The sequence below is a fragment of the Hevea brasiliensis genome, chromosome 6, assembly GCF_030052815.1.
Source record: "Hevea brasiliensis isolate MT/VB/25A 57/8 chromosome 6, ASM3005281v1, whole genome shotgun sequence".
Taxonomy (NCBI): Eukaryota; Viridiplantae; Streptophyta; class Magnoliopsida; order Malpighiales; family Euphorbiaceae; genus Hevea; species Hevea brasiliensis.
Window position 1 is genome coordinate 59,129,636 of NC_079498.1, and position 72,089 is coordinate 59,201,724.

A 72,089-nucleotide genomic window follows, 5' to 3' on the forward strand; every position below is an offset into this window, starting at 1 on the left:
TCATATTTTATGTTATATTAATTATTTACTCAACTGGACAAGTCCGCCAAAAATCACCTCGGAAGGCGAAATGACCAAAATGCCCTCCGTTTGGCTTAACGGGTCAAAATCGTCTGTACCGATTGAAAAATTTTTCTAGGTATTTTCTTGGCATTCTAATGCCATAGGAACCTCAATTACCCTTCTCTGGAGTCCCAAAAATTATTTTATAATTTTTTCCCCGGGTCTAGGGCTCCTCGTTGCGAGAACCGCAACTTCCCTCCGGTTACCCATCGCTTGGGCACCGGCTCGTTTTACTTGGTTGTATTTTATTTCTAAAATTTTTACAAAATTTTTCTTGTTAATATTTGAGTTAATTATGGTTCCTGACTTTAGTTTGAATATTTTTCAGGACATTCTAGCTGTCCGGACAGACACCGGTCACCGGAACAGTAGGATGTACGGAGTGGTTATCGGGAGGGTGTTACATGATGTGTGTATGCATGAATTTGATTGAATTCAATATGTATGGAAGCTTAATTGAGTGATGGAGTGATGTTAGTATGATTTGAATTGGTTAAATGCAACAAAATTAGTGAGTTAGGGTTTTGAACATTAGGGTTTAGAGACCAAAAATGTGAGAAACTTGTAAATGGTGTCTTTGACGTAATGTGAAGTGAGAAATGGTCATTTGTGACCTAATTAAGTGTGTTAGAAGTGTTGGAATTAAAAGCCAATTCGGATTGGATAAGGTCATGTTGCTGCAGCAAGATAAAACCTCCTTTGAGGGACCAAAAATGAAATTTTACAAGTCCAATGGATATGGGATCAATTGGGGATGAAAATAGGCACTAAATGACATAATTTTCATTCAGGAAGCCTGCCCAAAAAGTGACTAAAACCTAGTGAACAAAGTGACCGAAGTTGAGAAATCGCAGGCTGCCACTGCACAAACTGACCAAATGAATAGTGTTTGTTCATTTGGTCATAACTAGCTAGAAAGGTCTAAATGACCTGAAATTTTACCAGTGGTTAGATGAGATATAGAGCTAAAACTTTTATGAAGAACACCAACCCAAATTATGCCATTAACCCAATCAAATTACTGAGCAAAGTTGGTAACCTGAATCTGCAGAGCTGCAGATTGCCATATGAACAGTAAAGTTTCAATGGCTATAACTCTCTCTAGAAAACTCCAATTTAGGCGATTCTTGAACCGATGGAAACCTAAGACATAGTAGAACATTTAATATGAAGAAAATTAGACCAAATTATGGACCTAACTTGATCAAATTACTGAATGAAGTTGGATCAACAAATCTGCAGAACCAAAATTCTACAGCATGAACAGTAAACGTAATTTGCTTATAACTTGAACTACAAAACTCCAATTGGAGTGATTCAAAAAGGAGAATAAACTTAAGACAATAAGGAACATTTTCTATGAAGAAAGTTTTGCCAAATTTCAACAGTAAACGACCAATGAAATAGTACAATTAAGGACACCAAAATTAAAAATTTGGCAATTTTTCCTAAAAGACCTAAGTTTTGAGAAAGTGACCAAAACCAACAAGTTTGGTGACCAAAATGTGGTATGTGAGTGAAGTTGGAATTCCCATACCTATTAAGCCTTAGAAAGTCAATAATTTGACTTGAATAGTGCAGTGAATAGTAACTCAAAACACAAAATTTCAAGAACTTTGAATTTAGCACGTTAGAGCTAGGTAAAAGTGAAGTTAAATTTATTATTGGATTTATGCTAAGTTATGGTACTGAAACGCTGTAAAATTGTGTGTTTCAGTTGAAAAGAATACCGGGAAAGAACCCGAGGAATCGAGTCAAGGCCAACAGGCGACTCATTTGAGGTTTGTGCACAACGTATACTTTTTATAATCATCTTCTGCATACTGTTTTGAATAATGTGAAATATTGAATTATGGCATTCTTATGATGTTTGATTTAAATTGTGAAAGTTATTGGGTATATTTGAAATGGCAATGTTTAGCAAATTGTTAAGATAAGTTTTGAAACCACAGTGTCATGACCATATATTTGAACACCTCACTAGCACGACTAGTGGGGGTAATTAGTTTCGAATTTTGATTCCTTCTCTGGAGAAGTGTTGAGGTGTGCCAGTAGAAGAGGATGTGAATGGATATCCATATATTTGAGCTAGCTAGCCTTGTGTGTGATTTCTCTTTAGCCTCTAGCTATTGAGATTCTATTTGTTTCGAATGGCATGATCTAACTGTGGGTTTTATGAAATGTGATTTGATACTTCAAAATGAAATTGTTTGGGATTAAAATCTCATAATGCATGATTTGTACTTAATTCTCATGTTCAACCAAATTTTTGAATGAATGTGATTTAAGTTTTGCATAAATATTATTTTAGTATGTTGTGCACCACTGAGTCCTAGTACTTAGCGATAGCTTTTATTGCTGTCGCAGATACAGAGACTAGAAGAGCAACAGACTGAGCTGCTAAGGATTAAAGATCATTCTGCTTGAAGTTATCGAGTATAATTTATACCCTAATTGTAAATATTTCTTTTGATGTATATATTGCACATAAATTTATGGACATGTAAAAATGGGTCTTGAGCAGTTTGTATAAAATTTGTATAAAGTTGTAATATATATTGTAGTTTGAAATTCTCTTAATGTAAATTTTGTAATGATGTATCTAAATTGTTTTGTTTCAAATGAATTATGAATGGAACTATTTTATTTAATTTGAATGAAATGGATTGCTAGTAATTTGATGATCATTGGATAGTGGATTTGAAATTTGAAAGTTGATAAGTGTGTTGAGAAGTTGATTGAGATTGAGTATGAAATTGAAGCAGTTGTTGAGGAAAATTTTTAGAAGTGCTTTTTACAGGTATTTGAAGAATTGTTTTCTCAAAATGCGGAGGGAACTCTGTCAAAATTTTTATAAAATTTGCGTAAAAATAAAATGGGCCAAAAATATTAACTAGTTTTAATTTTAACTAAATGTTTTAAGTACTTATTAGAAAATGCTCACCACTTATCAAAAGTAAGAAAATTGTTTTAAAATCCCTTGTAGGGTACTTAATAAATTATCGGTAGGTGAAGTTCGGTAGTTCATTAGGTATTCTACGGGATCATGTTATGCCTTACAGAGGGGTAAGGTGTGACATGTGTAAGTGATATTGAAGTATGATTATGTTGAAGTATATGTGTAATATTGACATTGAGATATGTTGAATTTTGGTGGAAGTGAATGTTGAACTTAATGGTGAATTGTGTGCATTGAGCACTTGAATGTTCTACCCAAAATTGTTGCTGGAATTGTGTACAATATATATATGGAAGTGTCATTGATTGAATATTGAAGTAATGAGGAGGAGAAGGAATATCAAATTGGAAGTGTATGTGTTTTGTGCAGGTTGTGTATTGATGGCAGTACCTAAATTAGGTCATAAGTGCCAAACTGTAAACCCAATTGGTATGAGGCCAATGGGAGGTGAAACTAGACACCAAATAGGCCAACTTTCATGTAGAAATGTTGCCAAAATTCTACCTAGAAACTAACTTTAAAAATGACCAAATCCATAATAGCAACCTTGCAACCCAGATTTTTGATCATATGAACAGTAATCATTAGGATGACCATAACTCACTCAAAACAGGTTCAATTGACCTGAAATTTTTACCATGGATAGCTTAGGACACCAAAGCCTAGAAATGACCAGAACTAAGTCAAATAGCTTGCACAAGTTCGGGTACCAAAACTGTCAGGACTAAAAGTGACCTAAAATTGATCAAATTTTGCACTAAAGGTGCAATCTGTCCAGCTTTAGTAAATTGACCATATCTTTGTCTATACAACTCAAAATGACCTGAAATTTTGCCTCGCATGCAACAAGACATAGAGCTACAATTTTGCTTGTTTGACCAAAAGCTGAAAACCAAGAGAAATAGGACTTTAAGCTAGACCAATCTAGCACACCAAAAATTGAGAATTTGACATTTACATACAATGATGCTTGAAGCAATTTGGCAATGAATGCCAACTTGTAAAAATGGTAAATTGCACTATATTGGCAGCATATTGAATTACAATATGTGACATGTTGATGCTAGAAACAACTTATCTATAGTACCTAAAAAGGTCAACATATGCATTAACTTATGAATTACATAATAGTTAGTAAACTCTAAAAAGTGAAGAATTAAACAATTAATTTGTAATGTGCTCTAGTTTGCCTAGTTGACTAGTTTGGATAGGTTGGCATGCCAATAGGATTCTGACAACTGTTCTGTAAATGGCTTCATGCCATACTGTGTTTTTACGACTTATTATGCTGTACTGTGACTTTAATAGCCTACGGTTATGCATATTGTGTATTTATTTTTGGCTTATCGCCAGATTAACTATATGGCTTTTTAGCCATGCTATTTGTACACCGGGAGACACTTTGTGACCAATGGTGTGACGGCCCGAGGTACTAGGTACCCAATGCCAGTATATCCGTTTATCCAATCTTGTCAGTGTATAGGCTACATGGTCAGTAATTCAAGTACTATTAAATTCAAATATCTAAATTCAGTCTATTGACATATAGCACCACCAACAATTCGTAAACACTTTATTTACTTTATTTTAGTGTATATTTCTTTATATTTAGCACCACTAAGCAAAATTGCTTAGCGCGTTGCTTTTGTAACGTGTAAGTATTGGAGACACAGCTAGGGAGCCCAGCAGACCTACGACCGGGTGAGACATCTGATCTGCACAGGAGTCCAAAGTCATCTGCACTGCATTGCATACATGGTAGGACTTAGGATATCTTGTATTTTGTGCTTTTGTTATATTTTTGAAATTCGGCCATGTATTTTGTAATATTATGAAAGCTCTAAAGTTTATAATATCTTGTCCATATTAACTAACATGGAGATTTTTTGGATATATTTAAATTATTATGGACTGTATTGTGGAATTGTTTAATGATTGTAAAAGTCTATTGACTTTACTGAGAAATAGAGACTGTGAAATATTTGAGATTTTGATATTATCATATTAAACTGTTTTCAACAGGTTTGGAAGGACAGTTGTCCGAAATACAGACGGCACCTTGCCAAATTTTCATTACTAATCTTGAAACACTAATTTTATTAAAGTATGAAAATAGTATTAGCATGATATGAATATTACATAAAAGACTTCTTAAAATCAAATTGAGTTCAGTAAATGAAATAATCATAGACTAGGTGTTTCGGCACGCCATGTAGCACGCCTTGCTCGGGTATACTGTAGACGGGTGAGGAGTGTTACATTTAGTGGTATCAGAGCATGGTTTAGGCGTTTCTGGACCTAGATAGATTGCATATCATGCATTGCATTGTAAGTGTTAAGATGACTCTAATGCAAATCTTTTGATTTGATTTGTTATTTTGATCAGAATATGGACTCTACATCACAGAGAGCGGTCGATGAGGAAGTGGAAAGTCATGCTCCATCTATGACTGAACCAGGAGATAGGAGGGAACCTGCTCCACCGATGCAGATACTGACCACATTTCAAAGAAATGGCTGAGTTCTTTAGACAGATGGCAGGAGTCATGCCACCACCACCACCACCTCCACATTAAAAATCTCATATGGAGAGACTCAGGAAGTTTGGAGCAGTGGATTTTCTAGGCAAAAGGGAAGATGATTTTGTCATAGCTGAAAACTGGTTGGACAGAACTGGAAGAGTCTTGAAACAACTTCATTATACTCCAGAGCAGAATTTGGAAGCTGCTGTATCACTACTGCAAGATGATGCATACCAATGGTGAGATACAGTAACTAGTAAGGTGCCACCAAAACAGATAACTTGGGATTTCTTTCTCACTGAGTTCAGAAAGAAGTATGTGGGCAGTGTATACCTGGAAGAGAAGAGAAGGGAGTTTATTACCCTACACCAGAGATAGCTGACAATGGCTGAATATGAAAGAGAATTTGTCAGACTGAGCTGCTATGGGCAGGAAATAATCCCTCATGAGGCAGAGAGATGCAAGAGATTTGAGGAAGGACTCAATGATAACATTAAAGTAATGATTACAGCCTTGGGGATTACAGAGTTTGCCAAATTAGTGGAAGCTGCACTGAAGGTTGAAAAAGTTAGAATGAATGAGGAGAACAAAAGGGATAGACAGCAGAAAAGAGGTCAGGGTTAGACCGGTACATCTTCTGTCCCTGGTAAGAAATTCAGAGGTTCACCTACTCAGAGTTTCAGTAGGGCACCAAGTCAGGGTCAGTCACAGAGGCCCAAATCTTAGTTTGCACCAAGGAGAGGCCAGTCCACTCCTTCAATGGCTAGCTATCTAGGGACAGGGTACAGGGGACCAGCCCCAATAGTATCTATTTCTTGCCCACATTGCCAAAAATGGCATAAGGGTGAATGTTGGAGGATGATAGGTGCTTGTTTACGGTGTGGATCTACAGACCACCTAGTTCGAGATTGTCCTCGCAGAACTGCTACATCCACTCCAGTATCAACTGATAGGCCTACCCCTCCAGCTCCAAGGGGTAGAAAGCCAGGTAAGGCTAAGGCAGCCGATACTTCATAGAAACCTATATCAGAATCTGTGGAGAGAGCAGAAGGTAGAAAACCAGCCAGAGCCTATGCTATAAGGGCACAGGAGGAACAGGATGCTCCAGATGTCATCAAGGGTACATTCCTCCTCTATAATACTTCTGTGCATGCATTAGTGGATCCTGGATCTACTCATTTATATATTTGTATCAAGCTGCCGGTGGAAAAGGGAATACCAGTAGTGGAAAGTGACCAAGACATCCTGGTCACAAATCCGTTAGGCCATAGTGTGGTAGTAAACAAGGTATATAAGGGCAGTCCATTGAAGATTCAAGGGAAAGAGTTCTCAGTAGACTTAATCGAATTGCCTTTCCATGAGTTTGATGTGATTTTGGGAATGGACTGGTTATCCCATTATTAGGCAATAGTAGATTGTAAATTGAAGAGAATCTCTCTGAAAATTGCTGAGAATGAAGAAATAACAGTTGTGGGTGAAAGGACAGATTTCTTGTCCAATGTCATCTCAGCTACAGTTGCAAGGAGATGGTTGAGAAAAGGGTGTGAAGCCTATCTGGCACACGTGGTTGACACTAGGCAGGGTAAACTTAACTTGTCTGACATACCAACAGTAAGGGATTTCTCTGAGGTATTTCTTGAGGAATTGCCTAGTTTACCACCAGAAAGGGAAGTTAAATTTGCTATTGAGATAATGCCGGGTAAAGCTCTAATTTCAATTGTTCCATATAGGATGGCACCTGCTGAATTGAAAGAGTTAAAAATCCAACTACAAGAATTACTAGACAAGGGGTTCATACGCCCTAGTGTGTTACCGTGGGGAGCTCTGGTACTGTTTGTAAAGAAGAAAGATGGGACACTGAGGTTATGTGTTGACTACTGGCAGTTAAACAGAGTAACAGTGAAGAACAAGTGTTCGTTGCCTAGAATTGATGATCTGTTTGATCAGTTGAAGGGAGTTGGTGTGTTTTCTAAGATTGATCTCAGATCAGGGTATCATCAGCTAAGGGTTAAGGATGCAGATGTGCTAAGGGTTAAGGATGCGGATGGGCCTAAGACTGCATTTAGAATCCGGTATGGGCATTATGAACTCCTGGTAATGCCATTTGGGTTAACAAATGCTCCAGCAGTATTCATGGACCTTATGAACCGTATCTTCCATCCATACTTAGATCGGTTCGTAGTGGTCTTTATTGATGACATCCTGGTGTATACCAAGGATAAAGCAGAACATGATGAACATTTGAGAATTGTTATGTGTAACAACCCTATGTTCGGTAGTGCGTTCTACTGTTCCGGTGACCAGTGTGGTCCAGACAACTAGGATGCTTAGAACTACACTTAAATATTAGTGAGGAGACATAAAAAAATGAAATACAAGAAAAACAAAGGAAAAATAATGGCAATGAAATGTAACCAAGTTAAACGAGCCGAGAACCATAGTGATGGGTGACCGCACCGGGAAGTTGCGGCGTTGATCGATGACTAGCCCTGGATCGTGGGGAATCCTAGAAAATATTTTTAAGACTTAAATAAATATCTATTGAAGTATAAATGTCATTAGAAATATCAAAGAAAAATTAATTGATTAGTACAAAGAAAAATGAGAAATCGAGGAAATGATAAAACTCGGTGTTACCGAAAAATCAGGAATGTAACCCAAATAGGGGCATTGTGGTCATTTAACACCCCGAGTTGTCTTTTGATCTAAACTTCCATTAAAAATAAATAATATTAAACTTTGAAAATACCATGAAAAATTAAAATGAGATACATTATGTAAATAGTGAAAGTGTAGTAGCCAAATTGTAAAAATTGAAAAGTTTAACATTAAAATAGATTTTTAATCAATTAGTGCTCCACTAACATCACTTAAGTGGACCTTTAATCAACCTTTGGACAGAAAATTCTATCATCTTCAGCCTTTGGAAGAGTGGCCAAAATGAACTCCATGGGAGACTCCATGGCCAAACTCACATCCACACCCATGCATCCATGATTCAAGCTTCCTTTCACCATAAATCCTTCATTAAACCTTGCATACTCAGCTTGAGGAAAACATTGGTAGCAAAAAAAAGAAGTTTGGGTGAGGTTTTGAAGAACTTCAAAAGTGGTGAGTGTTTTCAATTCTTGTTTCATTAAAAGTGTAACCAAGGTTGTGGGTAACTGATTTATGGAAGAATTTTTGAAGTTTGATGTTTTAATAGAGAAGTACATTTTGGCAGGCATGGAAATTCAGTATATGTAGCTTGCTTTTTACTTGTTTATGATTGTTTAAGATGTTGTTATTAATGGCAGCATGGATATATGTATAATGGTTTGGAATTGGGTATGTAAATGGGGTATGTTCATGTGGTTAAATGATGTAAATGGACTTTGAAAAATTCTGTATTATAGTGTGCATATTGAGAATGGTTACAAGCTGTCCAAAATGACCAAAAATGTGTTGTTAAAGGTGTTAATGGTAAGGTACAAACCAGAATTGGCATGAAGGAAGTAATTTGGTAAGTGTTGAATATGTAATTGGTAAGTGATGAGAAGTGTGTAGTAGGGCAGTGTATGTTTTGGCTTAGAACCTTAAGTGTGTGACTCTAATCCAACTTTCATGAAGGAAGCTTACCAAAATTCTACCTAGAAGGTGACTTGAAAAATGACCAAATCCAGATTAGTGACTTGAAAGCCTGAAAATTGACCATTTGGGCAGCAGTTAGTGTTTTGGCCATAACTCACTCAAAACAGGTCCAAATGACCTGAAATTTTTACCATGAATAGTTTAGACATATATACACAAGTCTTATGAAGACACCAAAGCCCAGTAATGGCCAGAACCAAGCCAAATAGCTTACACAAGTTTAGGTACCAAAACTGGCCGAACCAAAAGTGACCTAAAAATGACCTAAAGTTACCATTTTGGTGCATTCTGTCCAGTATTGGTAAATTGACCATAACTTGGTCTACACAACTCAGAATGACCTGAAATTTTGCCCCATGTGCAATAAGACATAGACCTACAAGTTTTTAGTTTGGACCGAAACCCAAAAATCGAGGGAACAATGTCATCCGGCTAGGTCAAATTAGTATACCGAAAGCTGGCAAATTGCAATAAAATGCAATATACTTGAAAATGAAATTGGTAACATATACCAACACTAAAGGGCTATAAAATATGACATATTGGTAACATTAAACCTAATTCACCTAGAATGCATCGAGGGTCAATATCTTAGGTTGACTAAGGAAATAATAGAATTCAATAAATTAATTATTAAGCTTTATTATTAGAGACGGTTTAAATGAGTATTGAAATACTTTAAATTGTGTGTTTCAGTTAGCAAAGACTCAAGGAAGGGGAAGGAAACATTGAGTCAGGGCCAAGAGAAATTTATCAGAGGTTTGTGCACAACTAGTTTTTAATTGATTTTGTTCTGAATATTTCATATGATTAAATGACATATTTTTCTTATGTATTATATTTAACAAGCATTGGATTTAATTCAATGATTATTGAAATTGTTATAGTATGTATGAATATAGCTTTATGAAATGGTATTTCAACAAGTGTTAAGCATTGTTGCGAATTGAATAAATTATGTTTTGAAAAATTGTGATAGAACATGTTTTGAATTGTGATGGGCAATTTACATAGAAAAATGCAAATTTATGATTTGAATTGTGATGAGCATAAAAATTATTGGATATTGGAATTGACTTTGAATCGAATTGTATTGTGATTTATGCTCACTAAAAGGATTGTGATATTGTTTTATATCTCACTATAGATGCTTGACTAGATTATTACCCATCTCTCTCATTTGTTGAGAAGACAATGGAGTTAGTTGTGTTTTGATTACCATGGTACGTGCATAGGCTTAGATTCTCCTCTTATTAGAGGTTAGATCTAAGTTTTTTGTTGTGTGCACAGGCTTAGATTCTCCTCTTATTAGAGGTTAGATCTAAGTTTAATGTTGTGGCCCTTTCGGAAGATTCATTATTGTGATGTGTACTGTGCACAATGATTCGATCTCCCGACCGTAGGGAATTAGAATCCGATTCAACCTCTCCGACCATAGGGAGTTAGAATCACCCTAAAGATGGCCATTTCAGATTAGTCTTGCATAGTTAGTGAGATAAAGAATGGTTTTCGAGATAAAGAATGGTTTTTGAATGGTAAAGAATTGTGATTTCAATTATGATTTATGTATAATTGATTTTGTTAGAATTAATCTTTATTTTCAATAAATTATTAGAATTACCTTAAATGGTTAGTCATGATTTGATAAATTGAATTTCATGATCAAAGTCATTTCATACAAATGATTTATATTATTGGAAATGAATAATTTGAGTTTTGGAATTTGATGAGTATTCAGATTTCCAAATTATTTGCTATAAATTTTGTCAATGTATATTATACTATGTTTTAAATTATAATTGTGCACCACTGAGTTCACCACTCAGCGATAGCTTTGTATACTGTCGCAAGTGAAAAGAGCATAGAGCAATTGAGTAAGCTTCTTTGAAGAGACATTCAGATAAGCTCCAGGTATACCCATGTACACCGGTGTTGATGTATGCATGTAATAATATGTATGTAAATTATTTGAGCAGTTGTATAAAAACTCTTGTAAAATATTTTGGTATGTAATTAAATGTAAATTATTGTAAATGAAAATTTGAGATTTCATTTACCTAAATAATTTTGTAATATTAAATTTGAGTCTTGTAATCAATGAAATGTTTCTTTTATGATGAGGTTGGTTTGAAAATAAATTGATTTGATTATTGAGATTGAATTGTGAGATGAAATGAAGTTTATTGGAGTTGTATTTGAGAAATTATATTGGAAGTGTGTTTCTTTGCAGGTTTTGAAGAACTGTTTTCTCAAAATACAGTCGGCACTTTGCCGAAATTTTGAAATTTTTTTATAATACTAGATTTTAATCGATGATTTAAATTTCACGAAAATTGATTTAAAATCCCTTGTAGTATATTTAATGGGTTACTGGTAGGCGAAGTATGGTAATTCATTAGGTGTACTACGGGATCATGTCACATCTTACGGAAGAGTAAGGTGTGACATGTTTTGTGGTATCAGAGCAATGGTTTTAAAGTAAATTTTGAACTGTGAATTTGAAATCTTTTTGTCGGTAACTACAACTGCTTAAATATTTGATACATATAGTACATTTACATCATAAATATAAACCAATGGAGAGAAATCTCCTTGTGTTGGTTGTATAGAAAATAAAAAATCCTGTGAAAAGATATGGAAGAGAAAAATGAGACAATAGAACAGTCTGTGATAGCAGAAGTACAAGTTGAAGCCCCAGCTCCTCAGAGTGTCGAAGGCCCGACTGTACCAGTTTTACCAGTATAAATTACTGCACAAATGGCCCAGTAAATGGCCACTTTCTTTCAACAAATGGTTGATACTCTGTTAGTTCTAGCTCAAGCACAAACCCAACCCCCACAAAGGCAATGTGAAATGGAGAAGAGGGAGAAACATATGGGTCAGAGCACGAGCAGTAATTTAGGGAAGAGAAAAGAATTTAAGAAACCCCGAGCTCAAGGATATGACAGAGGCAGATCATCAGGGCAGAGAATATCAAGATCTAGTCATCAAACAACCAGAAGTTCCTATTCTGCCCGTTTCTACCATGTTTGTGGTAAGCTACATGGAGGTATTTGTCGTAAGGCCTTTGGAGCTTGCTACAATTGTGGAAAGCTTGGACACTTTGTTAGAGATTGTACTAGAGCACTTCGATCTACTCTCCAAAGTTCACAGACAGTCAGTAAAGGTCGAGATAGAAATAGAGTTGGTACTCCTCACAACCATAACATAGTGAATCAACCCGAACATAATAGTACATCAGTTAGAGCATCCACTATGCGCCAAGAGGAAAGAACATAAACTTCGGATGTAGCTGCTGGTAAGTTCTTAATTTTTGAAAGAAATAATGAGTTATTATTTGATCCCAGCACTACTTATTTGTATGTTAGTGTTAGAACTATATGTTATGTTGTTATTCCTTTACATGGGAATAAATTTTGATGTAGTAGTGATTAGTCCTTTAAGTTAAGGAATGTGATAATAAGTGAAATTAGTTTTGGAAGAGTTTATCAGGGAAAATTATTTTCTAATACACCATAAATTATAAAGCTAAACGGCAATCCTACTTAATGTAAGGCAAAAGGATGTAAAAGTAAGTTACAGTAATAGAATTGCTCTAGATGAGGGCAAAGATATTGCTGTTAGTAATTGTTAATAGATATTGTAATCAGAATAAGATTCGAATATCAGTAAATTCGAAAAGGATAAAATATAGGAAAATTTGATTTATTGGGATGTATCGTAGTAACTATGCAATGTTCTTAATGTTTGTATTGTAAGCTTCAGATTACAGTATCAACATGGGATTATTATATAGAGCTACGTGCTTCCTCGTGGTACAATAAAATAAGAATATTTGTAAGTAATCTATAAATTGATACAGTTACGCCCGAATAAAGTACTATTACGGGAAATAAATGTGAAAAATTTAGTTAGAAATTTAAAACTTCAAAACTAGCCTATCGAAAGACTACACTTGTAAGGTAGCTAGAGTCAGTGACTTGATTACATTAATGTGAACTACCTGTACCACAGTAATTGCTATAAGCTTAGAGATATCAGTACAACTTATCATCCTCAGACGGATGGACAATTGAAATGAGTAATTCAGGTAAATTATGAAACTCCTTGAGTTCCTATAAATAATGAAATGAAATGATAATAATAACCTGTAATATGTGATAAGCCCTCGAGAATATACTGAGAACTTGTGTCATTGAATCCGAGGGGAGATGGGACAGATATCTCCCACTAATAGAATTTGTATACAACAATAAGTGTCAAGCTAGCATACAAACGACACCCTATGAAACACTATAAGGGAACGGATAACTATGGATTTTGTGATGAGACTTTCGAGGACACAGAATAGTCATGATGCAGTATGGGTCATAGTTGATAGACTAACCAAGATTGCTCACTTTTTGCTAGTCCAGATGGACTATAGTTGGAGAGATTGGCCAGATTGTACATAAATGAGATTGTAAAACTACATGGAGTGCCAGTATTGATTGTATCAGACAGAGATCCTAGGTTCACTTCTAGATTCTGGGGTAGTCATCAGAGAGCCCTAGGAATTATATTGAACTTTAGCACTGCATTCCACCCACAGACAGATGGCCAGTCTGAGAGGGTAATTCAAATATTGGAGGATATGCTACAGGCTTGTACGATTGAGTTTGAAGGATGTTGGGATATACACTTGCCTTTGATTGAGTTTGCTTATAACAACAGCTACCAATCAAGCATTGGGATGCTTCCATATGAAGCTTTATAAAGCATAAAGTGCAGAATTCCCCTATGTTGGGATGAAGTAGGTGAAAGGAAGATGATTGGGCTAGAAATTGTTCATCAGACAGAGGAAAAGATCAGATTGATCAGAGATCGACTCAAGGTTGTATCAGACCGTCAGAAGTCCTATGTTGATCTGAAGAGAAGAGATATTGAATATGCAGTGGGTAATAAGGCATTCCTTAAAGTTTCTCCTTGGAAGAGGACATGAGGAAATAGCACCCACAGCTGTTCAGAGACTGATGCCAGGTAAAATTTCGAGACGAAATTTATTTTAAGGGGGGGAGAATTGTAACACCCCTATGTTCGGTAGTGCGTTCAACTGTTCCGATGACCAGTGTGGTTCGGACAGCTAGGATGCTTAGAACTACACTTAAATATTAGTGAGGAGACATAAAATAATGAAACACAAGAAAAGAAAATACAAGAAAAACAAAGGAAAAATAATAGCAATGAAATGTAACCAAGTTAAACGAGCCGAGAACCATAGCGATGGGTGACCGCACTGGGAAGTTGCAGCATAGACCGTTGACTAGTCCTGGATCGTGGGGAACCCTGGAAAATATTTTTAAGACTTATATAAATATCTATTGAAGTATAAATGTCATTAGAAATATCAAAGAAAAATTAATTAATTAGTATAAAAAAATGAGAAATCGAGGAAATGATAAAACTCGGTGTTACTGAAAAATCGAGAATGCAACCCGAATAGGGGCATTGTGGTCATTTGACACCCCGAGTTATCTTTTGACCTAAATGTCTATTAAAAATAAATGATATTAAATTTTGAAAATACCATGAAAAACTAAAATGAGATACATTATGTAAATAGTGAAAGTGTGGTGGCCAAATTATAAAAATTAAAAAGTTTAACATTAAAATAGATTTTTAATCAATTAGTGCTCCACTAACATCACTTAAGTGGACCTTTAAACAACCTTTGGACAGAAAATTCTACCATCTTCAGCCATTGGAAGAGTGGCCAAAATGAACTCCATGGGAGACTCCATGGCCAAACTCACATCCACACCCATGCATCCATGATTCAAGCTTCCTTTCACCATAAATCCTTCATTAAACGTTGCATACTCAGCTTGGGGAAAACATTGGTAGCAAAAAAAAAAGAAGTTTGGGTGAGGTTTTGAAGAACTTCAAAAGTGGTAAGTGAGTGTTTTCAATTCTTGTTTCATTAAAAGTGTAACCAAGGTTGTGGGTAGTTGATTTATGAAAGAATTTTTGAAGTTTGATGTTTTAATAGAGATGTATATTTTGGCAGCCATGGAAATTCAGTATATGTAGCTTGTTTTTACTTGTTTATGGTTGTTTAAGATGTTGTTATTGATGGCAACATGGATATGTGTATAATGGTTTGGAATTGGATATGTAAATGGGGTATGTTCATGTGGTTAAATGATGTAAATGGACTTTGAAAAATTCTGTATTATAGTGTGCATATTGAGAATGGTTACAAGCAGTCCAAAATGACCAAAAATGTGTTATTAAAGGTGTTAATGATAAGGTACAAACCAGAATTGGCATGAAGGAAGTAATTTGGTAAGTGTTGAATATGAAATTGGTAAGTGATGAGAAGTGTGTAGTAGGGCAGTGTATGTTTTGGCTTAGAACCTTAAGTGTGTGACTCCAATTGGTATGAGACCAATTGGGGGTGAAACTAGGCACAAAATGTGCCAACTTTCATGAAGGAAGCTTACCAAAATTCTGCCTAGAAGGTGACTTGAAAAATGACCAAATCCAGATTAGTGACTTAAAAGCCTGAAAATTGACCATTTGGGCAGCAGTTAGTGTTTTGGCCATAACTCACTCAAAACAGGTCCAAATGACCTAAAATTTTTATCATGAATAGTTTAGAATATATCTACAATTCTTATGAAGACACCAAAGCCCAGAAATGGCCAAAATCAAGCCAAATAGCTTACACAAGTTCAGGTACCAAAACTGGCCGAACCAAAAGTGACCTAAAAATGACCTAAAGTTGTCATTTTGGTGCATTCTATCTAGCATTGGTAAATTGACCATAACTTGGTCTACACAACTCAGAGTGACCTGAAATTTTGCCCCGCGTGCAATAAGACATAGACCTACAAGTTTGTGGTTTGGACCGAAACCTAGAAACCGAGGGAACCATGTCATCCGGCTAGGTCAAGTTAGTATACCGAAATCTGGCAAATTGCAATATACTTGAAAATGAAATTGGTAACATATACCAACACTAAAGTGCTATAAAATGTGATATATTGGTAACATTAAACCTAATTCACCTAGAATGCATCGAGGGTCAGCATTTTAGGTTGACTAAGAAAATAATAAAATTCAATAAATTAATTATTAAGACTTGTTGTTAGAGACGGTTTAAATGAGTACTGAAACACTTCAAATTGCATGTTTCAGTTAGCAAAGACTCAGGGAAGGGGAAGGAAACACTGAGTCAAGGCTAAGAGACATTTGTCAGAGGTTTGTGCACAACTAGTTTTTAACTGATTTTGTTTTGAATATTTCATATGATTAAATGACATATTTTTCTTATGTATTATATTTAACAAGCATTGGATTTAATTCAATGATTATTGAAATTGTTATAGTATGTATGAATTTAGCTTTATGAAATGGTATTTCAACAAGTGTTGAGCATTGCTGCAAATTGAATAAATTATGTTTTGGAAAATTGTGATAGAACATGTTTTGAATTGTGATGGGCAATTTGTAAGGAAAAATGCAAATTTATGATTTGAATTGTTATGAGCATAAAAATTATTGGTGTCATGACCCAACCTATGGGCCGAACTGAAGGAACGGAAGCGTGAAAAACACAAGATTATACCATTGAATTCAAAAAAATTTCGCCTAGGGTCACATGCACCATGCAAGATTTATTTTTATCTATTTGATTTCAATTATAAACAACATATTAAAACTCTTTTAATATGTTTTTGGATCTGTATTTGCCATTTAAGATTTTAAAATTAATCAGATTAATTTTAGAACCCTAGATTAAATCAAGAACGATTACACTAACCTCTTGATGCAATCGCAATGTCTGCGCCTTTGAGATTCGTCTTCAGGACACCAAATGTTGTCCCTCTAGCTTGTCCACACCAAGAACACCTATGGCAGCCCTTGAACAGCCTCTAAAGCTTTTTCTATTAATTAGAAATTCAAGTTCTGCCTTTTAAGAGATTAGAGATGTAAACAGGACACTAGAAACAATTTCTAGTGTTCTTAATTAAAGAGATTGATGGCTAATCTCTTTGAATTGATGAGAGATGAAGAAGAATAGAGGGAGGGCTGCAAAATGGCGTGACCAAGGAGTGTGGCTGTTGGTTGTATTTTATTTTCTCATAACAACACTTAAATAGCTAGGTTAACACATTAAACCCTTGCCACATGTCACCCTTTGATTAGCTCTAGGTTTAAGTAACCCAATCACATTGTGCCAAGTGTCAAACCTATATGTAATCTTGATTTTAATCATCTTACATGATTAAAAAACATTTGGCAAGCTTATGTGTTATGCCATGTGTCACCATCTCATGGTGCCACGTGTCACACTGTGAAATGACCAAAATGCCCCTGTGTCTTAATTTTGAGTTCTTAACCCAAAATAATTATTTTTCTTCTTCTAATTAATTTATATCAAATATAAATTAATTAATTAATCTCTATTAATTAATTTCTCATTAATTAAATTCATATTTAAACACTTTAAATATAAATTTAACTTATATTATACATCCAATAATCTAGATTTGGTTTCAAGTCATGCTAGGGACTTTGCAAACTAATTGCAAACCAAACCTATTTAATTAATCAATTAAACTCTTTAATTAATTAATTAAATCACATTTAATTAGGTGATAACTTGTGTATGTGTGTGACTTACTAGGCTCATCACTAATTGGCAATGAGACATGATATCAACTCTTAATATCATCAGAACTCTTTCTTACCATAAATGATTTCTCTAAATCATTTTATGAACCTCATAGACCATGGTTAACACCTAGCATAGCATGCCATGGCCACCCAATTAGTAATAAGATTTACCTTAAATGAACCTATAATCATATGTTACCATGCACTAGAATCTCTCTGTTACAAAATCCCAACTCAAGCTGGAGTCATGGTTTATGTCAAACTACATTTGCTATGAATATTATGTTCTCTTTTAATTCCAGTTCTTGATTAAAATATTTTTCTCATCGAAACTCTTTCTCAATAAATCTATCTGTCTGCCAGAACTTGAAACATCAAGAATAATTAAATGAACATAGGATTTTATCTCTATTTACTTAGAGGAACAGATTCCATCTTGATCAACACCTACCTCCATATATAACTAGTAGGAGCCAACACATGCCCATATACCCATACACAGTACAAGTATGAAAGCAGTATCAAACTCAAACTACCTATATACAAGATAATTGTGCTATCTTAGGTCTAAAGATTATATGCACTGATATGATTTATGACAAAACATTGACAAGAGTAAACTCCATGTGCTTGTCATAAGTGTCACTGGTTCGGCCTACTTATCATCTATAAGTGCCTATCATGTTTGTTATATGGCATGAGACTCACCATTCCATCTTATTTATATCTCATACAAATAACTTGGTAACAAACATGAATACAATCTTTCTGGATAAGTCATGTCCTTATTATGAAGTATCCTCGATTGTGAACCTATTTATGATACTTCGTGCTAGAAATATTGTCACTCATATTCTTAACAACTTAAGAATAATATTTCTAACAAAATATCAATGGACCTTTTCTATTACACATAAATATATTATATAAACGGAAAAGTGGAAATACCTTTTATTAATAAAAATATGTACAAGATACATACTAAATGATATGCTCTAGGGCATACTACTAACAATCTCCCACTAGCACTAGAGCCATTCATTACAACACCTTAGACCCATCTTCTCAAGATGTTGGTCTAACTGAGCTTGTGACAAAAGCTTAGTGAATGGATCAGCTAGATTTTTCAGCTGATGTTATTTTTCTACATGGCTATATCGCCTTGCCCAACTATATATCTGATAATGAGGTAGCGCATTTCTATGTGTTTGGATTTTGGGTTAGACCTTAGTTCCTAAGCCTGTATGACTGCTCCATTATTGTCACAGTGTAGTGGAACTGCTGACTCAATGGAAGGAACTACTGTAAGTTCTGTCACGATCTTCTTTATCCAAACAGCTTCCTTTGCAGCATCTGATGCAGCAATATACTCACCACGTAGTGGAATCTGCAATGCGTGCTCGCTTGGAACTCTTCCAACTGACTGCACCTCCATTACAAATGAACACATATCCAGAGGTAGACTTTCTATCATCGATATCTGATTGGAAATCAGAATCAGTATAACCATCCAATTGTAAGTCTCCACCTCCATAAATCAAGAATAAATCCTTAGTTCTTCTCAAGTACTTAAGAATATTCTTGGCAGCTATCCAGTGTTCCAAACCTGGATTGGATTGATACCTGCTAGTCAAACTAACAGCATATACGATATCCGGCCTAGTACACAACATTGCATACATTAAACTTCCAATAGTCGAATCATATGGAATCCTGGCCATCTTATCTCTTTCTTCAGGTGTCTTTGGAGACATCTCTTTAGAAAGGTGGATACCATGTCTCACTGGTAACAATCCTCTTTTGGAATCAAGCATGTTAAACCTCTTTAACACCTTTTCCAAGTATAGACTTTAGGATAAACCAATTATTCTTTTTGCTCTATCTCTATAGATGCGAATCCCAAGAATATAGGTTGCCTCCCTAAGTCTTTCATGGAGAATGTATTTGACAACCATACCTTTATAGTTGTCAACATACTTGTGTCATTACCTATCAACAGTATGTCATCCACATATAAGACAAGGAAAGTGATAGCACTGTCACTAACCTTCTTATATACACATGGCTCATCCTCATTTTTGATAAAACCAAAGGATTTAATGGCTTCATCAAAACGGATGTTCTAACTCCTCGAAGCTTGTTTCAACCCATAAATGGATCGCTTTAGCTTGCATACCTTGGAACCATCTTGGGATTCAAAACCCCTAGGTTGTTCCATGAAAATGTTTTCTTCAATGTATCCATTGAGAAAAGCTGTTTTGACATCCATCTGCCAAATCTCATAATCATAGTATGCAGCTATTGCTAATAAAATCCTAATTGATTTAAGCATGACAACAGGCGAGAAAGTCTCCTCATAGTCGACTCCTTTCCTTTAGCGAAACCCTTTCGCTACTAGCCTTGCCTTATAGGTCTCTACCTTTCCATCAGAACCAATTTTCTTCTTGAAAACCCATTTGTTCCCTATAGGTACAATACCTTCAGGTGGGTCAACAAGATCCCAAACTTGATTCTTATACATGGAATCAATCTCGGATTTCATAGCATCAATCCATTTTGAAGAGTCTATATCTGATATAGCTTCTTCATAGGTAAGTGGATCATCTCCATGATCTACTTCTTCATGAGTAGACAACTCTTGTTCTTCTTCATGAAGAAAACAATATCTCACTGGTGGGTGAGATACCCTGGTTGTTCTACGAGGAACAGCTGTAGATGTTTCATCAATGGGTATAGGTTGACTAGATGGATTTATATCCATCTCGATGCTGGTTGGTCGAATTCTCCAATTCTAACTCTATTTGCCTTCCTTTGCCTCCTTCTTGAACAAACTGTTGTTCAAGAAATGTGGCATCTCTACTTATCACAACCTTTTGTGAAGTAGGCAAATAAAAATAATATCCAAAACTATCTTTTGGATATCCAACAAATCGACCTTTTTCTGATCTAGTCTCCAATTTATCAGTGTTCAGCTTTTTGATATAAGCTGGACAACCCCAAATCTTAACATGCTTTAGACTTGGTTTTCTTCCATGTCATATCTCATAAGGTGTGGAAGAAACTGATTTTGATGGAATCCTATTCAGAATATACAAAGCTGATTCTAATGCAAATCCCCAAAAGAAGATTGGCATATCAGTATAGCTCATCATACTACGTACCATATCCAATAGGGTACGATTTCTCCTTTCAGATACACCATTCAGTTGTGGCGTTCCTGGAGGAGTCAGCTGACAAACAATGCCATGCTCTCTCAAGTATTCATCAAATTCAGTACTCAAATATTCACCTCCACGATCTGATCGAAGAGCTTTAATACTTTTTCCTGTTTGATTTTCTACTTCAAATTTAAATTCCTTAAACTTTTCAAAGGATTCATGTTTGTATTTCATCAAATATAAATACCCAAACCTTAATTTATCATCAGTAAAGGTAATAAAATAATGAAAGCCCCCTCTAGCCATTTCTTTAAATGGACCACATACATCACTATGTATTAATTCCAAAATATTTTCAGCTCTTAGCCCTTGTCCAACAAAGGGTGATCTAGTCATTTTGCCTTGAAGGCAAGATTCATAAGTTGGAGTAGGCTCAGAGCCCAATGAGGATAGAATCCCCATTTTCTCCAATTTTGCAATCCTATCTTCTGCAACATGACATAACCTTAAGTGCCAAATATATTTTGAACTTGAGTTGGTTTTCACCATGGCATTGTATTCTTTTAGATCACTTGCATTCAATTTGTGTTTGTCATTATTATCCAAATAATAAAGACCATCATTCATATAACCCGAACCAACATATTTATATCCAAAATAAATATTACAAACATCATCTGTGAACTGAAATTCATAGCCATTTCTAGTCAAACTAGATATAGAAATGATGTTCTTAAAAGCATCAGGTACATATAAAATATTATCCAAACACAAAACATGTCCAAACATGTAAAAAGATTTAGATCCTATGGCTAAAGCTTCAACAGTTGAGCCATTGCCAATCCGGACTCTAATATCTTGAGAACGCAAGCTGCTACTGTTTGCTAGTTCTTGCATATCATTAGAAATGTGAGAACTTGCACTATTATCTAAAACCCAAGCTTTAGATGAACTATAAGTATCATCAGAATCTAAATAACAATTTTTGGACATACCTTCCAAGGAGTATCCTTCTTGTCCTTGAGAAGCAAGATACTGCAGCGGTTCCTTTTCCAGTGCCCATCCTTTTAGCAATGGAAACACTTTCCTTTGCCTCCATCGACTTTAGTCTTCCTTTTACTGCTTAGCTATTTTCTTGGAAGGACCAGAATCGAGGTTTCTTTTTCTTATTGCCCTTCTTCTTGTTGGACTTTCCAGTGAGAAGAAGATGCAACAAAGCTACCTCTTTTCCTTTATTGCACAGCATATTCTTTTGGGCAGTAACCAGCATGTTGAGTAAACCAGCTAAGGTGCATTCCTGTTTAGTCATATGGAAATTTGTCACAAAATTCCCAAAAGACTCAGGAAGGGACTGAAGGATCAAATCCATTTGTAATTGGAAATCCATGTTGAAGTCAAGATGTTCCAACTGCTCAATCAGCCGAATCATCTTGTGGACATGATCCCCAACATTCTGTCCCTCAGACATCCTCATACGGAATAGCTGTCTAGATATCTCATAACTAGCATTCCTGCTGTGCTCACCATACAACTCTTGTAGGTGAAGGAGGATCTCACTCGCACTCTACATGTTCTCATGTTGCTTCTGTAACTCATTACTCATGGAAGTAAGCATGTAACACTTAGCTCTCATATCATGCTCCTTCCACTTGTCCAAAGTTTCATGTTCCTCTTGTGTGGCCTCTGGAGGTAAGGGACCAGGAACATTTGAATCTAGAACATATCCTATATGTTCAAGGTTCAGGACAAGTTTCAAATTTCTTAGCCAATCAGACAGATTAGGTCCTGTCAACCTGTTGTGATCAAGTATGCTTACAAGGATATTGGATGGTGGTGGTTGTTTTGTGCTCATTTTTATCAGAAAATTAACTACAGAAAATAACCAGATTAATTAGTAAATGTATCATGTAATTAACCAAAATGATTATGGTCTTTTAATCAAATTGGTCCTCCCACTAACTTAGCGAATCCTACACTTCCAGAGTAGAAAACGGAAATCCTAGTTGGATGGATTTCTAGTGGGTGATTGAATTCTTATAATTCTATTGATCATCCTCAGGTACATCCATTATTGGAATTACAATAAACTATAAGTGAGCAACTCCTTGCCCATCACATCTCATGTGAGGTTCAATCCTTTACCTAGCCCCTAATGCTCAAAATCTCGGTACATCAATTATTGACTTATCTTGCATTAGTTAAGTTGATCCCATTGAGTCAATAATTATGCAAATAATTTTAATGTCCTCAGGTACATCCAATATTGGCCACCAAACCATTTACATATTTACAACATCTCATGCTTAACAATTATTCTTAAGAAAATCTCTTAAATTAATTGCATCTCATGCAACTATTTAAAATTTCTTAAAATAATTGCCCCAATGGAGGGCTTATGTTATAATTACTTTAATTATAGCATTTCCAACTTAATCATTTGTTTGGAAGATTTTATAGCCATCCTTATTACTATTAAGGTCTCACTTTGCACATTATCCATTTAGCATGCATATATCATATAATTGCATACATTCCCATACATCTCATGCATTCATGGATAAGCAGTAAATATGGTATGATCATGGACTTTCTAAGGGATTCAATTCTGAGCCACCAAGAATTGAATCAGGGCATTACTAGGTGCATTTCATTCATTCATTTTACAAGAGTTGCTGAAGGAGTACATAATCAACACTTGATATTGAATTCCTCCCACTGGTCCCACCAATGCTCTTGACCTCCTTGAACTTCTTGCAATCCAATATTACATAGTAATCCTTGGCATACCAAGGCGAATTTACAAGAACTTAAATAAATGAAATTACAACCCAAAAATATTACAAACTTAATAATACATGCCCAAAATAAATTAAAATAAATTAATTAATTTACAATCCCAAAGAAACATAAAAGAAATAAATCCAATCACATTAGTCTTTTATAGTCCATGATCATCCATCATGCATATCACTATTTAACAATTAAATAAAACATACATACTTAAATTAAATTGAATATCTCATATTCAACTTAAAAATCCAGATTTGAATATGATTCAAATAAATTTAAAAATTCTGATTTGAATCTCATTCAAACAAATTTAAAAATTCAGATTTGAATCACATTCAAACAGCTTCAAAAATTCAGATTTGAATCACATTCAAACATTTTTTAAAAAATCAGATTTGAATCACATTCAAATATTTGTTAAAAAATCAGATCTGAATTTTATTGAATCAATTTTAAAAAATCAGATTTAAATATGATTCAAACAACTTTAAAAATTCAGATTTGAATCACATTCAAACAACTTTTAAAATTCAGATTTGAATCACATTCAAACAATTTTTAAAATTCTGATTTGAATCATAATTTAATTGTGTGATTAAAACTACTAATTAAACATTTTAATTAGTCAAAGAATAGGCCTTAGATCATACAACAATTTCAGAATTAAAAGCCAAACCTTGAACCACCCATGGAACCAATGTTGCCGCCACCAATGGTGGCTTCACCATGTGTGCCGCCACACCTCTTGATCCAACCAGCAATGAATCAATCATCTCATGATCAAATCACACAATTAAATCATATAATCAACAATCTAAATGGCAAATATAGTGGCTCTGATACCAATTGAAGGAACGGAAGCGTGAAAAACACAAGATTATACCATTGAATTCAAAAAAATTTCGCCTAGGGTCACATGCACCATGCAAGATTTATTTTTATCTATTTGATTTCAATTATAAATAACATATTAAAACTCTTTTAATATGTTTTTGGATCTGTATTTGCCATTTAAGATTTTAAAATGAATCAGATTAATTTTAGAACCCTAGATTAAATCAAGAACGATTACACTAACCTCTTGATGCACTGCAGCGTGTCTGCGCCTTTGAGATTCGTCTTCAGGACACCAAATGTTGTCCCTCTAGTTTGTCCACACCAAGAACACCTATGGCAGCCCTTGAACAGCCTCTAAAGCTTTTTCTATTAATTAGAAATTCAAGTTCTGCCTTTTAAGAGATTAGAGATGTAAACAGGACACTAGAAACAATTTCTAGTGTTCTTAATTCAAGAGATTGATGGCTAATCTCTTTGAATTGATGAGAGATGAAGAAGAATAGAGGGAGGGCTGCAAAATGGCGTGACCAAGGAGTGTGGCTGCTAGTTGTATTTTATTTTCTCATAACAACACTTAAATAGCTAGGTTAACACATTAAACCCTTGCCACATGTCACCCTTTGATTAGCTCTAGGTTTAAGTGACCCAATCACATTGTGCCAAGTGTCAAACCTATATGTAATCTTGATTTTAATCATCTTACATGATTAAAAAACATTTGGCAAGCTTATGTGTTATGCCATGTGTCACCATCTCATGGTGCCACGTGTCACTGTAATGAAATGACCAAAATGCCCCTGTGTCTTAATTTTGAGTTCTTAACCCAAAATAATTATTTTTCTTCTTCTAATTAATTTATATCAAATATAAATTAATTAATTAATCTCTATTAATTAATTTCTCATTAATTAAATTCATATTTAAACACTTTAAATATAAATTTAACTTATATTATACATCCAATAATCTAGATTTGGTTTCAAGTCATGCTAGGGACTTTGCAAACTAATTGCAAACCAAACCTATTTAATTAATTAATTAAACTCTTTAATTAATTAATTAAATCACATTTAATTAGGTGATAACTTGTGTATGTGTGTGACTTACTAGGCTCATCACTAATTGGCAATGAGACATGATATCAACTCTTAATATCATCAGAAATCTTTCTTACCATAAATGATTTCTCTAAATCATTTTATGAACCTCATAGACCATGGTTAACACCTAGCATAGCATGCCATGGCCACCCAATTAGTAATAAGATTTACCTTAAATGAACCTATAATCATATGTTACCATGCACTAGAATCTCTCTGTTACAAAATCCCAACTCAAGCTGGAGTCATGGTTTATGTCAAACTCCATTTGCTATGAATATTATGTTCTCTTTTAATTCCAGTTCTTGATTAAAAAGATTTTTCTCATCAGAAACTCTTTTATGAATAAATCTATCTGTCCTGGCCAGGAACTTGAAACATCAAGAACAATTAAATGAACATAGGATTTTATCTCTATTTACTTAGAGGAACAGATTCCATCTTGATCAACACCTACCTCCATATATAACTAGTAGGAGCCAACACATGCCCATATACCCATACACAGTACAAGTATGAAAGCAGTATCAAACTCAAACTACCTATATACAAGATAATTGTGCTATCTTAGGTCTAAAGATTATATGCACTGATATGATTTATGACAAAACATTGACAAGAGTAAACTCCATGTGCTTGTCATAAGTGTCACTGGTTCGGCCTACTTATCATCTATAAGTGCCTATCATGTTTGTTATATGGCATGAGACTCACCATTCCATCTTATTTATATCTCATACAAATAACTTGGTAACAAACATGAATACAATCTTTCTGGATAAGTCATGTCCTTATTATGAAGTATCCTCGATTGTGAACCTATTTATGATACTTCGTGCTAGAAATATTGTCACTCATATTCTTAACAACTTAAGAATAATATTTCTAACAAAATATCAATGGACCTTTTCTATTACACATAAATATATTATGTAAACGGAAAAGTGGAAATACCTTTTATTAATAAAAATATGTACAAGATACATACTAAATGATATGCTCTAGGGCATACTACTAACACGGACCGGCACTAGGACCTGGGCCAGCCTAAAGCCCCCGAGGCCCGTAGTAAGCCTTCACTATTCATTTACCCAACTCTAAGGCCCATTTGAGACCAATATCAAGAAAACAAACGGACAAAGTCTGGCCATAAAATGGACTTTCCAACGGGGAGTTTTCGACTCACTTGACCTGTAAACATAATAAATACTCAATTGGGGAGCTCAGCTCACCCTCCACATACTCATATCCTCATAAAAATAAATGGGAGCTCAGCTCCCTCATCCAATCCATCAAACATGCATATCATTATACGTTTACAGGTCCAACATGATAATAATATTATAGACCATAATCAAATAAATACTTCTAACACATGCGGAAATTCTAAGAGTAAATAAAATTACACAAATATCGATAATCAACCTGCGAAGGAGAAAAGCAGGTTAACCAAAATAAAATCCTCCTGTAGCCTGAAAAAAATATTGAACAGGAGTGAGCGTTCGACTCAGAGAGTAAAATATCAATTTTAACCATAATCTCTATAACTATCTAAAACTAATGCACCCTGTAGAGTGAAATGCAACATCAACAACATTTTCACATCATAATATCAAAAAGGTAATTTGGAGCACTCACGCACGCTGTAGCATCAATCATAACATATGGGAGCTGATCCCCTATACAGCTCTCTTCAATCCAACCTGGTGCCAGCGAAGAACTCAAGCCGGACTTTCGCTTAATAAACCAAATCGAGGGTCCCAGCGAAGAACTCAAGCCGTGACTACCCCTCGAAGGATCGGGTCCCAAGAAGAACTCAAGCGTGACTACCCGTCCTATCCATAGTCCACACCACATCACATGCACGCCAACGCACGCTTGCTCCAAATTACCACAACAACATCCATGGCACTTTATGATTATCAATGCAACATAAATCGTGCCTAGAGTTTAACTACATAAATATATGCATATAAGTGATGCATGGGCATGCTTGAACATATAATAATAGTGAAATTACAATTAAAATTAATATTTTACTCACAGACTTGACGACAATCACTGTGGCGGCTGGGCGGAGGAAGAAGGCATCGCTCACGACAATTTTATTACAATCATTTAATAAATTTGACTCAATACAAACAAAGAAAAAGACCAATATGTCCTAAGTCGTGTAGAAAATCCAGTGAGTCTCCCTATACCTAGGACCTACCCAACTGCAAAGGGCTCAAAACACACTTCTATATTCACAATCCATATGTCCACAACTCAATCACATCACACGGCCCCTCCTGGGCCCACCAAATCAATCATCCATCACAATATGTAAAATTTCAATTTAGTCCTTATAATTGATCATTTTTGCAAAAACTGCTCAAATAAGCTCTAAAAATTATAAAACTCTGGCCCGCGGTCCTTAGAAATATTACTAAGCTATTGCAAAAAGAATCGTAATTTTCTAAGCTACCACGAATATTTTATGGATTTAAGCACTAGAAAATTACGAAAAAGCAAGGTTCGGGTTTACCTTTGCCGATTCCGACTTCGGGAACGCGCTCGGGATGCATGACAATGGTGGGGTAGCCAAAACCTCGATCCAATTCGGAGACTTTTCCGGTAGCTGGTCTGTCTGGCCGGAAATTCACAAATCCGGACAACTGTCGAATTTCTGCGAATTGAGGATACCTACACGAAGTCCAATAATAATATATAAAAAAATCAGGGGTGTTACAATTGGATATTGAAATTGACTTTGAATCGAATTGTATTGTGATTTATGCTCACTAAAAGGATTGTGATATTGTTTTATATCTCACTATAGATGCTTGACTAGGTTATTACCCATCTCTCTCATTTGTTGAGAAGACAATGTAGTTAATTGTGTTTTGATTACCATGGTACGTGTACAGGCTTAAATTCTCCTCTTATTAGAGGTTCGATCTAAGTTTTATGTTATGGCCCTTTTGGAAGATTCATTATTGTGATGTGTACTGTGCACGATGATTCGACCTCCCCGACCATAGGGAGTTAGAATCCGATTCAACCTCCCCGACCATAGGGAGTTAGAATCACCCCGAAGATGGCCCTTTCGGATTAGTCTTGCATAGTTAGTGAGATAAAGAATTGTTTTCGAGATAAAGAATGGTTTTTAAGATAAAGAATAGTTTTTGAATAGTAAAGAATTATAATTTCAATTATGATTTATGTATAATTGATTTTGTTAGAATTAATTTTTTTATTTCCAATAAATTGTTGGAATTACCTTAAATGGTTAGTCATGATTTGATAAATTAAATTTCACGATCAAAGTCATTTCATACAAATGATTTATGTTATTGGCAATGAATAATTTGAGTTTTAGAATTTGATGAGTATTCAGATTTCCAAAATATTTGCTGTAAATTTTGTCAATGTATATTATACTATGTTTTAAATTATAGTTGTGCACCACTGAGTTCACCACTCAGCGATAGCTTTGTATGCTGTCGCAGGTGAAAAGAGCATATTGCAATTGAGTAAGCTTCTTTGAAGAGACATTCAGATCAACTCCACGTATACCCATGTACACCGGTTTTAATGTATGCATGTAATATGTGTGTAAATTATTTGAGCAGTTGTATAAAAACTCTTGTAAAATATTTTGGTATGTAATTAAATGTAAATTATTGTAAATGAAAATTTGAGATTTCATTTACCTGAATAGTTTTGTAATATTAAATTTGAGTCTTGTAATCAATGAAATGTTTCTTTTATGATGAGGTTGGTTTGAAAATAAATTGATTTGATTATTGAGATTGAATTGTGAGATGAAATGAAGTTTATTGGAGTTGTATTTGAGAAATTATATTGGAAGTGTGTTTCTTTACAGGTTTTGAAGAACTGTTTTCTCAAAATACAGCCGGTACTCTGCTGAAATTTTGAAAAATTTTTATAACACTAGATTTTAATCGATGATTTAAATTTCACGAAAATTGATTTAAAATCCCTTGTAGTATACTTAATGAGTTACCGGTAGGCAAAGTACGGTAATTCATTAGGTGTACTATGGGATCATGTTACATCTTATGGAAGAGTAGGGTGTGACATTCTGCAGACTCTAAAAGAGAAGAAATTGTACGCCAAATTGTCCAAGTGTGAGTTCTGGTTGAATGAGATTGCATTCCTTGGACATGTAGTATCAGCTAAAGGGATTAGAGTGGATCCCATGAAAATTGAAGTAGTGATGGAATGGAAGCCTCCCAGAAATACAACTGAGATCAGAAGTTTCTTAGGGTTAGCTGGATATTATAGAAGATTTGTAAAGGAATTTTCCCTGATAACTGCTCCAATGACCAAATTACTACACAAGAATATGAAATTTGACTAGAATGACATGTGTCAAGCTAATTTTGAGAGGCTAAAGGCTATTTTGATAGAGGCACCAGTGTTAACACAGCTAGTGTCAGGAAAAGACTTTGTAGTCTAAAGTGATGCCTCACACAATGGGTTAGGGTGTGTACTCATACAAGAAGGAAAAGTGGTCGCATATGCTTCCAGGCAGTTAAGGCCACATGAAAAGAATTACCCTACTCATGATTTAGAGTTAGCAGCAATTATCTTCGCATTGAAGATATGGAGGCACTACTTGTATGGAGAAAAATGCTACATATACATAGACCATAAGAGTCTGAAGTATCTACCAACCCAGAAGGAACTTAATTTGAGACAGAGGCGATGGATTGAATTCCTAAAAGATTATGATTGTGTGATTGACTACCACCCTGGGAAGGCAAATGTAGTCGCTGATGCTTTAAGTAGAAAATCTATTGTAGCATTAAGATCTCTGAATGCCCAATTGTCCTTAACTCATGATGGAGTTATTTTGGCTGAGTTGCAAGTGAAGCCGAATCTGTTACAATAGATACAGGATGGGCAGAAGACAGTTGAGAAATTAATGGCTGTTATGGGCAAAATCAATGAAGGGAAGGAAACTGAATATAAAGTGAAAGAAAATGGGTGCTTGTACTATAAAGAAAGAGTGTGTGTCCCAGATGATAAAGAATTGAAAACCAGTATTCTGAGAGAAGTACATAACAGTGTGTATGCTGTGCACCCAGAAAGCACAAAAATGTACCATGACCTGAAACTTCGATACTAGTGGCCAGGTATGAAGAAGGACATAGTTGACTATGTAACTAGATGCTTGACATGTCAGCAAGCAAAGCAGAACATCAAGTTCCATAAGGTTTGTTACAGCCCATAAACATACCTGAATGGAAATGGGACCGAGTCACTATGGACTTTGTTAGTGGTCTACCTCTCACTCAGAAGAAGCATAATGCAGTATGGTGATTGTGGATAGGTTGACCAAATCAGCACATTTTTGCGATCAGAATCGACTACTCCTTTGTAAAGCTAAGCGTAATTGTATATCAGTGAGATAGTTAGACTACATGGAATTCCGCTTTCCATTATATCTGATAGAGACCCGAGGTTTACATATAGATTTTGGAAGAAATTACAAGAGTCCTTGGGCACACAACTCCATTTTAGTACGGCTTTCATCATCAGACCGATGGACAGTCAGAAAGAATAATCTAGGTAAATTCTGAAACTCATTAAGTTATTGTAAACAATAATTGAACTGATAATGATAATAATAACCGAACATATGTGATAGGTCCTCGAGGATATGCTGAGAAGTTGTGTTATTGAGTTTGAGGGAAGTTGGGACAGATACCTTCCATTGGCAGAATTTGCATATAATAATAGCTATCAAGCTAGCATACAGATGGCACCCTATGGAGCACTGTATGAGAGAAAATGCAGAACACCTATATGTTGGACTGAATTGGGTGAAGATAAGCTAGTGGGGCTAGACCTGATAAAATAGACAGTGGAAAAGGTGAAACTGATAAAGGCTAATTTGAAAGTTGCCTCAGACCGACAGAAATCTTATGCTGACTTGAGGAGAAAGGACATTGAGTATGAAGTTAGCGAGAAGGTATTTCTCAAAGTATCATCGTGGAAGAAAGTATTGAGATTCGGGAAAAAGGGAAAATTAAGCCCTAGGTTCATTGGCCCATATGAAGTTATTGAACGTGTGGGACTAGTAGCCTACAGATTAACCTTACCACCTGCTGGACAAGATACATAATATATTCCATGTCTCGATGCTCAGAAGATACAAATCAGATCCTTCACATGTCATCTCAGCAGAAGAAATTAAAATCTTGGCACGAGAGGTAAAAGAGCTCAGAAACAAGACAATTCCACTAGTGAAAATCCTATGGAGGCACCACAACATGGAAGAGGCAACATGGGAGAGCGAGGAGACAATGAGACAACAGTTTCCTCAGCTCTTCACATCAGGTAAATTTCGAGGACGAAATTTTTACTTAGAGGGGAAGAGTTGTAATATCCTCTCTGTACGTATTTTATACGTTCTGTTGCTCCAGTGACCAAATAACAGTCCAAGCAAGTCAGGATGTCTGGAACTACACTTTGATGATAGTGAATAGACATATAATGATGAAATAAATAAAAAGAAAATATAAGAAAAATCAAAGAAAACTGAAAGAGAGAAAATGAAGCTAAGTTAAACGAGTCGGCACCGCAGCGATGGGTGACCGCATCGGGAAGGCCATTGCCGACCCCAAGACCACAGGGAACCCTCGGAATTAAATTTTGAGACATAAATAAAGGTTTATTGAAATGTAATTAACAATAGAAATATTAAAGAAAAATTAACAAATTAGTACAAAGAAAAACGAAAAATCGAGAAACAGACAAAAATCGGTGTTACCGAAAAATCAGGAATATAACCCGAAGTGGGGTATTTTGGTCATTTGGCACCTAGAGTTGCCTTTTGACCTCAATGTCTATTAAAAATAAATGATATTGCACTTAGGAAATGTCATGAAAAATTAAAATGGGATACAATGTATAAATAGTAAAAGAATGGAGCTAAATGAGCAAATAAGGAAAATTTAACTAATTAAACATTAAAAAGAATATAGTGCTCCACTAACTTGGATATTGGGACACTTATCTAAGCCTTGGGACAGCAGATAGCACTCATTATCATCTTCTTCTTCATCCCACTTCACCTTGCCGAAATGAAGTTCACAATGGAAATCACCACGGCCGCCCCACATGCAACCTCCATGGGTGCATGATCAAGCCATCATTTCTACTTAGTTCCTTCATTAAAGCTTGCCTACTTACCTTGGGGAATATATTGGCAACAAGAAAAACAAGATTTGGTGAAGTTTTGATAAGCTTCAAAAGTGGTAAGTGTCCAAAACCTCTCCCTTGCTTTAGTAAACCTTGTGTGTAGGTTGAGGTGAGTATTTTGGTGAAAAGAAATGAAGAAAATCTTGAGAAATGAAATAGTCCATTTTCGGCAGCCATGATTATGTGTTGTATTTGAGTTTTTCTTACCTCTAAGGGATGGAAATTATGGTTGATTAACTCAAATGGAGGATGTAGTAAGTTAAAAATCTAAGTATGTGTATGTAGTGCTTGAATTAAGGGTGTGAAATGGAACTTTAATGCTTTGGGCAAACTGCCATGTTTGGTAGCCTATTAAACCATGAATTTGTGTGTGAATATGTAGTTTATTAATGAAATATACTAGTGTTAAATTATGGGCAGCATGTGTAAGTGATATTGAAGTATGATTATGTTGAAGGATATGTGTAATATTGACATTGAGATATGTTGAATTTTGGTGGAAGTGAATGTTGAACTTAATGGTGAATTGTGTGCATTGAGCACTTGAATGTTCTACCCAAAATTGTTATTAGAATTGTGTACAATATATATATGGAAGTGTCATTGATTGAATATTGAAGTAATGAGGAGGAGAAGGAATATCAAATTGGAAGTGTATGTGTTTTGTGCAGGTTGTGTATTGATGGCAGTACCTAAATTAGGTCATAAGTGCCAAACTGTAAACCCAATTGGTATGAGGCCAATGGGGGATGAAACTAAACACCAAATAGGCCAACTTTCATGTAGAAATGTTGCCAAAATTCTACCTAGAAACTGACCTTAAAAATGACCAAATCTGGAATAGCAACCTTGCAACCCAGATTTTTGACCATATGAACAGTAATCATTAGGATGACCATAACACACTCAAAACAGGTCCAATTAACCTGAAATTTTTACCATGGATAGTTAGATATAGAGCTACACTTCTTATGAAGACACCAAAGCCCAGAAATGACCAGAACCAAGTCAAATAGTTTGCACAAGTTCGAGTACCAAAACTGGCAGGACTATATTAAAATTGATCAAATTTTACACTAAAGGTGCAATCTGTCCAGCTTTAGTAAATTGACTATATCTTGATCTATACAACTCAGAATGACCTGAAATTTTGGCCCACATGCAATAAGACATAGAGCTACAATTTTTCTTGTTTGACTAGAAGCTAAAAACCAAGAGAAATAGGACTTTAAGCTAGACCAATCTAGCACACCAAAAATTGAGAATTTGACATTTACATACAATAATGCTTGAAGCAATTTGGCAATGAATGCCAACTTGTAAAAATGGTAAGTTGCACTATATTGGCAGCATATTGAATTACAATATGTGACATGTTGATGCTAGAAACAACTTATCCATAGTACCTAAAAAGGTTAACATATGCATTGACTTATGAATTACATAATAGTTAGTAAACTCTAAAAAGTGAAGAATTAAACAATTAATTTATAATGTACCCTAGTTTTCCTAGTTGACTAGTTTGGATAGGTTGGCATGCCAATAGGATTCTGATAGCTGTTCTGTAAATGGCTTCATGCCATACTGTGTTTTTAAGGCTTATTATGCCACACTGTGACTTTAATAGCCTACGGCTATACATATTGTGTATTTATTTTTGGCTTATCGCCAGATTGACTATATGGCTTTTTAGCTACGCTATTTGCACATCGGAAACACTTTGTGATCGATGGTGTGATGGCCTGAGGTATTAGGTGCCCAGTGCTAGTATATCCGTTTATCCAGTTTGGTCAGTGTATAGGCTACATGAGCAGTAATTCAAGTACTATTAAATTCAAATATCTAAATCCAGTCTACTGACATACAGCACCACCAAAATTTCATAAAAACACTTTATTTACTTTATTTTAGTGTATATTTCTTTATATTTGGCACCACTAAGAAAAATTTTCTTAGCATGTTGCTTTTGTAACATGTAGGTATTGGAGACACAGCTGTGGGGGGGGGGGGGGGGTGAGACATCTGATCTGCACAGGAGTCTAGAGTCATCTGCACTGCATTGCATACATGGTAGGACTTAGGATATCTTGTATTTTATACTTTTGTTGTATTTTTGAAATTCGGCCTTGTATTTTGTAATATTATGAAAGCTCTAAAGTTTGTAATATCTTGTACATATTAACTAACATGGAGATTTTCTGGATATATTTAAATTATTATAGACTGTATTGTGGAACTATTTAATGACCATAAAAGTCTATTGACTTTACTGAGAAATAGAGACTGTGAAATATTTGAGATTTTGATATTATCATATTAAACTCTTTTCAACAGGTTTGGAAGGACAGTTGTCCGAAATACAGACGACACCTTGCCAAATTTTTATTACCAATCTTGAAACACTAATTTTATCAAAGTATGAAAATAGTATTAGCATGATATGAATATTACATAAAAGACTTCTTAAAATCAAATTGAGTTCAGTAAATAAAATAATCATAGACTAGGTGTTCCGGCACACCGTGTAGCACGCCTTGCTCGACTATGCTATAGACGGGTGAGGGGTGTTACAATTTCATCTTATTTATATCTCATATAAATAACTTGGGAACAAACATGAATACAATCTTACTGGATAAGTCATGTCCTTATTGTGAAGTATCCTCGATTGTGAACCTATTTATGATACTTTATGCTAGAAATACTGTCATTCATATTCTTAACAACTTAAGAATAGAATTTCTAACAAAATATCTGTGACACCCCTCACCCGACTACAGTAGCTGAGCAAGGTGTGCTACATTCGGTGCTGGAGCACCCTATCTTATCTTACTTTATTATTTTAGTAATTTTGAATTCGTTTAATTCAATATCAATTATTTTTCTATGGAGAAACTAGTGGATTTTCCCCTATTTTATCATCAGTCGACGTATTTCACTATTCACCTGCTTGAAATTTTCAATAATATTTTACAATTAAAAAAATCTCGTCAATTATTCTCATTATTCACATCTCATTCATATATCTCAATTTCATATTCATTTCCATGCATTTCCATTCATGCAGAATTTATATATATAAGTTCTCAAGTTTCATTAATTTACATGATTTACAGACTGATTACATAAATTCATAATTTACATGATCTACAAATTAATTATAGTTCCATAATCTATATTTCAACATACAATTCATAATTTACATTATAAATAATAACTAATTATAATGTACAAAATACATAATATGATCTATATGGGCCCTATCTACATGCATTGTTGAGGAGGTAACAGGCTTGAACACTCTACAGATTAGAACTCCAAAATCTCTGTTTGGTATTCGCTGGGCTTTAACTTTAGTACCTGTGTAATGATCGGGCTCTAACCACTAGAGAAATTGTCCGCTTTGGCCATAAGCCTCACGGTTTTGTCCCATAGGTGGAATGGAGAACTTCTTAAGAGGTCACCCATCCTAGGACTTCTCTCAAGCAAGCACGCTTAACCCTGGAGTTCTTCTAACTCTCCAGGCCATTCTACCAAAAGGCGCCTCTAGTGATTAGTTTCCCCATTTTATATATCATTACTTTTTGAATCCAAGACCATCTCCGTGCTTTGTCAATGTGGGATTTGCCTAAGGGACCTTTCTCCTCCCCTTTCAGGACTCAGCATCCTCGCTGAGGTTTGCCCCACCATTGCCCAAGAGGACACGCTAGCGGGTCTGATACCAATTGTAACGATCGGGCTCCAACCACTAGAGGAATTGTCCGCTTTGGCCATAAGCCTCACGATTTTGTCCCATAGGTGGAATGGAGAACTTCCCAGGAGGTCATCCATCCTAGGATTTCTCTCAAGCGAGCACGCTTAACCCTGGAGTTCTTCCAACTCTCCAGGCCATTCCACCAAAAGGCGCCTCTAGTGATTAGTTTTCCCATTTTATATATCATTACTTTTTGAATCCAAGATCATCTTCGTGCTTTGTCGATGTGGGATTATTGATTTGTATGAAATATTTGAACAATATGGTTTTGAATTTAGTTATGGCTTTGAAAATCTTATTTGAAAAATAGTGTGTTGCCTTGTCGTGATGTACACACGACATGTTCGGAAATTTTGTGTCATGGCCTAAGTTGTGTTATTGTTTGGCAACACTATGTTTATTAAATTGTTTGATCAAGTTGTGCTATATTAAGCTTTGAAAATTATGATTTGTTATAAATGTGATTTGAGAAAAAAATTGTGAAATGCGATTATGAGATTTTTGAATGATGATTTGTTCATAAATGTTTTATATTATGCATTTTATGCTTTATTGTGCACCACTGAGTATTTATATACTCAGCGATAGCTTTAGCTTGCTGTCGCAGATAGAGAAAAGGACTTAGCAGCAGAGCAAGCTGCTACAGTTAGAGAAGAGCACAATTGAAGAAATTTTGTACGGGTATTTGTCTATATCTTGGTAGTTTAGTTTGATGTAAATATGATAGTATGCATATGTATCTTTGTAATTTGAGCAGTTGTACAGATAAAATTGAAATAATATTTTTTTTGAGATTTTACATCTATAAATTAACTTATGATTGTAAATTAATGATTTAAAATGCAATGTGCATGAGTTATGAAATGTTTTGAGATATTAATTCTTGATTTGAAATTTGGATTTTGAATTGAAGTATTGCTATTGTGGTTGATTTGAAGTTTGGTGGTTGCAAATGGAGTTGGGAGTTGTGGAAAATTTATTGGAAGTGTTTTTCTCAGGTATTTGAAGAACTGTTTTCTCAAAATACAGATGGCACTCTGTCGAAATTTTTGTAAAAATTGCGGAGATTTTAAATATCTAAAAATTTGATTTATGTTTGGACTCTAAATGAAGGTTTTTAAAATTTGAAAAAAAAAATTTTACCTACCAATTCCAAAATGAACGAAAATTATTTTAAAATCCCTTGTAGTATATTTAATGGGTTACTGGTAGGTGAAGTACGGTAATTCATTAGGTGTACTACGAGAACATGTTACATCTTATGAGGAGTAGGGTGTGACATGTTTAGTAGTATCAGAGCAAGGTTTTAAAATAAATTTTGAACTGTGAATTTGAAATATTTTATCGGTAAATATAACTGCTCAAATGTTTGATATATATGACATATTTACATCATGAATATGCACTAACGAAGGTTAACCTCCATGTGTTTGTTATCAGAGAGTAGAAAATTTCTGGAAAATGGAATGGAAGAGGGAGATCATTCTGTAAAGCAATCTGTCGAGGCTAAGGCCCGAGGAGAAGCCCCAGCACTCCAGAATGTGAGTGGGTCAACCACTTCAGTTCCTCCTCAAGCATCGCAGTTCCCTGCTTAGTTTACACAGCAGATGGCTGCGTTCTTTCAACAAATGGCGAGAAATGTGGCACCTTAAGCACCTGTAGCACAACCACAGTCCTCGGTTCGATAATATGAAAGATTAATGAAATTTAGGGCTATAAAATTCAAAGGAACAGTGGATCCACTGGAGGCAGAACAGTGGTTAGAGCAAATGGGACGGGTTTTCAGGATGTTGCAGTGTGCAGAAGAGCTGAAGTTCGAGTATTCTATTTCTTTGTTGCAAGGGGATGCGTATGAATGGTGAAAAACCATCCCCTACAGTCTGGTAGAGCCACCAGTCCTCACATGGGCAGACTTTTTAAGGGAATTTTGGCAAAAGTGGGTCCTTGATACTTATGTAGACATGAAGCTGCATGAGTTTTTAAGGTTGAAGTAAGGGGATAGAATTGTAGCAGAGTATGAGCGGGACTTTTCAAGGCTAAGCCATTATGCTAGAAGCTTAGTCTCCACCCCCAAAGATGGGTGTAAAAGGTTTGAGGCTGGGTTGAGGCCTAGCTTAAGAATGCAAGTGGTGGGGTTCCGACACCAGAATTTTTCTAAATTGATTTCACAAGCCCTGGAACTGGAAAGGATAGAATCAGAATGGGCAGTGAAAAAGAGTACACAAGAGAAAGAGAAAATTGAAAAGGTTACTGGTCAAGCTTCTGAGAGTGGCTCTGGGAAAAGAAAACATTTTGGAGGATCTAGCTCGCGCGAATCGTGTAGAGGTATATCTTCTAGACATAAACCATCCCAATCTGATCAGCAAACTCAATAGACATGCAGAAATATGCTGTCGGATCGACTTTGTGAGACTTGTGGTAAACTACATAGTGGAGTATGTTATAGAGCTATAGGAGCATGTTTCAATTATGGAGGGACTGGTCATTTTGCTAAGGATTGCATAAGTCCACGCCATTATGGATCATTTACCACGGCAGAAGGATCAGCCCAAGTTTCTACCCCGAAGAGTTTACCAACGGTTGGTAGAGGCAGAGGCAGAGGTAGAGGCAGAGGTAGGGGTAGTACACTTGGAAGTCAGAATACTGTGAATCAACCAGGACAAGGTGATGCTCCAGTGAGAGTATACACTATGCGATAGAGGAATAAGGATGAGACTTCTGGTATGGTTGCTGGTATTTTCTCAATTCTTAACTGAAATATGTATATGTGTAAAAAAAAAAATTTGATATGTTAGTGACTAGTCTTTTTAAAATTAATTTTGGAAGAGTTTGTCAGTGAAAAGTATTTGCTAGCACACAAGAATTTGTAAAGTTAATTAGTAAGTCTAATTATGTAAGGAAAGAGAACCTAAAAGTAAGTTATAGTAATATAGCTACCTTAGATGTGGGTAAGGGTATTACTACTGATAGATGTCAGTGGGTACCATAATCAAAATAAGTTCATGATATTAGTGAATTTAAAAGAAATAAGAGATAGGGAAGTTTGTTCTATTGGGATGTATCGTAGTAACTATACAATATTCTTGATGTTTGTGCTGTAAGCTGCAGATTACAGTACTGACTTGGGATTTATTGTGTAGAGCTACGTACCACCTAATATTACACAAGAATAAGAATTGTTGCAAACAGCATCTGTTTTGGTACAGTTATGATAAGACAAAGTTTTCTTATTGGAAAGGAGTTTGAAAATCCTAACCTGGGATTTAAAACTCTAAAGTTAGAATATTGAAAGGTTATAGTTCAGTACAAAAAAAAAAATAATGACTACACATCAGTGCAAAATAAGCAATAGAATATCAATAGATAAAAATAAATAGAACAGTAAGAAATGAGAAAAATACTAGATGAAGAATTGCCACCAAGGTAAACAATTTACTTAAGATGCATAACGATATTCCGAACTATTTTATCAAGAAAGAAATAAGTTAAACCAAAGCAAACAAGATAGTGCAAGAGGGTACAAAGGCCTTGGTCATAAATGGAGATGGTAAGATAATGGTTATGGACCTATGGTCAAGAAAGAAAAGACTAAAATATTCTAAACTAAACTAAGGGTTACATCAAATGATCAAGAGATTTGATAAGAAAAGAGTAAAACTAAGTTCTCACCCATAGGATAACACGAGGTCCTAGAAAAGCGGATCCACTAGCACATAGATTTGCTTACCTCAAAAATTAAAATGAATTTGAATCTAATTTATGACAGAAGCTCGTAAGAAACTTGGCACATGAGGTGAGCAGTTGATGAGTAAATAGCGTTGGTTAAAGTGCTATGGACTATTATTCCGATTATAAAGCTATGTAGAAATATGAGAAAAACATGAGAAAACAACACGTATGACTATTTAATGACAGATAATGGACACAATTTCGAGGACGAAATTATTTTAAGGGGGGGAGAATTGTAACACCCCTATTTGCATAGCCTGGTATGTTTCACTATTCCGGTGACCGGTGTCGGTCCAGACAATTAAGAGAATTAGAACCATATCTAAGATACCTAGAGAAGCCCTGAACATGAATAATTAGTAATTGTCAATTAGTTAAGTATAAATAAGAAAAACAAAACATAAGAAGTTAAAATAGTCGAGAGTCACAGTGATGGGTGACCTTCTCGGGAACGACTGCGAAGTCGATTTAAACTCAAATTTTGAATCATAAAATGTGACACCACAATCCTTAGGACTATTGTGAACACAGTGGAAAAGAGAAAATCATGAAAAAGAATTGTTAAACCAATCAAATAATTAAGTCAGGGAGCCGGAAGAAATATTGAATTATTTGCAAACCGAGTTGAATCGGCGAGGGGCAATTTGGTCAATTGACCCCGAGAGCTGACTCCTGACCTAACTGTCAAATAAAATCGAAGAAAAGAAAATTTCGGAGTCGGGAATTAAATTAAAGAACTAATAGAAAAATAAAAAAAAAAGAAAATGAAAAGAAAATGAAAAAGTAAAGGGAGATGACATCATGCATGATGCCATAAATATAATAATTAATATATTTAATTAATTAGATATTTATGGTCATCCATAAGATAAAAATACAAGAAAAAAAAACCAAAAAGTCCTTCTTCCTTCCCTAAGTTGCCGTCCCACCTTTCACTAAGTTACCATGGAAGAAACTCCATTGAAGCTTGAGTTCAACTTCAAAACCCCTACTAAACCTTACCTTGACCCCAAATTAATCCATTAGAACTTGATAACTTCACTTGAGAAGAGGATTGAGCTAGAAAGAAAGAAGGAAAGAGGAGTGGAATTGAAGATTGAAATTCAAAGTTTAAGGTTAGTGAAATTAAATTGAAAATTTGTGTTTAATATTTGTGTTCTTGGTGTAGGTAACTTAGATCTTAACTTAAAATTAAAAGAAAACAATTGTTGGGGGAGTAATATGGAATTTCGTCCATCTAGGGTTAGGGTTTGACATGGATAATTTTGATACAAATTATGAATCAGTTAAGTGTGATTGAGTGTGTGAAAACTAAATATGCATTTAGAATTCAACAAATGTAACAAATTGGTGAATTAGGGTTTGGGCTTAGGGTTTAGAGACAAAAATGTGAGAAATTGGTAAATGATGTCTTTGACCTAGTTTGAAGTGAGAAATGGTCATTTGTGACCAAATGAAGTGTGTTGGAAGTGTTTGAATTGAGTGAAGATTCAGATTTAATGTGGTCATGCTGCTGGCAGCAGGACCAAGTTCCCTTTGAGGGACCAAAAATAAAAATTTACAAGTCCAATTGGTATGAGACCAATTGGGAATGAAAATAGACACTAAATGACACAATTTTTATTTAGGAACCATGCCCAAAAAGTGACCAAAACCTAGTGAACAAATTGACCAAATCCGAAAAATCTCAGTCTGCCCTGTACAAACTGATCAAATGAACAGTGTTTGTTCATTTGGCCATGACTTGAGCTAGGCAGATCTAAATGACCTGAAATTTTACCAGTGGATAGTTGAGATATAGACCTAAAACTTTCATGAAGAACACAAACCCAAATTATTCCATTAACCAAGTCATTTAGCCACCCCAAGTTGGTAACCTAAAACTGCCAGAACCAAAATTTGCCCAGAAATCTGGGTTAAGTCTAATCCGGCAGCCATGGTTCAAATAGCTATAACTTGAGCTAAAAAACTTCAATTGAAGTGATTCAAAAAGGAGAAAAACTTAAGATAATAGGGAACATTTTCTATGAAGAAAGTTTTGCCAAATTCTAACAGAAAAGTAACCAATGGAATAGTGCAACCTACGACACCAAAACTGAAAATTTGCAATTTTTCCTAAAAGGCCTAAGTTTTAAGAAAACAATCAAAACCAACAAAATTGGTAACCAAAATGTGGTATGTGAGTGAAGTTGGAGTTCTCATACATATTAAGCCTTAGAAAGTCAACAAATTGACTTGAATAGTGCCATGAATAGTAACTCCAAAATGAAAATTTTCAAGAATGCTAGTTTAAGCATATTTGGGCTAGAATTAAGTATTTATGAATTAATTATTAGATTTATTGTGAAATAAGATACTGAAATATTATAAATTTTGTGTTTTAGCTGAAAAAGACCCGGAAGGTATATGGGACTGAGTCAAGGCCTAGAGGCGACTAAGTCCGGGTTTGTGCACAAAAATTTTTAAATTATAGTTTTCATAATGGAAATTCATTTGTTATACAAATTATTTATTGATTTGTATAAAATATTTGAACCATATGGTTTTGAATATAGTTATGGCTTTGAAAATCTTATTTAAAAAATAGTGCGTTGCCTTGTCGTGATGTACACACGACATGTTCGGAAATTTTGTGTCATGGCCTAAGTTGTGTTATTGTTTGGCAACACTATGTTTATTAAATTATTTGATCAAGTTGTGCTATATTAAGCTTTGAAAATTATGATTTATTATAAATGTGATTTGAGAAAAAAATTGTGAAATACGATTATGAGATTTTTGAATGATGATTTGTTCGTAAATATTTTATATTATGCATTTTATGCTTTATTGTGCACCACTGAGTATTTATATACTCAGCGATAGCTTTAACTTACTATCGCAGATAGAGAAAAGGACTTAGCAGCAGAGCGAGCTGCTACAGTTAAAGAAGAGCACAATTGAAGAATTTTTGTATGGGTAGTTATCTATATCCTAGTAGTTTAGTTAGATGTAAATATGATAGTATGCATATGTATCTCTGTAATTTGAGCAGTTGTATAGATAAAATTGTAATAATATTATTTTTGAGATTTTGCATCTATAAATTAACTTATGATTATAAATTAATGATTTAAAATGCAATGTGCATGAGTTATGAAATTTTGTGAGATATTAATTCTTAATTTGAAATTTGGATTTTGAATTGAAGTGTTGCTATTGTGGTTGATTTGAAGTTTGATGGTTGTAAATGGAGTTGGGAGTTGTGGAAAATTTATTGGAAGTGTTTTTCTCAGGTATTTGAAGAACTGTTTTCTCAAAATACAGATGGCACTCTGCTGAATTTTTATAAAAATTGCGGAGATTTTAAATATCCAAAAATTTGATTTACGTTTGGACTATAAATGAAGGTTTTTAAAATTTGAAAAAAAAAATTTTACCCACCAATTCCAAAATGAACGAAAATTGTTTTAAAATCCCTTGTAGTATATTTAATGGGTTACCGGTAGGTAAAGTATGGTAATTTATTAGGTGTACTACGGGAACATGTTACATCTTACGAGGAGTAGGGTGTGACAACCTGCGCGAGGAAACAAATCCATCGGGCTAAGCATTGCTGCTTAGTGGTGCTATAATATAACAAGGAAATAATATAACAAGTAAAAATAATTGAAGCATATTTTCTATACTCAAGAATTTTATTGGGTTCATATGAAATTTTCCATACAATATATCTTTCGTCATTTATGTTGCTCTCTAGAATCGCTTCTTTCATAAGTTTACAATAATCATTTATATAATGTACAAATAAATTTAAATATTTATACTTATATTCTTATGAAAGTCACATTTGTAATGTTATTTAAGTTATAATTCTTCTACTAGTCTTTTTATCACTTCCTTGGTACTTTCTAAGTTGTTTACAATCATTTCATAATATTTAAAATTTTTAGAACTAGTTTAATTTACTGCAAATCATTCTAAGGAACAAATTTTTGGAGCTAATCTAATTTATTTCAGAACTTCTTCTCATTTATTTACTTTCTAGCATTTTTAATTGCTAATATTCATAACTTATTTTAATAAATTAGACTGCCCAAGTAACCTACGACAGGCTGACTAAACTAGATAACGAGTCGTTGACACTGGACATCGCGGTGCCTTGGGCCGTCATACCATGGGATGCAGAACGTCAACCACTTATGTAGTCAGTATGGCTAGAAAGCCATGATAACACATAATCGGGCATTAAGCCATGAGTGCGGGCATAAAGCCATGAATACAGTCATAAAGCATTTTGCAGTACTGCTAAAACAATACCCTATTGGCATGCCAATCTATCCAATCTGACACACATGTCTAGGCAATACAAGGGCACATAATATCATTAAATATTAATATATTGTGTTTTATAACTTCATTATTTCATAATAATTTTCAATTATAATGTACACATTCATTTGATCATATATATGATCATAATTCACATAATTATCCTTTTATATCACTGTACACAAAGTACTTTTCCTTTCTACAATAATGAGAATTAATGTCTCATTCATATATTAATATGGTCCATTTATTCATTCATTATGTTATTCATATTGATCATAATTCAAAATAATGGTTCACATGTACCATTGTATTCAAAACATTTTTCCTTTCTCATTTATAACTTTTATGAATTCTATTTGTGATGGGCATATAAGCCCTAACTACCTATTCACATCAATTAGGTGACTTACTTTTCATGTTTCAAGCAATCCATGAACATTTCATGGATTTCAAATTTATGGCCTTAATTTCCCTTTAACAATATAGTTCTTACATTTTGTGTCTTTATATTACTATTCACATTACTATTCACTCAAATTGTTGACTTTTTAATACATAATAAATTTATTGAACCTAAGTTCTCCAAGATACCACATTTTACATTTTATTTTTGTTGGTATTGATTTATAATACCATTTCAAAGCTTATCTTATGTTATTCAAAATTTTTAGATTTCATACTCTAGGTTTACTATTCTATTGGTCATTTGTACAGTAGGAATTTGACAAAATTGTCTCCATAAAAGTTGTTCCTTATTGTGTCTAGTTACATTTCTTTTTTTGAATCACTCCATTTGGAGTTTTGTAGCTCAAGTTATGGTCGTTTTACCATAACTGGCCGGATTGACCTGTACCCAGAATTTCTGGGCAATTTGGTTCTGCCAGATTTAGTGACCTAAGTTTGGTTGGCAATTTGACTAGGTTATGGTCAGAATTTGGATTTGTGTTCTTCATAAAAGTTGTAGGTCTATGTCTCAGCTATCGTCTGATAAAATTTCAGGTCAATTGCACCCTTCTACACTGAGTTATGACCAAATGAATAAATACTATTCATTTAGTCATTTTGCCCAGACAGAATGCAAGTCACCTGGATTAGGGCAATTTTTAGGTCAATTTGATTTGGTTTTCTGGGCAGGTTTTCTTCACCAAAGTTGTGCCATTATGTGTCTAGTTTCATGTCCAATTTTCCTTGCACCAATTGAACCTATACAACTCCATTTATGGCTCAAAGAATACATTGGACTCAAAGGTCCAAATTTCCTGCATAAGAATCAACACTCCGAAATTCAATTCTCCCAACTCCACAAACTTCATTTGACATATTTGGCACTTCTAATGGTTATTAAATCATCTCAACATCATCAAATTCCAAGCAATAATACAAAAAATAAGTTAGGTCAAAACCCTAACTTATAATTTCAATCTCAATCATACATCCATGGAATTTGATTTCTAATGCCTTAAACTTCATTAATCAACTTCACTAACTAAAACAAAATCATCAAAACCATCAAATTCATTTACTTCTTAGGGTTGCCACAAATTGAAACTTCAACATATTCCAAGGTTTCTTTTCTTTTCATGCCATTTCAACTTAATCAAGAATGCTTTTCATGCTTAGGAAAGATAAAGGGTATGGTTACTACACTAACCTCTTTAACCACTCTCTTGGCTTGTTGAAACCTTGGTATTTTTTTCACTTTCTTCAAATTTCTTGGCAGCCAAACACTTCTCCTTGGTGTGGGTGTAATTTTTAGTGAAGGTGGTTAGAGCTTTTAGGGCGAGGAAGGGTGGGAATTCAAGCTTGAAGTGTGCTCCAATGGAGGTTTCTCTCTTTTCTCTCTCTTTTTCTCTTGTTACGGCTGCCCATGGTGAAGATGCAAATTGGTTTGTTAATTTTTCTCCTTTATCTCCTTTTTAATTGGTTTTTAGTGGCTTGTTGCAAGGTGATTGGGTGAGACCTAACTAATGACATCATGTGATGTCATATTTCTCATTTAATTCATTTTCTTTTTCTTTTCTTTTCTACTCATTTTTAATTTAATTTTTAGCAATATTTATTCATATTTTATGTCATAATAATTATTTACTTAATTAGACAAGTCTGCCAAAAATCATCTCTGAAGACGAAATAACCAAAATGCCCTCCGTTTGGCTTAACAGGCTAAAATTGTCTGTATCGATTGAAAAATTTTTCTAAACCTTTTCTTGGCATTCTAATGCCATAGAAACCTCAATGACTCTTCTCTGGAGTCCCAAAAATTATTTTATGAATTTTCTCCCGGGTTTAGGGCTTCTAGCTACCAAAACCGCAACTTCCCACTGGGTTACCCATCGCTAGGGCACTGGCTCATTTAACTTGGTTGTATTTTATTTCTATAATTTTTTCTTAATTTTTCTTACACTTATTTGAGTTATTTATGACTCCTCACTCTAGTCTAAATATTTTTTTTTCAGACGTTCTAGCTGTCCGAACCGACACCGGTCACCGAAACAGTAGAATGTATGGAATTGTTATAGTGAGGGTGTTATAATTCTTCCCCTCTAACAAAAATTTCATCCTTGAAATTTACCTGGCGTAAATAGCCTAGGAGCTGCTACTTCCTTATTTCTTCACCTTTCCGTGTTATCATACTTCACTTTCTCCTTAGTCTCAATCCTATCCTCAAACAGATCTGTACTAATCCTTTTTCATCTTAAATACAGTCTCCTTCTCATCTCCATTCGCTATCTCCTTGTCTCTTCACTCTCTTATTCCATACCTTAACTTAAAATAAATGGGAAATACAGATCTGCAATAGTGTCACCTCGACTCTTATGAATGCAATGCATGATATGCAGTCTATCTAGGTCCAGAAACGCCTAAATCGCTGTAACACCCCTATGTTCGGTAGTGCGTTCTACTGTTCCGATGACTAGTGTTGTCCGGACAGCTAGGATGCCTAGAACTACACTTAGATATGGGTAAGGAGACATAAAATAATGAAATACAAGAAAAGAAAATACAAGAAAAACAAAGAAAAAATAATAGCAATGAAATGTAACCAAGTTAAATGAGTCGAAAACCATAGCGATGGGTGACTGCACCGAGAAGTTGCGGCGTAGACCATTGAATGGCCCTGGACCGCGAGGAACCCTAGAAAATATTTTTAAAAAATAATTAAAGACTTATTGAAGTATAAATATCATAAGAAATATCAAAGAAAAATTAATTAATTAGTACAAAGAAAAATGAGAAATCGAGAAAATGACAAAACTCAGTGTTACCGAAATATCGGGAATGCAACCCGAATAGGGGCATTGTGGTCATTTCACATCCCGAGTTGCCTTTTGAACTAAATTTCCATTAAAAATAAATGATATTACACTTTGAAAATGTCATGAAAAATTAAAAGGAGATACATTATGTAAATAGTGAAAGTGTGGTGGCCAAATGTGCAAAAATTGGAAACTAAATAAATAACCATTAAAATGTTTAATAGTGCTCCACTAACTTCAGCATTTAGACACCTAAAGGGACACATGGGAGGTGCAGAACTCATCTTCAACCTTGGAAGAAAACCTCCATTTCCGTCCACACTCCAAGCTCAAGTTCACCATGATTTAGCCACCCTTTACACTAGCTTTCTTCATTAAACTTGATCACCATACTTTGGGCAGCATACTAGGACCAAGAAGGATAAGTTTTGGTGAGGTTTTGAAGAACTTCAAAAGTGGTAAGTGAGCGTTTTTAATTCTTGTTTCATTAAAAGTGTAACCAAGGTTGTGGGTAATTGATTTATGGAAGAATTTTTAAAGTTTGATGTTTTAATGGAGATGTACATTTTGGTAGCCATGGAAATTCAGTATATGTAGCTTGTTTTTACTTGTTTATGGTTGTTTAAGATGTTGTTATTGATGGTAGTATGGATACGTGTATAATGGTTTAGAATTGGGTATGTAAATAGGGTATGTTCATGTGGTTAAATGGTGTAAATGGACTGTGGAAAATTCTATTTTATAGTGTGCATATTGAGAATAGTTACAAGTTGTCCAAAATGACTAAAATGTGTTGTTAAATGTGTTAATGGTAAGGTAGAAACCAGAATTGGCATGGAAGAAGTAATTTGGTAACTGTTGAATATGTAATTGGTGAGTGATGAGGAGTGTGTAATAGGGTAGAGTATGTTTTGGCTTAGAACCTTAAGTGTGTGACTCCAATTGGTATGAGACCAATTGGAGGTGAAACTAAGCACAAAATGTGCCAACTTTCATGAAGAAGCTTACCTAAATTCTGCCTAGAAGGTAACTTGAAAAATGACCAAATCCGGATTAGTGACTTGAAAGCCTAAAAATTGACCATTTGGACAGTAGTTAGTGTTTTGTCAATAACTCACTCAAAACAGGTCCAAATGACCTGAAATGTTTACCATGAATAGTTTAGACATATATCTACAATTCTTATGAAGACACCAAAGCCCAAAAATGGCCAGAAGCAAGTCAAATAACTTGTACAAATTCGTGTATAAAAAATGGCTGAACCAAAAGTGACCTAAAAATGACCTAAACTTACCATTTTGATGCATTTTGTCTAGCATTGGTAAATTGACCATAACTTGGTCTACACAACTTAGAATGACCTAAAATTTTGCTCCGTGTGCAATAAGACATTGGCCTACAAGTTTGTAGTTTGGACCAAAACCGGAAAACCGAGGGAACTAGGTCATCCGGCTAGGTCAAATTAGTATACCGAAATCTGGCAAATTGCAATAAAATGCAATATATTTGAAAATGAATTTGGTAACATGTACCAACACTAAAAGGCTATAAAATGTGATACATTGGTAACATTAAACTTAATTCACCTAAAGTGCATCGAGGGTCAACATTTTTGGTTGACTAAGGAAAATAATAGAATTCAATAAATTAATTATTAAGCCTTATTGTTAGAGACAGTTTAAATGAGTACTGAAATACTTCAAATTGTGTGTTTTAGTTAGCAAAGACTCAGGGACGGAGAAGGAAACATTGAGTCAGGGCGAAGAGACATTTATCAGTGGTTTGTGCACAACAGTTATTTCTTTTAAAATTTTTAATTGAAATAAATTATGACTATTTGTATTTTATTGTTTTAAATTGTGGAAAATTGTTTGAATGGATATCTGATAGATACTTATTGCTTTCAAAAACATTGCAAATGGTTTGAAACCACAGCTATCATGTGTATTGATTGAATTCCTCGCTAGCTTATCTAGTGGGATGAATTGACTTTGAATTCCCTCTCTGGCTGAAGTATTGAGGTGTGTGCCTGTTGAGGACGAATAGGATGAGTACTCATATTATTGCTAGCTAGCTATGTTATTCCTCATTAGCCATCGGCTTTTGGTTGGACTTTGGAACATGATTAAGCTCTATGTGTGATTTATTGATATTTATTGTGATATTGCGAAATGGAGTTTAAATTCTTTATAACATTCACTGTCTTTGAATTTAACTATGGTTTTAAGTATCCACTGTTTATATGAATTATGGCTTATGAATTAAAGTTGCATTTTGTTAATGTTGTGCACCACTGAGACATTGGCTCAGCGATAGTTTTTCATTGTTGTCGCAGGTAGACAGACTGACAGGGCAGCAAACTAAGCTGCTAGTGCTACATTGAGAGTTCATCGGGTATATTGATTATACCATATTTTGCATTTTGTATTGTAATGTATGTTCACTGTATGTATATATTGTTCTTGGTTTTGAGCAGTTGTAAATTAAAATTATACATTAAAATTGTACATTAAAGTTGTAAACTAAATTTGTAAATTATTTTGGCTTGTAAATATTGTAATATATTTCTTTTATCTCAGCTTTTGAAAACACTAGAAAATTATTGTGGATTTAAGTTGGCTAATGTTGAGAAACTTATTGTGTTGATTGGATATTGGAGTTTGGAGATTGAACAAAATATTGGAAGTGTTTTTTATAGGTTTTTGAAGAACTGTTTTATTCAAAATATAGATGGCACTCTGCTAGAATTTTTACAGAAATTATTAATGTTTCAAATGAGTTATTTGGTTTCACTTCAGTAAAAATTTTTTTTTTAACATCTGTAAATAGTGCTCACCACTGTAAAAAGAAGTAAGAAAAGGTTTAAAATCCCTTGTAGTGTATTTAATGGGTTATCAGTAGACAAAGTTGGTAATTCATTAGGTATACTACGGGATCAAGTTATGTCTTAGGGAGGGGTAGGGTGTGATAACCGCGCTCTGATACCAATAAATGTAACACCCCTCACCCGACTGCAGTGTAACCAAGCAAGGCGTGCTACATTCGGTGCCGGAGCACCCTATCTTATCTTACTTTATTATTTTAGTAATTTTGAATTCGTTTAATTTAATATCAATTATTTTTCTATGGAGAAACCAACAGAGTTTCCCCTATTTTATCATTAGTTGACATATTTTACTATTCACCTACTTGAAATTTTCAATAATATTTTACAATAAAAAAATCTCATCAATTATTCTCATTATTCACATCTCATTCATATATCTCAATTTCATATTCATTTCCATGCATTTCCATTCATGCACAATTTATACATATAAGTTCTCAAGTTTCATTAATTTACATGATTTACAGACTGATTACATAAATTCATAATTTACATGATCTACAAATTAATTATAGTTCCATAATTTATATTTCAACATACAATTCATAATTTACATTACAAATAATAACTAATTATAATGTACAAAATACATAATATGATCTATATGGGCCCTATCTGTAACACCACTATGTTTGGTAGTGCGTTCTACTATTCCGGTGACCAATGTCTGTCCGGACAACTAGGATGCCTAGAACTACACTTCGGTGATAGTAAACATGCATAAAATGATGAAATAAATAAAAAGAAAATATAAGAAAAATTGAAGAAAAATAAAAGAGAGAAAATAAAACTAGGTTAAACGAGCCGAACCCGTAGCGATAGGTGACCACACCGGGAAGTTACGGCGAGGACCGTTAACTAGCCCTGGGCCGCGGGGGACCCCAGGAAATATTTTCGGGACCAAATTAAAGGTCTACAGAGGTGTAATTGACATTGAAAATGTCAAAGAAAATTTAGTAAGTCAATATAAATAAAAACAAAAATTTAAGAAAATCGGCGGTACAAGGAGTAAATCGGTAGTACCAAAAAATCTGAAATACAACCTGAAGAGGAGCATTTTGGTCATTTAACACCTCGAGTTGACTTTTGACCTAAATATCCATTAAATATGTAGTATTAAAATTTGAAAATTTCATAAAAAATGAAATTATACATGAAATGCAATTAAGGAAAAATGAGTGGTATAATTTGGAAAAATTAAAAGTGGATTATTAAACTAATTAACCTAAGGTTAGTGAAGCATAATATATATTAATTAGCCTAAAGATAATGGGGTATAAAAGGGCTAAAGTGGACAGATTTCTCCACTAACTCATTTCATTTCCTTCAATTCTTCATCCATGGCCGAAAATGCTCTCCCATAAAACTCCATGGCCATTCATGCATGAAGCTCCAATCCTCTATGATCAAGCCCTAGTTTCTTCAAGAGTTCTTTATTAAAGTTAGTCTACACATCATGGGCAACACATAGGCAGCAAAAAGAAAAAGTTTTGGTGAGGTTTAGCAAACTCCAAATAAAGGTTAGTGCCTAATCTTTCCAATTTTTTCTTCACTAATCCTTGTGTTGAGCTTTGGGTAAGTTGAATTGCTAAGAAAAATTGAGGAAATGATTGTGATGAAGAAGCACCAGTGCCTATGCCATTATTTTGATGACCCATCACCAGAGCCAGAGCTAGAGAGCTGCAAGCATTGGTGTTGGAGCATTGTGAGCACAAGGGGGATCAAAATTGCCATGTTGGACTTTCTTGCATATTGTTGGAATCTAGGCCGATCGTTCTCACACAAGTTGGCATGGGAGACTTGACAAGTGGCGCCACATCGGCGTGACTTTGCCACATCAGCATGACTTAGCACAAGACCATTCGGCCAAGTGGATTGGAGGAGCTTCTTATGCTTATTTGGATTTGCCATGTGCTGACACCTTTTATTGGTCCCCACTACATTAAAAAAAAGCTGCTACCCCCTAAAGTGTTGCTGCCACCTTATGGTCCCCACTACATAAAGGGTTGCCATAAAGCAAGTGGTCCCAAATGGTCCCCCCCCTATGGAAATGCCCCATTTGATTAAAGAGCCTTGTATTTTTGTCTTTTTAGCCATGTTGGCACACTTTTAGGGTTTTGGCACACTTTTAGGGTTTTAGAGATACTATATATAACCCAAGATATTCAGATTGTATTGGGTAGCCTTCATTTTTCTAGTTTTAGTGTGAGCATTAGGGAGAGAACTCCATTGCTGGAGCTTGAGTTTCTTCTATGTTTCTTCCATGTTTCTTGAAAGAACTTGGATTCTAGCAGCATGAACCCCTTGCTAGTCTTGTTTTGATGATCAATATGCTTTAGCTTGTTACTATTTGTGTATTGACACTTGGGTTTTTAATATGAAAATTTGCCTTGTTTGGATGATGAAAGATCTTGGTTCCAATCTTTAGATGTTGTGTTTCTTGGCATCCTAGGAGTGCTCATCATTTTGGTATCAGAGCCTTGGCATCTAACAAGGCATTTATCCATTAAAACTACTTTTTCTTTTCTGTTTGGTTAACTATAATAGTCAGCCATTGTAGGACCTTTAGATATCTATTAGTTTCTTTATCTGGTACCTTGTTCTCTGTATCCAAATCAAATTTGCATTTTAGGGTACTGATTTTTCTTCTTTTTTCTTTTGTTTGAACTCTTGCTTGTTGTGTACTAGGCCGGATATCGCATATGCTGTTAGTTTGACTAGCCGGTATGAATCCAATCCACGTTTGGAACACTGGATAGCTGTCAAGAATATCTTTAAGTACTTGAGAAGAACTAAGGATTTATTCTTGATTTATGGAGGTGGAGACTTGCAATTGGATGGTTATACTGTGTAATGGCCCGACCCACTAGTGATATTGTCCGCTCTGGGCTGAAGCCCTCACGATTTTAAAACGCGTCAATAGGGGTTACGAACCATCAACTTATAAACCCAGCATCTCTCCCGTGTTTTGTCGATGTGGGATTTGCCTAGGGTGTTACAATCCACCCCCCTTATGGGACTCAGCGTCCTCGCTGAGGTTTGCCCCACCATCGTTCAAGGTTGCACGCGGAGCAGCTCTGATACCACAAATGTAATGGCCCAGCCCACTAGTGATATTGTCCGCTCTGGGCTGAAGCCCTCACGGTTTTAAAACGCGTCAATAGGGGTTACGAACCATCAACTTATAAACCCAGCATCTCTCCCGTGTTTTGTCGATGTGGGATTTGCCTAGGGTGTTACAATCCACCCCCCTTATGGGACTCAGTGTCCTCGCTGAGGTTTGCCCCACGATCGTTCAAGGTTGCACGCGGAGCAGCTCTGATACCACTAAATGTGACACCCCTTACCCGTGTACAGTATATCCGAGTAAGCAATGTCACACGGTGTACCGGCACACTCTAATATACCTTAATTAATTTTTATCATGCTTTTGAATATAACTTGTGAAATATAATGTATTTGAGCCATTTATCGAAATTATAATTTATTTGAGGTTCCGAAAATTTTAAAGAAAATCCGACAGAGTACCGGCTAAAAATGGAGAAAACAGTTCTTCGGAACCTGTGAAAAACACTTCTAATAACCATATTCAATCATCTCAAACTCCAATATCATCACAAACTCAATATTTTTCAACATCATGTTCTCAATCATCATTTCTCAGGGTACTCATATATAAACAACAAATAAATACTCAAATTACTTCCATACATAACCATAAATCTTCATTATTTACATGAACCTCAAAATACATTACATAAGTTCATTTACATATGAGAAGATAGAAATTTAGTTACAAAATACCAAAATGACACCTAGTGTCCTACCAATGCACTGCAGAAGTTGAGGTGACACGGACCTTTGTGCGGAAGCTGCAGGATGGACTCACCCGATCTGCGGTCTCTTTGGGCTCACGATCTGTATCTCGGAACCTCAGCGTGGCAAAAGCAACGCGCTAAGCAATAATGCTTAGTGGTGCAATAATAAAATAAAAGAAATAGCAAGAAAACAAATATGTAGTGAATGTATATGTTTTATTCATTTTGAATTTGTACATCATTAACTTTGTCCACTTTCATTCATTTGGTTGCCCAAGTAACCTACACTAGACGACTGGACTGGATAAATGGGTAAACTGGCACTGGGTATCAAGTACCTCGGGCCGTCACACCATCGGTCACATATGCATCTCCCGGTGTGCAACAGAACAGCTAATAAGCTGTAATAACAATAGGCACAAGGCCAAATATCAATACAAGATCAGAATGGCTAAAAGTCATGAAATCACAGAATGGCATATTGCCATGTGTAGTACTGCTAACTGAACCCTATTGGCATGCCAAACTATCCAAACCAATCTTGTTAGGTATACTAGGGCATTTGATACTTTTGAATTCTTCAAATTTTGAATTTCAAGTTTTGGTGTCACTATTCACCTCATTGGTCAACAAAAATGTTGACTTTTGAATAGAAAATAGGTGTATTGGTTTTAACACCCTCAATGTACCACATTTTACATTTAAAACTTGTTGGAAATGAGCACCCATACCATTTCTAAACTTAAAACCAAGAGGGCAGAATTTTCAGTTTTTGAAGTCTAATTTTACTGTTCCATTAAGCACTGTTTCAGTGGGAATTTGAGGAAATTGTAAACATGAAAGTTGTTCCTTATTTTGTCTAGTTGAATTTCTTTTTTTGAATCACTCCATTTGGAGTTTTGTAGCTCCAGATATGGTCCAAAAACCACAGCTGGCCGGATTGGAAAAACTACAGAATTACCAAATCTACAGTACCATGAGCAGTGAATGCCACTGTCTTGTTGGATAGGTTATGGTCATAATTTGGGGTAGGTTTCTTCATTAAAGTTTTTTTTCTATGTCTTAACTTGTTGCTGTAAAAATTTCAGGTCAATTGACCATTTCTGCAGTGAGTTATGGCCAAATGAACAGTTACTGTTTATTTGGTCATTTCTACAGGTGCTGTTGCAGGGTATCCGGATTGGGGCCAACTTTTGGTCCACTTGCTTTGGTCTTTTGGGCATGGTTTCTTCAGCAAAAATGTGCCATTATAAGCCTAGTTTCATGTCCAATTGGCCAAACACCAATTGGACCTACAGCGCCAAAGTTATGGCTGTCTAAGTGGGCTGGAATCACAGCCACCCTTGCTGCTGTCCCTAGGCAGCATACTCATTCACTTTGCCATGCTATATTTCAGTCTAAATTATGGTCAACTTACCTAAAATGGTCACTAATTGACCATTAAAATGTTCTCTAACAATTTCCTAAGCCAAGCCAAATTTTCACTTCTCAAAACCCTAATTCCCATATGAGTTTTCACAACATGCTTTAATTAACTAACTAATCCATTATACTTATATTTACATACTTTAAACATAATCTCTAGTGCACTCCAAGTCCATCAAAACACTCAATCTTGTTCCTTACTTAGGGGCAGCCGAAATCCATGGGCTACATACACTTAACTTTTGTTCATTTAAGTCACAAGTTCATGTTGATTTCAAGTCCCTAACATAGAAAATAAGAGTTTTAAATAGATAGGTGCACTAACCTCTTGTAGGCATATTTTTCCCAAGCTCAAAACTTCACTTTCTTTCCTTTTCTTGGCTGCCAAACACTTCCCAAGAGGTATAGACAAGTTTTTGGTGAAAGGTGTCTAGGGTTTAAAGTGAAATAAAGAGGGAAATGGAGCTTGCTTGAAGTTGTCAATGGAGGTTGGGCTAGGGTATGAATTTCGGTTGGTTTTAGGGAAGGGGATGGCTGCTGGCTTTTTGATTTATTCAAATGTAATGGCCCCGCCCATTAGTGATATTGTCCGCTCTGGGCCGAAGCCCTCACGGTTTTAAAACGCGTCAATAGGGGTTACGAACCATCAACTTATAAACCCAGCATCTCTCCTGTGTTTTGTCGATGTGGGATTTGCCTAGGGTGTTACAATCCACCCCCCTCATGGGACTCAGCGTCCTCGCTGAGGTTTGCCCCACCATCGTTGAAGGTTGCACGCGGAGCAGCTCTTATAGCACAAATGTAATGGCCCGGCCCACTAGTGATATTGTCCGCTCTGGGCCGAAGCCCTCACGGTTTTAAAACGCATTAATAGGGGTTACGAACCATCAACTTATAAACCCAGCATCTCTCCCGTGTTTTGTCGATGTGGGATTTGCCTAGGGTGTTACATACTGATTCTGATTTCCAATCAGATATCGGTGATAGAAAGTCTACCTCTGGAAATGTGTTCATTTGTAATGGAGGTGCAGTCAGTTAGAAGAGTTCCAAACAGAGCACGACTGCAGATTCCACTACAGAGGTTGAGTATATTGCTACATCAGATGCTGTAAAGGAAGCTGTTTGGATAAAGAAGTTCGTGACAGAACTTACAGTAGTTCCTTCCATTGAGTCAGCAGTTCCACTACACTGTGACAACAATGGAGCAGTCATACAGGCTAAGGAACTAAGGTCTCACCAAAAATCCAAACACATAGAAAGGTACTACCACATTATCAGAGATATAGTTGGGCAAGGCGATATAGCCATGTAGAAAAATAACATCAGCTGAAAAATCTAGCTGATCCATTCACTAAGCCTTTGTCACAAGCTTAGTTAGACTGACATCTTGAGAAGATAGGTCTAAGATATTATAATGAATAGCTCTAGTTCTAGTGGGAGATTGTTAGTAGTATGCCCTAGAGCATATTATTTAGTATGTATATTGTACATATTTTTATTAATAAAAGGCATTTCCACTTTTCCATTTACATAATATATTTATGTGTAATAGAAAAGGTCCATTGATATTTTGTTAGAAATATTATTCTTAAGTTGTTAAGAATATGAGTGACAATATTTCTAGCACAAAGTATCATAAATAGGTTCACAATCTAGGATACTTCATAATAAGGACATGACTTATCTAGAAAGATTGTATTCATGTTTGTTCCCAAGTTATTTATATGAGATATAAATAAGATGGAATGGTGAGTCTCATGCCATATAACAAACATGATAGGCACTTACACATGATAAGTAGGCCGAACCAGTGACACTTATGACAAGCACATGGAGTTTACTCTTGTCAATGTTTTGTCATAAATCATATCAGTGCATATAAGCTTTAGACCTGAGATAGCACAGTTATCTTGTATATAGGTAGTTTGAGTTTGATACTGCTTTCATACTTGTACTATGTATGGGTATATGGGCATCTGTTGGCTCCTACTAGTTATATATGGAGGTAGGTGTTGATCAAGATGGAATCTGTTCCTCTAAGTAAATAGAGATAAAATCCTATGTTCATTTAATTGTTTTTTATGTTTCAAGTTCCTGGCCAGGATAGATAGATTTATTCAGAAAAGAGTTTCTGATGAGAAAATCTTTTTAATCAAGAACTAGAATTAAAAGAGAACATAATATTCATAGCAAATGGAGTTTGACATAAACCATGACTCCAGCTTGAGTTGGGATTTTGTAACAGAGAGATTCTAGTGCAAGGTAACATATGATTATAGGTTCATTTAAGGTAAACCTTATTACTAATTGGGTGGCCATGGCATGCTATGCTAGGTGTTAACCATGGTCTATGAGGTTCATAAAATGATTTAGAGAAATCATTTATGGTAAGAAAGAGTTCTGATGATATTAAAAGTTGATATCATGTCTCATTACCAATTAGTGATGAGCCTAGTAAGTCACACACATACACAAGTTATCACCTATTTAAATATAATTTAATTAATTAATTAAAGAGTTTAATTAATTAATTAAATAGGTTTGGTTTGCAATTAAATTGTAAAGTCCCTAGCATGACTTGAAACCAAATCTTGATTATTTGATGTATAGTATAAATTAAATTTATATTTAAAGTGTTTAAATATGAATTTAATTAATGAGAAATTAATTAATAGAGATTAATTAATTAATTTATATTTGATATAAATTAGAAGAAGAAAAATAATTATTTTGGGTTAAGAACTCAAAATTAAGACACAGGGGCACTTTGGTCATTTCACAATGTGACACATGGCACCATGAGATGGTGACACATGGGATTACACATAAGCTTGCCAAATATTTTTTAATCATGTAAGATGATTAAAATCAATATTAAATATAGGTTTAACACTTGGCACAATGTGATTGGGTCACTTAAACCTAGAGCTAATCAAAGGGTGACATGTGGCAAGGGTTTAATGTGTTAACCTAGCTATATAAGAGTTGTTATGAAAAAGAAAAACAACCAGCAGCCACTCCACTCCTTTGTCACGCCATTTTGAGGCTCTCCATCTATTCTTCTTCATCTCTCATCAATTCAAAGAGATTAGCCATCAATCTCTTGAATTAAGAACACTAGAAATTGTTTCTAGTGTCCTATTTACATCTCTAATCTCTTAAAAGGCAGAACTAGAATTTCTAATTAATAGAAAAAGCTTTAGAAGCTGTTCAAGGGCTGCCATAGGTGTTCTTGGTGTGGACAAACTAGAGGGACAACATCTGGTGTCCTGAAGACAAATCTCAAAGGTGCAGACACGCTGCAGTACATCAAGAGGTTAGTGTAATCGTTCTTAATTTAATCTAGGGTTCTAAAATTAATCTGATTAATTTTAAAATCTTAAATGGAAAATACAAATACAAAAACATATTAAAAGAGCTTTAATATGTTGTTTATCATTGAAATCAAATAGATAAAAATAAATCTTGCATGATGCATGTGACCCTAGGTGAAAATTTTTGAATTCAATGGTATAAACTTGTATTTTTCACTCTTCCGTTCCTTCAATTGGTATCAGAGCCACTATATTTTCCATTTAGATTGATGTTTATATGATTTAATTGTGTGTTTGATCATAAGATCAAAAGTTCATTGCTGGTTGCAAAGCCAAGATGGAGGCACAAATGATGAACACCATGGTGCGCATGGTTGATGCACCACAATGGTGTGCAAAGGTAAATGGATGGTGAATGTGCAATTGTTGTATGATCTAAGATCCATTTTATGTCTAATTAAATTGTTTAATTAGAATTTTTATCACACAATTAAATTATGATTCAAATCAAAATTTTAAAAATTGTTTGAATGTGATTCAAATCTGAATTTTAAAAGTTGTTTGAATGTGATTCAAATCTGAATTTTTAAAGTTGTTTGAATCGTATTTAAATCTGATTTTTTAAAATTGATTGAATAAAATTCAGATCTGATTTTTTAAAAAATGTTTGAATATGATTCAAATCTGATTTTTTAAAAAATGTTTGAATGTGATTCAAATCTGAATTTTTAAATTTGTTTGAATGAGATTCAAATCTGAATTTTTAAATTTATTTAAATCATATTCAAATCTGTATTTTTAAGTTAAATATGAGATATTCAATTTAATTTAAGTATGTATGTTTTATTTAATTGTTAAATAGTGATATGCATGATGGATGATCATGGACTATAAAAGACCAATGTGATTGGATTTATTTCTTTTATGTTTCTTTGGGATTGTAAATTAATTAATTTATTTTAATTTATTTTGGGCATGTATTATTAAGTTTGTAATAATTTTTGGGTTGTAATTTCATTTATTTAAGTTTTGGTAAATTTGCCTTGAATTGCCAAGGATTACTATGTAATATTGGATTGCAAGAAGTTCAAGGAGGTCAAGAGCATTGGTGGGACCAGTGGGAGGAATTCAAGATCAAGTGTTGATTATGTACTCCTTCAGTAACTCTTGTAAAATGAATGAATGAAATGCACCTAGGAATGCCCTGATTCAATTCTTGGTGGCTCAGAATTGAATCCCTTAGAAAGTCCATGATCATACCATATTTATTGCTAATCCATGAATGCATGAGATGTGTGGGAATGTATGCTATTATATGATATATGCATGCTAATTGGATAATGTGCAAAGTGAGACCTTAATAGTAATTAGAATGACCATAAAATCTTCCAAACAAATGATTAAGTTGGAAATGCTATAATTAAAGTAATTATAACATAGGCCCTCCATTGGGGAAATTATTTTAAGAAATTTTAAATAGTTGCATAAGATGCAATTAATTTAAGAGATTTTCTTAAGAATAATTATTAAGCATGAGATGTTGTAAATATGCAAATAGTTTGGTGGCCAATATTGGATGTACCTGAGGACATTAAAATTATTTGCATAATTACTGGCTCAATGGGATCAACTTAACTAATGCAAGATAAGTCAATAATGGATGTACCTGAGATTTTGAGCATTAGGGGCTAGGTAAAGGATTGAACCTCACAAGAGATGTGATGGGCAAGGAGTTGCTCACTTATAGTTTATTGTAATTCCAATAATGGATGTACCTGAGGATGATCAATAGAATTATAAGAATTCAATCACCCACTAGAAATCCATCCAACTAGGATTTCCGTTTTCTACTTTAGAAGTGTAGGATTCGCTAAGTTAGTGGGAGGACCAATTTGATTAAAAGGCCATAATCTTTTTGGTTAATTACATGATACATTTACTAATTAATCTGGTTATTTTCTGCAGTTAATTTTCTGATAAAAATGAGCACAGAACAACCACCACCATCCAATATCCTTGCAAGCATACTTGATCGCAATAGGTTAACAGGACCTAATCTGTCTGATTGGCTAAGAAATTTGAAACTTGTCCTGAACCTTGAACATATAGGATATGTTCTAGATTCAAATGTTCCTGGTCCCTTACCTCCAGAGACCACACAAGAGGAACATGAAACTTTGGATAAGTGGAAGGAGCATGATATGAGAGCTAAGTGTTACATGCTTGCTTCCATGAGTAATGAGTTACAAAAGCAGCATGAGAACATGTTGAGTGCGAGAGAGATCCTCCTTCACCTATAAGAGTTGTATGGTGAGCACAGCAGGAATGCTAGGTATGAGATATCTAGACAGCTATTCTATATGAGGATGTCTGAGGGACAGAATGTTGGAGATCATGTCCACAAAATGATTCGGCTGATTGAGCAGTTGGAACATCTTGACTTCAACATGGATTTCCAACTATAAACGAATTTGATCCTTCAGTCCCTTCCTGAGTCTTTTGGGAATTTTGTGACAAATTTTCATATGACTAAACAGGAATGCACCTTAGCTGGTTTACTCAACATGCTGGTTATTGCCCAAAAGAATATGCCGGGCAATAAAGGAAAAGAGGTAGCTTTGATTGAATCTTCTTCTACTGGAAAGTCCAACAAGAAGAAGGGCAATAAAAAAAAGAAACCTCAGATTCCTGGTCCTTCCAAGAAAATAGCTAAACAGAAAAGGAAGACTAAAGCTGATGGAGGCAAAGGAAAGTGTTTTCACTGCCAAAAGGATGGGCACTGGAAAAGGAACTGCCCAGAGTATCTTGCTTCTCTGAAGGACAAGAAGGATACACCTTCGAAGTTATGTCCATATCTTGTTATTTAGATTCGATGATACTCATAGTTCATCTACGACTTGGGTTTTAGATCTGGTGCGGTTCTCATATTTCTAATGATATGCAGGAACTAGCAAATAGTAGCAGCTTGCGTTCTCAAGATATTAGAGTCCGGATTGGCAATGGCTCAACTGTTGAAGCTTTAGCCATAGGATCTAAATCTTTTTACATGTTTGGACATGTTTTGTGTTTGAATAATATTTTATATGTACCTGATGCTTTTAAGAACATCATTTCTATATCTAGTTTGACTAGAAATGGCTATGAATTTCAGTTCACAGATGATGTTTGCAATATTTATTTTAGAAATAAATATGTTGGTTCGGGTTATATGAATGATGATCTTTATTTTTTGGATAATAATGACAAACACAAATTGAATGCAAGTGATCTAAAAGAATGCAATGCCATGGTGAAAACCAACTCAAGTTCAAAATATATTTGGCACTTAAGGTTATGTCATGTTGCAGAAGATAGGATTGCAAAACTGGAGAAAATGGGGATTCTATCCTTATTGGGCTCTGAGCTTACTCCAACTTGTGAATGTTGCCTTCAGGGCAAAATGACTAGATCACCCTTTGTTGGACAAGGGCAAAGAGCTGAAAATATTTTGGAGCTAATACATAGTGATGTATGTGGTCCATTTAAAGATATGGCTAGAGGGGCTTTCATTATTTTATTACCTTTACTGATGATAAATCAAGATTTGGGTATTTGTATTTGATGAAATACAAACATGAATCCTTTGAAAAGTTTAAAGAATTTAAGTATGAAGTAGAAAATCAAACAGGAAAGAGTATTAAAGCTCTTCGATCAGATCGTGGAGGTGAATATTTGAGTGCTGAATTTGATGAATACTTGAGAGAGCATGGCATTGTTTCTCAGCTGACTCCTCCAGGAACACCACAGCTGAATGGTGTATCTGAAAGGAGAAATCGTACCCTATTGGATATGGTACGTAGTATGATGAGCTATACTGATATGCCAATCTTCTTTTGGGGATTTGCATTAGAATCAGCTTTGTATATTCTGAATAGGATTCCATCAAAATCAGTTTCTTCCACACCTTATGAGATATGGCATGGAAAAAAACCAAGTCTTAAGCATGTTAAGATTTAGGGTTGTCCAGCTTATATCAAAAAGCTGAACACTGATAAATTGGAGACCATATTAGAAAAATGTCAATTTATTGGATATCCGAAAGATAGTTTTGGATATTATTTTTATTTGCCTACTTCAAAAAAAGATTGTGATAAGTAGAGATGCCATATTTCTTGAACAACAGTTTGTTCAAGAAGGAGGTAAAGGAAGGCGAATAGAGTTAGAATTGGAGAATTCTGACTAACCAACAGATCAGATGGATATAGATCCATCTAGTCAACCTATACCCGTTGATGAAACATCTATAGCTGTTCCTCATAGAACAACCAGGGTATCTCACCCACCAGTGAGATATGGTTTTCTTCATGAAGAAGAACAAGAGTTGTCTACTCATGAAGAAGTAGATCATGGAGATGATCTACTTACCTATGAAGAAGCTATATCAGATATAGACTCTTCAAAAAGGATTGATTCTATGAAATCCGAGATTGATTCCATGTATAAGAATCAGGTTTGGGATCTTGTTGACCCACCTGAAGGTATTGTACCTATAGGGAACAAATGGGTTTTCAAGATGAAAATTAGTTCTGATGGAAAGGTAGAGACCTATAAGGCAAGGCTAGTAGCGAAAGGGTTTCGCCAAAGGCAAGGAATCGACTATGAGGAGACTTTCTCGCCTGTTGCCATGCTTAAATCAATTAGGATTTTATTAGCAATAGCTGCATACTATGATTATGAGATTTGGCAGACGGATGTCCAAACAGCTTTTCTCAATGGATACATTGAAGAAAACATTTTCATGGAACAACCTAGGGGTTTTGAATCCCAAGATGGTTCCAAGGTATGCAAGCTAAAGCGATCCATTTATGGGTTGAAACAAGCTTCGAGGAGTTGGAACATCTGTTTTGATGAACCATTAAATCCTTTGGTTTTATCAAAAATGAGGATGAGCCATGTGTATATAAGAAGGTTAGTGACAGTGCTATCACTTTCCTTGTCTTATATGTGGATGACATACTGTTGATGGGTAATGACACAGGTATGTTGACAACTATAAAGGTATGATTGTCAAATACATTCTCCATGAAAGACTTAGGGGAGGCAACCTATATTATTGGGATTCGCATCTATAGAGATAGAGCGAAAAGAATAATTGGTTTATCCCAAAGTCTATACTTGGAAAAGGTGTTAAAGAGGTTTAACATGCTTGATCCCAAGAGAGGATTGTTACCAGTGAGATATGGTATCTACCTTTCTAAAGAGATGTCTCCAAAGACACCTGAAAAAAGAGATAAGATGGCCAGGATTCCATATGCTTTGGCTATTGGAAGTTTAATGTATGCAATATTGTGTACTAGGCCAGATATCGCATACGCTATTAGTTTGACTAGCAGGTATCAATCCAATCCACGTTTGGAACACTGGATAGCTGTCAAGAATATCCTTAAGTACTTGAGAAGAACTAAGGATTTATTCTTGATTTATGGAGGTGGAGACTTGCAATTGGATGGTTATCTCGATTCGATTTCCAATCGGATATTGATGATAGAAAGTCTACCTCTGGATATGTGTTCATTTGTAATGGATGTGCGATCGGTTGGAAGAGTTCCAAGCGAGCACGCATTGCAGATTCCACTATAGAAATTTGAGTATATTCTTGCATCGGATCTTTGTAAAGGAAACTGTTTGGATAAAGAAGTTCGTGACAGAACTTACAGTAGTTCCTTCCATTGAGTCAGCAGTTCCACTACACTGTGACAACAATGGAGCAGTCATACAGGCTAAGAAACTAAGGTCTCACCAAAAATCCAAACACATAGAAAGGTACTACCACATTATCAGAGATATAGTTGGGCAAGGTGATGGTAGTGTTAATTTTAATGTAGGATTTTGCTTAATCTTAGATTAAATCTCTTATTCATCTTGTTTTCCTTGAGTTTGTCTGCAGGATTAGAGTTAATCAAGTTGAAACCTATCTTTGACACTAGCTATTTGCCTCTTGAGTTATATGATATCAAGTCTGAGTATGTTAAATTGGGTAATTAATGCTTGAGATGTGCCTATGTGCTAGTGGGTAGAGCTTGATTTGGATTGCCAAAGTACTTGAGTGGTATCAGTAGTTGATTCTGTAATTTTTATCATTTGCATCAGTATAAAAGGAAAAAAAAAGAAAAAAAGGAGATTGGATTGTAAGCTGAGTTGTGTTGTGCTGAAAAATTGGCAAGCTGACATAAGTGATGAAATTGTGAATTGTGAAGTTAAACATTGAATTTGAGCCTAATAATCTACCAACATCTTTGGGTATTACTAGACACCTCACATGCCATATTTGATGTGAAAATTCCACTATTGCATATCGAACCAAATTTTGCGATAGACCTGATCAAATTTAGTTAACACACCAAACCAACCCAGAAAACTCTGAAACTTTACAAGCTGATTATACTCCATTTCATTAGTTTTTGTGTCAATTTTTGGGGTTTTGTGACATTATTTGCCTACCGAAACAAAATTTTGTGGCAGACCTAATCAAATTTTGTTCACCTCGTAAACCCATCCAGAAACTCTTGAAATTTTACTAGTAGTTTGTCAGCATTGGGCTGCCTATGTCTACCAAATTTCAGATCAAAATATATTCGTTTGTGTGGTGAACTAAAATTATCGCATATTTTTGGTTAATTGTGTGAATTGCTGGTATTTGTGCAAAGTTGGCTATGAAATTGGAAGTTTGAGCTTAATATCATTCTATTGCGTTGTCTCTCATACAGTTTTCAAAAAATCATACCATTTAGTTCACATTTGCTTCTACTTTTGGTGTCTTCCATTTCTTTGGCTCTAGTGTCACACTCTCTGGTTATTGGTATTTCATTTCTTCCAGTTTCGTTTGTTGATTATTTTTTATAAAATTAGCAAGTATTTGTGCTTGTTTGTGAATTTTAGTTCCCAAAGGAACAAGGGAAGCAAACTCTTGAGTGGTAAAAGGCAAGAGTGTGTGAGTGCCAAAAGAGGGTAAGATCCTGAAATTTGTGCGAAAACACTTGAGCTAAACACATGAGAGGGTGAGCCATTTCTACTAACTTCGTTTTCTTACAGTCAAATCATGTCTCAATTCCAAGAGACAAGTGGTAGTAGTGGAGGTAATGAAGAAAAAAGGGAGTTTCCTGATGATCGAGTTTTTAAAGAATCCGTAGCACAAAGCTTTGAAAGGATGAATTTGCAAATGAATGACTTTAGAGATGAATTGGATGCATTGAGGGGAATGAGAAATGAGATGACTAGGTTTATGGAAGAGATAAGAGGGAACAGAGAAGATAGAAATAGGAGGAATGATGTGGGAGCAAATGTGGGAAATCAGAATAGAAATGAAGGTAGATTTCGGGCAGAACATAGGAATGAAGGGTATGAAGAAGTTGAATGGAATGATGATGAGTATGATGAAGCTTATGACTATGGCAACTACCATTATGGTGAAAGAGGGTATAGACCACCTAGGGGTAGAGGGCCTAGGGGAAGAAGAGGTGGCAGAAATTTTAGGTTCAGTGATAATTGGGATAGAGATGGGAATGAGGAGAGAGTTGATGGGAATTTAGCTAGTATAAAAAATGCAAATTCCACCTTTTCATGGGAAGGATAATCTAGATGTTTATTTGGAGTGGGAGACACAGGTGGAGTTGATTTTTGAGTGCCACCATTATTCTAAAGAGAAGAAAGTGAAGTTAGCAGCTGTAGAATTCAAAGAGTATGCAATTGTATGGTGGGATCAGTTGTTGAGTAGGAGGAGGAGAAATGGGCAACGAACCATGGAGACATGGGACGAAATGAAGGAAATCTTGAGAAACAGGTTTGTGCTACCTTACTACCATAGAGAGCTGCTTCAAAGGTTACAAAAACTCACTCAAGGTACTAAAAGTGTCGAAGAATACTACAAGGCCATGGAGATAGCTTTGATTAGAGCTAATGTTGAGGAGGATCGGGAAGCTACAATGGTTCGCTTTTTGAATGGATTAAATCCTAAAATTGCTAATATTGTGGAGTTGCAACCTTGTATCGAGGTGGAGGATATGCTACAAATGGCACTAAAAGTGGAGAAGCAACTAAAAAGGAAGAATGTGGCTAGATATGCACCAGCCAACCATGCGGCTCCTAGGAGTAATTGGAAGTCGAATTGGTCTGCTCCTTCAAGGGTGGAGAAAGAAGTTCCCAAATTCAAGAAAGAAGAATGGAAAGGAAAGGAGAAAGTAGAGGAGAAGAACAAGGGAACTCCTACTAGGACTAGAGAAATGAAGTGTTTTAAGTGTTTGGGAAATGGACATTATGCCTCACAATGTCCAAATAAAAGAGTGATGGTTGTTAGGGAAAATGGAGAGTTAGAAAGTGAAGAGGAAAGGGAGGAAGAATCTCCTACTGTTGATGAGCACAAGGATGATTGCTAAGATGAGGGAGATCAGCCACCTATGGATGGCAATATCCTTGTTACCATGCGCACACTTAGTGCACAAGTGAGTATGGAGTGTGGTGATGAAATGCAAAGGGAGAACATCTTCCATACTAGGTGCTTGGTGAATGACAAGTTGTGTAGTGTGATTGTAGATGGTGGGAGCTGTTGTAATGTGGCTAGTTCACTCTTGGTGGATAAGTTGGGTTTGCCTACTACTACACATCCAAAACCATATGGCTTGCAATGGTTAAATGATTGTGGGAAGTTGAGGGTTACAAAATAGGTGGTGGTGCCATTCACCATTGGCAAGTATCATGATGAGGTACTTTGTGATGTTGTGCCTATGGTTGCTACGCATCTTTTGTTGGGTCGTCCATGGCAGTATGACAGAAGTGTTGTGCATGATGGTAGGAAGAACAGGTACATGGTGAAAAGAAAGAGAAGAGAGAAGAAAGAGAGGGAAAAAGAGAAACAAAAGAAAAGAAAATGAGAGCAAATGAGAAGAAGGAAAGCTCGGGGCAAAAGGAGAGTGGAGAGAAAAGAATGAGTTTGTATGTGAAGGAAAGAGAAGTTAGAAAGGCTTTACATTCAGGAAGACCTCTTTATGTACTTATGTACAAGGAGGTTAATTTATGTGTTACTGACCTTGATTCACATTTGCCTAGTGATGCTTTTTCTCTTATACAGGAATATGAAGATGTCTTCCCGAATGAGTTGCCACCAGGATTGCCACCTATCAGAGAGATTGAGCACCAAATTGACTTAGTACCTGGAGCACAAATACCGAATAGACCAGCATACATAACAAATCCTAAAGAAATAAAGGAGTTACAAAGGCAAGTGGAGGAGCTTATGGAGAAGGACTATGTTAGCCCATGTGCTGTACCTGTGTTGCTAGTGCCTAAGAAGGATGGGAGTTATCGCATGTGTGTGGATTGCAGGGCCATCAATAAAATCACTGTAAAGTATAGACACCCAATCCCTCGCCTTGATGATATGCTTGATGAGTTGCATGGTGCAAGTGTGTTTTCTAATATAGATTTGAAAAGTGGTTACCACCAAATAAGAATGAAAATTGGTTATGAGTGGAAAACTGCTTTCAAAACTAAATATGGATTGTATGAATGGATGGTGATGCCACTTGGGCTCACAAATGCTCCTAGCACTTTTATGCATTTGATGAATCATGTGTTGAGTAATTTCATTGGAAAATTTGTTGTTGTGTATTTTGATGACATTTTGATTTACAGCAGTAACATAGACGAGCATTTGCATCACTTGAGACTTGTTTTTGATGTGTTGAGAAATGAGAAATTGTATGCGAATGCGAAAAAGTGTTCATTTTGCTTGGATAAGGTTGTTTTTCTTGGTTTTGTTGTAAGTAGTAAAGGTGTACAGGTTGATGAAGAGAAAATCAAAGCCATTAGAGATTGGCCAATTCTTAAGAATGTGTCTGAGGTTAGGAGTTTCCATGGATTGGCTAGTTTCTATAGGCGATTTGTGCCTAATTTTAGTACAATTGCTGCTCCTTTGAATGAATTGGTGAAAAAGAATGTTGCATTTGAGTGGAAAAAGAAACATGAACATGCATTTTCTAAACTTAAAGATAGATTGTGTTCTGCACCCTTGTTGAGTTTGCCAGATTTTGATAAGACTTTTGAGATTGAATGTGACACAAGTGGTGTAGGAATTGGTGCAGTTCTCATGCAAGAGAAACGACCAATAACATATTTTAGTGAGAAATTGCATGGAGCTGCCTTGAATTACTCTACTTATGATAAGGAGATGTATGCATTAGTTAGGGCCTTGGAAACTTGGCAACATTATTTGTGGCCCAAAGAGTTTGTCATACATTTAGATCATGAATCATTAAAGCATATTAAGAGTTAAAATAAGTTGAGTAGAAGGCATGCTAAGTGGATTGAATTTTTGGAGTCATTTCCATATGTGATTAAATACAAGCAAGGAAAAGAGAATGTTGTAGTTGATGCACTTTTTAGGAGACATGCACTTTTGTCTACACTTGATGCTAAATTGCTTGGTTTTGAGTTCATGAAAGAATTGTATGTTGATGATGCAGATTTTCGTAATGTATATGCTGCTTGTGAGAAAAGTGCATTTCAGAAATTTTATAGGCATGATGGATACTTATTTAAGGAGAATAAATTGTGTGTGCCTAAATGCTCTATGCGAGACTTGCTTGTTTTGGAGTCACATAGTGGTGGTTTGATGAGACATTTTGGTGTTGCTAAGACTTTAAACATATTGCAAGAACACTTCTTTTAGCCACATATGAGGAAAGATATTGATCGAATGTGTTCTAGGTGTGTTGAATGTAAGAAAGCAAAGTCTAGAGTAATGCCAAATGGTCTTTACACACCCTTGCCTGTTCCTAAGGAACCTTGGACTGATATTTCTATCGATTTTATTTTGGGTTTGCTTAGGTCTAGGAGAGGTCATGATTCTATATTTGTGGTTGTTGATAGATTTTCTAAGATGGCACACTTCATACCGTGTCACAAAACAGATGATGCCACATACATAGCTAATTTGTTCTTTAAGGAGATAGTCAGGTTACATGGTATACCTAGAACTATAGTGAGTGATAGAGATGTTAAGTTCCTAAGTCACCTTTAAAGGGTGTTGTGGGGTAAGTCAGGTACTAAACTGTTGTTCTCAAATACTTGTCATCCCCAGACTGATGGCCAAACAGAAGTAGTGAATAGAAACTTAACTACTTTATTACGTGTGATGGTTAAACAAAACTTGAAATCTTGGGAAGATTGCATTCCTTTTGTTGAGTTTGCTTATAACAAAGTAGTGCATTCTTCTACTGGATTTTCACCATTTCAGATTGTGTATGGATTTAATCCATTGACACCATTAGACTTGTTGCCTTTACCTGTTGATCATATTAATAGTCTTGATGGTAAAAAGAAAGCAGATTTGGTTAGGAAATTGCATGAGCAAGCTAGGTTACAAATTGAAAAGAAAAATGCACAATATGCTACTCATGCTAATAAAGGCCGAAAGCCTCTTATGTATGAACCAGTTGACTTTGTTTGGGTGCATTTAAGGAAAGAGCAGTTTCCAAACCTAAGATAGTCAAAATTACAACCAAGGTGTGATGGTCCATTCAAAGTGCTAGAAAGGATCAACAACAATGCATACAAGATTGATTTACCTGGTGAGTATGGTGTTAGCAATTCTTTTAACACTACTGATCTTTCCCCTTGCATTGATGCAGGACCAAATTCGAGGACGAATTCTTTCAAAGGAGGAGGGGATGATGAAGAAGCACCAGTGCCTATGCCATTATTTAGAGGACCCATCACTAGAGCTAGAGCTAAAGAGCTACAAGCATTGGTGTTGGAGCATTATGAGCACAAGGGGGATCAAAATTGCCATGTTGGACTTTCTTGCATATTGTTGGAATCTAGGTGGATCGTTCTCACACAAGTTGGCATGGGAGACTTGACAAGTGGAGCCACATCAGCGTGACTTTGCCACATCAGCATGACTTGGCACAAGACCATTCGGCCAAGTGGATTGGAGGAGCTTCTTATGCTTATTTGGATTTGCCATGTGCTGACACCTTTTATTGGTCCCCACTACATTAAAAAAAGGCTGCTACCACCTAAAGTGTTACTGCCACCTTATGGTCCCCACTACATAAAGGGCTACCATAAAGCAAGTGGTACTAAATGGTCTCCCCCCCCCCCCCTCATGGAAACGCCCCATCTGATTAAGGAGCCTTGTATTTTTGTCTTTTTAGCCATGTTGGCACACTTTTAGGGTTTTAGAGATACTATATATAACCCAAGATATTCAAATTGTATTGGGCAGCCTTCAATTTTCTAGTTTTAGTGTGAGCATTAGGGAGAGAACTCCATTGCTGGAGCTTGAGTTTCTTCTATGTTTCTTCCTTGTTTCTTGAAAGAACTTTTATTCTAGCAGCATGAACCCCTTGCTAGTCTTATTTTGATGATCAATATGCTTTAGCTTGTTACTATTTGTGTATTGACACTTGGGTTTTCAATCTGAAATTCTGCCTTGTTTGGATGATTAAAGATCTTGGTTCCAATCTTTAGATGTTGTGTTTCTTGGCATCCTAGGAGTGCTCATCGGATTGAGTATTGGTGAACCTTAATTTTGGTAGCCACGAAAATGTATGGTTAGTGACTTATTCTTATATTTAATGGATGGGAATTAAGGTTGATTAATTCAAATGGAAGTTGTA